The 64,336-nt window shown below is 34.4% G+C and overlaps 1 protein-coding gene across 1 annotated transcript; it reads right to left on the reverse strand.

Annotated features, from left to right (window-relative positions):
* Positions 1-2,210: 2,210 nt before the first annotated feature.
* Positions 2,211-51,483, reverse strand: LOC113118133 (sucrase-isomaltase, intestinal-like). The gene is made up of 48 exons (XM_026287061.1): positions 51,378-51,483; positions 50,176-50,299; positions 47,653-47,738; positions 47,453-47,573; positions 46,739-46,848; positions 46,501-46,655; positions 44,507-44,678; positions 43,624-43,723; positions 43,296-43,408; positions 42,114-42,239; positions 41,179-41,310; positions 40,942-41,058; positions 39,749-39,862; positions 39,037-39,121; positions 38,662-38,779; positions 37,154-37,325; positions 35,937-36,053; positions 35,360-35,514; positions 34,807-34,891; positions 32,739-32,795; positions 31,835-31,959; positions 31,001-31,089; positions 30,340-30,389; positions 30,030-30,197; positions 27,591-27,734; positions 27,272-27,466; positions 26,528-26,682; positions 25,572-25,740; positions 24,021-24,117; positions 21,950-22,062; positions 21,537-21,662; positions 20,288-20,419; positions 19,988-20,107; positions 18,812-18,874; positions 18,238-18,354; positions 16,225-16,315; positions 15,992-16,130; positions 15,753-15,886; positions 15,305-15,339; positions 14,928-15,044; positions 8,992-9,140; positions 7,705-7,789; positions 7,352-7,408; positions 7,062-7,186; positions 6,714-6,802; positions 5,689-5,738; positions 4,986-5,147; positions 2,211-3,256 (listed from the first exon to the last, which is right to left on the reverse strand). The coding sequence occupies exons 2-48, from the start codon at positions 50,297-50,299 to the stop codon at positions 3,176-3,178; spliced, it is 5,436 nt and encodes a 1,811-aa protein (XP_026142846.1). The 5' UTR covers positions 51,378-51,483; the 3' UTR covers positions 2,211-3,175.
* Positions 51,484-64,336: the final 12,853 nt, after the last annotated feature.

The following is a 64,336-nucleotide window of genomic DNA, read 5'->3' on the forward strand; positions in this document are numbered from 1 at the left end:
TAGATCCTCAAAGCAATATATTGTGAGAGGGACGTGTGTTACCATGTCCATATACACTCACCTAATTATCAAATCAACCAGTCACATGGCAGTTGCTTCAATGCATTTAGAGGTGTGGTCCTGGTCAAGACAATCTCCTGAACTCCAAACTGAATGTCAGAATGGGAAAGAAAGGTGATTTAAGCAATTCTGAGCGTGGCATGGTTGTTGGTGCCAGACGGGCCAGTCTCAGTATTTCACAATCTGCTAAGTTACTTGGATTTTCACACACAACCATTTCTAGGGTTTACAGAGAATGGTGTGAAAAGGGAAAAACATCCAGTATGAAACAGCCAAACTGTTTGTTGCTTAAAATGACTGTAATTGCAAACTACAAATCAGTATGCACACATGTGGGAAACGCAGAGAAACGCAAGCATACAAACAGTGTTTACCCCCACAATTCATAGCAAAACAGAAATAAATTTCAAATCAGACCGAATTGTTTCAGTTCGACTCAACACACACACACACACACCTGTCACAGCCGGTGTGAAGTGAAGCATAAGCAGCTGCAATTACAAGGTATCGTCCCTCTCTGCCCCGAGTCGTCTGTGGCGCGCGAGTGAAGGGAAAATTGCGTGGGCGCGCCGCCCTGTCACCGAGTGTCACGTGGTGAAATGACTCGTGAGGAAGCAGCCTGTTTTTGGATCTGTCAGCGATTTAGTGTCGCGTTAAGATTGACAGTACAAGTGTGTGTGTGTGTGTGTGTGTGTGTGTGTGTGTGTTTGAGATCAACTCAAGGCTTCTGCATTTCATTTTTCAATCACAGCAATGCATTTTTAAGGACAAAACCTCCATTGTAGAAAACTATTAGCTTTAATGCTAGTAAATTAGCATAATGGAAAGCTATTAGTACTGATAGTTTTTTTTTTTTCTTTTTTTTTTTTTTTTTTTTTGGCAACATGCACTGTCTAAAAGATGCCTGTCTAAAAGATAATTCAAGTGAATTGTTAAACAGACATGCTAATGAAGTACATAGGTTAAAGTAGACAAACAATAGACAAAGCTTCTATAGCATTTGTTAATTCTAATATATATATATATATATATATATATATATATATATATATATATATATATATTTATATATATATAATACTAATACTACAAAATTGCATCTGTTAATTTAATGCTTGTGGAACCAGTGTTATTTCAGTATAAACTATAATATATATATATATATGTGTGTGTGTGTGTGTGTGTGTGTGTGTGTGTGTGTGTGTGTGTGTGTGTGTATATATATATATATATATATATATATATATATATATGTGTGTGTGTGTGAGTTTATTTTCGGTTTTCATATTTAATTTTAGTAATTTTGTTTTGCGATTGTGTAGGATTATTATTATTATTATTATTGTTATTTTAAGTTTAGTTTTAGTGAGTTTACTTCAGTATGTTTTAAAGTGTAGGTTTTTCATCTGTTTGTATTATTTCAGCTTTTTTTTTCCAAATAACAAAAACTATTTTTAATAGTTTTTCCCTTAGGCTAGTTGACAATAACAACAGTCAAACAATAAAATTTGTATACATTTTAATATCATTGAGATATCATATATATATATATATATATATATATATATATATATATATATATATATATATATATATATATATATATATATATATATATATATATATATATATATATATATATATATATATATAAAATATTGAATGAAATTAAATATTGAATAAAATATTCTTTATTATCCTATCATGTCACATCTGTAACCTGCGTGAAAACAAAGGGTTAGTGTTCTGGATCAGCGTGTGTCAATGTTTTCTTTGCACTTTTGTCCCTAATCCATGTTTTGTCTAATGTATTCCAGCATACAGACATCACAAACACTCACAATCACATGCTGATGCTTTGAAGTCACTTGAGTGTGTGTTTTGTCTTTCATGTCGTCTTTTTGTTGTTTCCCTCTATTTTATTTTTTCCATTAGTATTTTTCTCTCAATCCCAGTCGTTGTTTGGAGGGTTGGTTAAATCAAGACAACATTCGCTGTCTTTTTTTGATTTATTTGAATCAGATTGATTGTTTTAATGCACCTGACTTCTGACTGATGTCTGAATTGCGTTGCGTGCATGCAGGAAAGAAACAAAAGAAAGAAGCAAATATTACCATAAAATCAGCAAGTCAAATCAGTCACGGGCTTCCTGAGGTTTAAATCAGTTTATTGCAGTTTTGAAATCTTTCTTCACATTACAGCTATATTATTCTTTCATATATCGCTTAATGGACAGTGTTGTACTTCAAATGGTAAAATTAACACTACCAACTCAGACACAGCTTATGTTTTTATAACACTGAAGTTTGAAACTTTGTATAAACTCCATGAATAATTGTATGTTTCCTCACTGCCTGACTAGAGAAGGAAAACTGCTCTTTTTCTTGTAAAACCCCCGGAAAGCAGGACCGCTCTTCTCTGCTAATTAAATACAAGCTCTGGATAAACCCCTTTCACATAATAGAAAACCCAAATAATTACAGTCTCAGTCAGAACGGCCGCATCCTGTTTCACACTTGGATAAAAAAGCTCCTCAATTATCATTGTTTTTGGCTAGCGTCTAAATATCGAAGGCACTCCCTTCCTGCCCTCTTCCCTGCGGCGTCCATCTCTCTAGCTTGCAATGATTGCCAATTAGAGCAGAAATCAATTTACAGTCTCCATTGCTTAATTGATATCATTATGTTTACTGTAGAATGAATAATTGATTATTGTATCATTACTTCAAACTGTAGTCATGCGTGAAGCACGCCCGGCAGGTAGCCGCCACTAAGAGGTTTTCTCGTTAAAAAGCTGTGATTGTCGATAATTAAGGGTTATCATTATATTCCCACTTCCCCAAATGCTGGCATTATAGATCCAGCCTTCCAAGTCCAGCCTGAAGTTGCACAACCACTTATAGTTTCTAAAATCAGATCTAAATCAAAAACAACGTCAGACATTTATTTTAGAAGAAATTATTTCCTTTTTTTTTTTAATTCAGATGATATCCATAAAAAGCATCCAGCAGAAATGTTAAATAAATTACTAGTTGACTGAAAATTCATAAATAAAAGGTAAATAATCATTGGATTGCTCTTGTCTCAAGCTGCTCTCTGTAGACTTGTGTCCATGACTAAGTTGTGTTCCAGCTGATTTTGAAAGGGTTGTCGATGGTGTGAGATTGTGATGATGCGTCAATATTCAGCTCCTGAGTCTGAGGGAAAGGAAGAGAGAGTTAATCCAACAGAAAAAAACATATTTTCCAAACAAAATGAAAGCTAAATTTAGCTTTACATTTCTTGCTCAGCAATGGATCCTCTGCAGTGAATGGGTGCCGTCAGAATGAAAGTCCAAACAGTTTATAAAAAAATCACAATAATCTACAAGTAATCCACATCACACCTGTACATCATGTGAAGCCAAAAGCTGCATACTTTTGTAAAAACAAAACCATTGTTAAGGTGTTTTAGCTTAAAACATTTGTTTTCGGCCAAAATATGAGTCCATAATCCATAACTCCTCCTCCAGTGATAAAGTCAATTTCCTGTATTCCTTTCACATCAAAATCTACCAGCACATCCGTTCAGATCTGTTTCGTACTCTTGTTGTTTGTAGACGAAGGTTGATCTGTGCATATTTCTCTGCTGATTCAGATGAGGCTACGTTTTCACTGGAGAAAGCTATATCATAGACATATTTTAACCAGAAACAACAGTTTGTATTGATGGATTACAAACATGCATCTTTTCGCTTTTTCGCTTCTTAAGTGGTGTGGGTTATTTGTAGATTATTGTGATGTTTTTTTTATAAACAGTTTGGACTCTCATTTTGACGGTACCCATTCACTGCAGAGGATCTACTGGTGAGCAAGTGATGGGATGCTACATTTCTCCAAATCTGTTCCCATGAAGAAACAAACTCCTCTACATCTTGGATAGCCTGATGGTGCGTACATTTACAGTACATTTTCATTTTTTGGGTGAACTATTCCTTTAAGAGTGCAAACGCGTGTGTGATTACAGACCAATTCAGTCAATGACCCCATAATAGCATGATGAAGAAAAATAAAAGATGTTCGAGCGGATCGTTGGGAAACGCCACCTCTGATCTGACATACGCCGCTGAGGGCAAACACACACATGGAGACAGATGGAGCTGCCTTGCCTCTTTCAGACTTATTATGCAGTCTGGAAATACTAAGAAAGATAAATGATTTGGTGTGGGCTGCAACACTAGTTATTCAGATTCACATTCACACAGTTTGTTTGTCACCCCCCCTTCGATTCTTCTCATGACTCGTATAAATCTCAGTCTCTGGAGCTCCAGCCTGCAGTCTTATTAATAGAAATGGTGCGGTCGATGCACATACAACTTTGAAAAGACTTTTTTTAAACAGTCCAGGAGAATGTAAACTTCTCTATTTTATCAAGATTAATGTGCATGGGCAAAGTTAGGGAGGACTAGGAAAATATCTTACATATAATATCAACTATTTTACATTAAAATAATTTAATTATTTATAATATTCTTAATTTTTAGGAAAATTATATTTCATAGAAATATTACAATTAAATATTTTTCAATATAAATAACAAGCATTTATACATTTCGTATAGTCATATAAATGTAATATACGACGTACTCGGCAAACACGGCAAATTTATAGCTTCAAGAACAATCAATTTAAAATGACTAAATGAAAAAAAATATATAAATAAAATTTATACAATTACCTGGTATTTTATATTTTTAAACATTGCAAGGTCACATGATTTATTTACTTATATATTTTCAATTGAATAAAACTAATAAAATACATATATATTTATAGCAGCACTTCGTAGTCCACATGAAAGGTACCATTTTTAATAAGTGTATCAGTGGTTTTGACAGCATGAATGGTAAATGAATGGTAAAGTATATGTCTGCATGAACCACCTCACCTCAGAGTTATATTTGAAATCCAAGTTTGCATCAGGTTTCCCATCCACCTCCATGGTAACCTGAGTGACACTGCTTGTTACACCCCAAACCCTCACGACACCCAGGGTCAGTCTGTCAGCCTCGGCCAACCCATTCATAGAAACCTCACTGGTAAGAGTGCGCTATAAACATAATCACACAGCACAGCTGTTACACACACATGCCCATTTACAAATAATTAGTGCTGACATTAAAACATTCTGATACATTGAATGGACATAATGAACATATGACCCATTTCTTAAGATTCTCTCACTTAGATGTTACTAGAACAGAATGAATAATAACAGAAGGTCGTTGTTTCAGTATTTATGTAACATCTGCGGCGAGACAACTCAACCTAGCTGAGTCTGACCTCGTTTTTCAAACAGTTCTCAACTCCATAGGGCCGTGTTTTCCCCACCGCTCAAATAATCTCAGCACATACAGTACGCCATCAAACCCACAGGACGCCCAGAGAGCTCTGACCTGGGCCAAGTGGCCTTGAGCTGCTAAAGCATGAAACAGTTTTGGATCTGGATTTGTTTATAAATAGAGAGTGGCCACAGATGTTTGGCTTCAAGTCTGATGGACAATCTTGGACTCCCTATTGGTTCTAATGACCACAGTCCAAATAAATCCCGAAGAACTGTACACTGCACTTTTCAAAATATATTAACTTACATCAAACACAGAGAAAGATGTCAAGAGGTATTTGCCATTCTGGACAGTATCTGTGAGGAGAAAGAATAAACAAGAAGAGAGGAACCACTATGATAAATGGTTTTAGAAGTATCTACATAAAACTAAATAACAACATACACATGCAAATATATAAATATATGCTTTCAGAACAGGGTTTTACTGACTGCATTGCTGATTAGACTTTAAAATAAAATACTGTTTGTTACTATGATAGTATTAACTATGAGAAAATTAAAATGAAAAAATCCAACACAGGCTCATTGGTTTCTTTGCTAAACTCCAAAAACACGACTATAATATACTTCGAATTCACTGCAGTTTTGAACTAAAATTAAAAACCACTGGCAGTAATTCTCTAAAAACATTTATTCTTTTTCACACAAGTTACAAGAGCAGATTAATGGTAAATCAAGACTTATTTTCATGTGTACAATACTATTTCATGACCCCCAGAATGCTTTTACCATAGTGCATGATGAGTGCAATGCTGTCCCGGGTGTGCTACAGAGCAAGTTTACAACATCAGCAAATCCATATGGAGCTGGTTAAGTGTCAAAATATTTTATTTTAAGTATATATATATAAAAAAAATAGTTTTTTTATCTATTTTATTAACACTTTCATTAAGGTTTAACTTTGGTGTTAGTGTAGGTGTTGTCAAACGCAACAGAGCATGAACCTTTTAGTGGAACTTACTGGACATTTAAATTCTGAACTGCCACAATATGTGCAACCAAGAACCAGTGTTGCAAATTTAGCTTTGTATGTTTTTGATAATGATGAATGCAGCTTTAGCACTACTCCCTGAACATTTCATTTTTAAAGTGTCACAAAATGCTGCAACAAGCAATGTAATCGTTTTGCAGAATTGTTGTATTTCCACATATTTCCAGTGAAGCGGGTTAAATAAATCATTAATGAAATTGGAAACATCAAGCGGAGTCAAAACCATTAAATTCCCCATGATTCCCATTCCTACGGACACACGACCACACAAAACTCACCGATTCCCTCTCCATCATCCCAGAACAGGGATCCCTTTGCTGCACCTCCATCATTAAGTGCAACAATCAGACCCAGAGTATTCTGACGACTACAAGAAAAAAACAAAACACATTATACAAATATACAACATATAAACATACAGCCACTCACATTTACATAACATTAATTATTCAGTGTTCAGGCACTTGCTCATCTTGATAAACAACAGTGTGAACTCTTAATATAGGAGATATTAGAAAATGGGGATATAAAAGAAAACTTGACTGTTTTTGGGGGCAAGAAGCCTATGCAAGTAAAGCAAAACGGCCCATTGAAGAGGTATTAACACAGATGCAGCATCGCTTCACCTGTAGTGCGTGTTGTTCTCTGGTTTCTGCCAGGGAAGAATGTAGCCTGCTCTCACATGCAGGTTAATTTTCTCTAACGGCGTATCCATATCCACAAACTCTCCTCCTGTTCTTATAGCTTTACCCTGGATGATAAATCACATACAAGCAGATAAGAAGCTCCAATATATGGAGGACAATGTACCGCAGGCTGAATTTGTTTCAGAAGCTAGTTTGATTATGACTGGTTGTTAAACTGAATTGAACTCTTACTAATAAAATGCTTACTTGCATGTTGGTAAAATGCTTACCGTGTGGTAATCGTACCAGACGCCATTTGGCAGGTATCCCTTGACCACAGTGACGCCCTTCACAAAACAAAATGAATGAGAAAAAAAGAAATAATAAATAATAACCCAAACAATAATAAGAACTATTTCCTAGTATATCCTATCTGGCTGAATATACATACACACACAAAATAATATGAATACTAAAATACAAACATACTTTTAACTATGTTTAAAAAAAAACTATTTTGATATTAAAATAAGTAATATAATTGAAATGCATTAATTATGTAGTATAATATTAGTATATGCACAACATAATAAATAATAATACATTTACATTATATATGTAATATAGCCAGGGTGTTTCATACCGGGTCCAGAGCAGGTGTGATTAGAAGAGCGGGACCCCAGAGGAACTGTTTGTCAATGCCCCAGGTTTTTTCATCTGTGACAAACCTACAGTACAGAACACAGTGCTGAGAACATCATCCACTCAACACTGTACAGTTCATGAAGGAGAGAACAAAAAATGAGCAGGAGGGAGATATAGAGAAAGAAATGAAAACATGTAGAGGTTGAGATGCTGAACAAAATAGATGATTCCGGAAGATGAAGGTTAGACGGGTCAGAGTAGTGATATCAAGATACAGTAATATAAGTCCAATACAGACACAGAGCATTTGCTCCAAGTTCTGATTAGTCATTCCCATGATGCTTTAAGGGAAATGTAATTGAAACGAGAGGATGGACTTAAAATAGTGTCAGAAAGAAAAGATCGTGTAATGAAGATATATTTGGAAGGAGCAGGACATGAATGAAGGTCTTAAAGAGATATTTCACACAAAAAGGAAACTTCTGTCATCATTTACTCCCAGACCTCGTTACATTCACAGAACTTCCTTAACGTTCTGGCAAAGTTCTCTCATAGTTACAAACAAGTTCTTTAATTAACGTCAATTGAATGTTTGTTTAAAGTTGTGTGGTATTTAATAAATTTCTCTAAATGTTACCAAAAAACATTGTATGACTCAAAGATGAAAAAGGGTTCTCAAGCATCAAAACAATAAAAGTATAACACAGCTTTATTTTTTTTCTTCAGACATCAGAATGCAACCTGTTTAATTTCATTTATTTATTTTTCTGAGCATCCACTAGATTTGACCCATTTGTCAGCAGCAAGTTTTTAATAATTTACAATATCATAGATTTGATATGTTCACTGATTATTTGTATTTTTTATAAATGTATTTTAACATGTCATTTGTATGTACATATTTGTGTTATGCTGAATGCAGTGGAACATTATTTCTTCCATATTTGGACATGTTATCTCCACAAAAGTTATTTGAAACATTAAAGTAGACACTTTACGTGATTTAAGATGATGTCTGCATTTATAATAATCCTTTTTTTCTTAATGTATTTGATGCATTCTAAAAAATGTGACATCTCATATTTGACCCATACACATTTTTCATGTTTTAGTAGAATTTTTGAGAGTTTTTAAATGAACATTTAAAAGTAACATTCGCACAATGTTTGCAAAATGCTAAAATGGAATGTTCCCTTAATGTTCGCATAACCAAGAAGAAACATTTCTAAAATGTTCAAAGTCACATTATTTTCATTGGTGGTTCAACTAAATGATGGACACTTACTCGTGCAGCATGGGTCTGACCACAGTGTTTCCGTGCACGTGGGCTTCATACATCAGTGTGTACAAATACGGCAGGAGGGTGTAGCGAATGTTCAGCACATCACGAGACACCTCAGCAAACTCCGGTCCCCAGGCCACAGGATCCTGTCTCTGTCAAACATCACAAAACTCATCACATCACACTCATTCAACACTGCTGAAGAAAACCTGAGTTCTCATGCAAAGATCACTCCTCCTTCCTTGCTATGTAAATGCTAGGATAGTTTTATTATTTATTGTAATATATATTTTAAAAAGTTTAGTTTTGAGCCTGCTCAATAATTGTATGGAACTATTTTATATACAGTTGCTTTTCAACAATATTTATAATGTAAATTTGAAGTGATTGGATTAAATAAATTAGCATTTATTGAAAAAAAAATATTTAATAATAACAATAATAGCATACTTATCACACACACACGCACACGCACACACACACACACACACACACACATATATTTATAAATTTATGCATTTAGAAGACGCTTTTATCCAAAGCAACTTACAGTGAATCCAGGCTATCAATTTTTACCTATCATGTGTTCCCGGGGAATCGAACCCACAACCTTGCGCTTGATAAAGCAATTCTCAACTGAGCTACAGGATCAATATATATATGTTTTTTCTGGAGTATATATAAGCATTAGAAATGTAATGGGTAGTTATTATCAGTATTTCAACAGGTATTCATACTTTGCATTATCTCAGTAACTGATTTATTTATGATCTAGCTGCAAGCAGATAGATCTGGAACAACACCACGTGTCCTGCATTATGCATTGTGACACTATGGGAATAAATACTTTAGCCCTGAACTATATTTCCTATTTGCACAATCCAAATCTGTACAGCTGTGTCCCGTTGAATCCAGACATAACTGCACACCCCGTTCATCATCTGTGCCCAGGCGCATGTGTGTTTGTGTGTACAGACTGAATATTAATCGTCTGTCAGACAGAGCGAGGCTGTGGCCTGTGTGTGGGTCTGAGTGCTATTAAGAGTCGTGGGTGTGAGTTAATGCGCTCACAGATATAAAGGTGAACTATATCTGATAATTATTTCTCAAGTGCCACACGTTCACAGGTCTGACCACTAATGCATGCGTGCTAACACTTAAACATGAACTAAACACTTTATGAAGTGAGAACTCCTCTCAGTTTCTATATGTTATTCTTAGGCCTAAAAAAGGCTCCTCCAAATATCCCTAAAACAATCTGCAATGAGATATTAAAACCTTATTTTCAGAGAATGATTCTTGAATAAAACTATATTTAGTCTTGTTATTCACCTGGTTATGGTTAAAATAAGTAAATAAAATAATAATAATAATAATAATATAATATATATGTCATTGCCTCAAAATAAAATACTCTCTAAACATAAATTCTCTGAAAATTAGCCTTAATATATTATGCAACTAATCTTGCTCAAAGGATATTTAAATGAGCTTAAAACTGGAAAACACAAAGATGCTCTTTAAGAAAAAGATTTTTTGCATTAAAGGCTTTCAGTGTTAAAAAAAAAAAAAAAATAAAATAAAAGACTATATATAGTAAGTATTTTTGTAGGAAATAACATTAATATTAGCCAAGTTTATTTTTATTTATTTATTTATTTATTATTATTATTAAACAAACATAAACAACAAAATCAGATTTTCTTTTTTTTTTTTTTTTTTTTTTACTGAATTACTTATACACATGTGTGTAAGGGGTAAATGTATATCCAGCCGGTTGTTATCTCAGAATAAACCCGACAGAGTGATCAGGACCACGACATGAAGCGTCAAACTAAATGGAAATTTAAGGGAAATGGTTCAGTCAAACCACTTATTGTATTATATTCAAATCCTTAACTCGGTACTAAGCAAAAGCACTTTTACAGCTTCAAATCTTTTTAAGTGAAAGTGACGTTACCAAGTATGGTGACCCTTACTTGGAATTACTGCTCTGAATCTACCCCATCCAACATGCACACACACGCAGCAGTGAACACACACACTGTGAACACACACACGGAGCAGTGGGCAGACATTTATGCTGCAGCGCCTGGGGAGCAGCTGGGAGTTCAGTGCCTTGCTCAAGCGCACCTCAGTCGTGGTATTGAAGGAGGAGAGAGCGCTGGACACTCACTCCCCCCACCTTCAATCCCTGCCAGTACGAGATTCAAACCCACAACCTTAGGATTATGAGTCCAACTCTCTAACCGTTAGACCACGACTAAGCTTTGCACATCTGCATTTGGAAATGATCTGCCATTCTTCTTCTCACCTCTCAAGCTCTGTCAGGTTGGATGGGGGCAGACACACGTGTTCAGGTTATTCCAGAAATATTTGATTGGGTCAAGCCCAGGCTCTGGCTGAGCCACTCATGGACATTCACAGAGTTGTCTATAATCCTCTCTAGGGACATTGTCCTGTTGTAAGGTGAACTTTCTACCTACAGTCTACCTGAGGTTTTTTAATGATCTGAACTAGGTTTTAATTAAGACTTTCTCAATATTTTGGTGCACTGAGCTTTTCTTCTCTCTGACGAGCCCCTCAGTCCCCACTGCTGAAAAACAGCCCCACAGTACGATGCTGCCACCAGCCAGCAACAATAATAATAATAATAGTAATGGCAGCCTAAGCAAACAGACTGAATACTGTTGGTTTATATTGTTCTTACCCTTCTGACCTCTAGAATATTTAGTATTGTCCCCTCTCTCACTCATATAGTGAAAACCCCTTCTGCTAATGTAATGGGGAAATCTAATGTCTCTGTGTTAACGTGTTTGACTAAACTAGACCTTCCTCCAGTTAGAGCCAACTGCTGCTCGCAGACAAAAATCCAAAATATTCCAAATGTACTGCCTTCTGACTCCATTAGCATATGACTTAGCGTGATGGAGAGACGGACGAACTTGGAAACACTTGCAGGAGTGTTAGAATTATGAGCCACGCTGCAGAAGCCCTTCTCTCTCTGTATCTCTCAGCTGGCAGAACATAAGAACATTTGTACTGGCAAATGACTTTGCCAGATATTAGGAGCAAATAAGGTGGTCTTTCTGAATTTCTTTCACTGTCTGTACATATATCATTTACACCCCCACCAGTTTGTCTTGCACTTGAACTTGAACACACAGTTTTAATGAAATGGGTGGTTGGAGCTGACAATCTCATAATATTCTGCAAAATCTTCTGCTAAAGAAATACTTTTCATAAGTATGTCAATTTCTTGATCTTGTGGAAATGATCTTGGAAAACATAGACACTTTTTAAGAAAATGTAATTAATTTAAACAATTTAATTTTTGTTTTATTGTTTCAACAGAAACCAACTTTAATTGCTTGGACCTTAAGTGCTGTTTTTTAACAATATTAATCATGAAAAATGCTATTCAAATAAATTTCAATATATATATATATATATATATATATATATATATATATATATACACACACACACACACACACACACACACACACACACACACACACACACACACAATTTTTTACATTTAAATTGATAACATTAAACATTTTCCAGATTATTTACTTATTTATTTACTTAAGTTGATTAAATTTAATTTATTTCATTTAATATTTTCTGTTACTATTTCTATGTAAAATGTAAAAAAAAAAAAAAAATATATATATATATATATATATATATATATATATATATATATATATATATATATATATATATATATATATATATATAGTTATTTGCCAACACATAATTTCTTACTTTCATTTAATTTTACTTGATTTACTAAAATAATTACAATTAGCGCTGAAATTAAGTAATACAATTAATAAAAACTACAGCCATGAACCATAATTTGCTACTTCCAGTGCTAGTCAGAGCACATAAGGTAATTATTAATATTAGTTTGTTTTCTGCAATATGAATACTTTGAATGCTTTAAGTGAATTTATTCAACTTTTAGAAGAACACTACCATATAGATGACACAAAACTGATTACATGAAGTCTCTGTTATTCACTATCGGACATGTCTTTGTCTCTATCCCTTAGAAATACAGGCCACCTTGACGCTCTCCATCCGTTTGTCTCTGGATGACCTTCCATTTGCCTGCATAGCCACATTAAAGCTAATGACATCTTGGAGGGGTAATTACAGCAGCAAGGGGACGTGCAGGGATAAACACGTCCGGCGCGGGGTAGAGGCCAGCTGAGGACAGTCTCTTATTGAAACTGTCATTGAGACACGCGGAGGACACATCCACACCGGACCAAGTGAATGACTCGGCAGAACACCAGCAGAAAATGTCGCGCAAACACTGCAATGCACTTTTGTTTTAATAAAGCCCTCTAAATTCCCTGGTCTCTGGCAGTGCATGTCGAATACCAGAATTAATACATCTCATTCTATTTTAGAAGCAATTTTATTAGCATTTTTACTTCTGTGTTTTATTCTAGCCCAAATCCCAAAGGAATATGCACATATAATATTGCACAAATGTTTTTGCTTTTGCTTTTTCGCCAGTTTTATTGAAAAAGACAACTAAATGATAGGGAGCAGATAGCAAACGCTATGTCTTTGACCCCAATTTCTGTCATAATTTGCAGCAAATCCTGAAGGACTGTAATAGAAATTCTCATATGACTGTAACATAACACAAAACAAAAACCTGATCTTTTAGTTTCCAATACCCTTTTCCAAAAGGACTGTCATAATTACCAACAAGAAAAAAATAAATAAATAAATAAAATAAAAGAATAGCGAGGGTTATTTACAGAAATTCTGACGGATTTTACAGTTCCTTCAGTTTCTCTACAAATGTTCCTTTAACAATTCAGACATAATTCCAATACAATAAAATAAGAATCCTGAAAATGAAATAAAAAATTGTAAATTAAATGAATAGTAAATTAAATATGTTAATTAATTGTTTATATTAAGTTTATTTTGTTTGAGATTAATTTAAAAAAAATAATAATAATAATAATACAAAAAAAAAAAAAAAGATCTGTGCACATTCTTTTAGTATTATTAGGCTACATTTCCACCCCAAATACTATTTCTGTTTTCCCGTCCTTTGTTTAATCACTCTTTTAGCAAAGCCGTTTCTAAATGACTGATGCCCAGGAGGGTTCTGAATAACTTTGAGCATTTAATTATACCCCACATATATCTGTTAGCAACGAAGCTGCCACGTCCACTCACTGAAGAATTTTCCCCACACCATATCGATCTCTCTCACTCCCCGGGCTTATTGGATTTTTGTGACAGGTCCCAGCACTTGCAAAGGTCACATTTTAAACAAGTGCCGGAGTGAATACCTGACAGCCCACCTGTCTACAGATGCCAGATATTAGTCAGAGGCCGCGTGGGAGGCCCTTTTCAATTGCCGCTGTGTGTTTTGGAGCTACTGTATGTCTCAGTGATCAGGGATCATTTTTTTACTCTCTCAGGGCGTCATACAGACAAGCGTTCATGTAGGAATTTGTCATCACTGCTCAGTCATTGACATTATCTTGTTTCACCCTGTGTTTTGATGCCCGTCACTCACTGTCACTGATTATCAGGCTTAACACCATACAAGGCTCAATTAAGGTCCATTTCACACTGTTTGCTGCAATGGCCCCACATGTTCCCTGTCACGTCCATCAACTTTCTGAGCATGATTAGGCTTAATAAAACCAAAATTGCTTGCTTATATATATATATATATATATATATATATATATTTTTTTTTTTTTTTGCTCTCACTTAAACACTAATTTCTGTATTTTACAGTAGTAATATTTCTTTAGTTTAATATTTTTACATTTAATAAATAATTATATTATTTTATATGCATATTTTGAATTTTTAATCACGTTTTTTTCTAATTATATTGTATACCCCTACAAACTAGCCCATCATAGTTAGAACTGTGTTCTTACTGGCATATTGATGGTGTTATGATTTCTGGAGAACGGATAGAAAGCTCCAAGCTGCATCCAGCGCAAGCACATCTCATATTCAGCAGTGTTAAAGAAGCCGCAGATATCAGCCCCGGTCTGAAACACAAGCCAAAACGCAGAATGAGAATGGAAAAGAGACATAGAGAGAGAGAGAGAGAAACACATATATAGATCTCTGTAAAAGCAGGGCCACAAGAGCCAACTCCAAAACATTAATAAATAAACTCTATAGGCAGTATAATGGCTGCGTGCTAGTGTAATGTACCCAATTTAACTAAAAACATTGTTTGATAGGAAATAAAGCACAAATTGAAAATCAATAGCAAGTGCTGCAGCAGGGCGAGGAATGCACTTACGTAAGGGATGCCAAATATGCTGAATTCCATCATGCCTGAAAGACAGAAAGAGGGAGGAGTTTGTTTTTACTGGCCTGTTTTAAGAAGTCTCTTTAATAATCTGATGCAAGGTTATGTATCTTGCTGTCCTGAATTTGATGAAGTTCTGTTGTTTTCAGTTTAGCACTTGGTTTTCTGTGTTTTATCCCCTCTTGCATATCTCTGCTTTCTTTTCTTTAACTCTTGCAACATATTTAAAAGAAAATTTCAAAACATTTTTGATGCCTCTTAAGACCAATACATTGAAATTACATTGCAAAACTTTCCCTTTAAGTATACAATACCATGTATGTGTATATATTATATAAACACTATAAATAAATTACTGACCCTAAATATTTGAACGATAGCGCATACTAAATATGAGCACTAGCGATGCTTATCTTCCCACAAATGAATAAACACATACCTATGATGGACTTCAGAAGCTGGTCCCAGGCGGAGTAGTTGTCTCCCAGCCAATGTCCTGCCCAGCGTCCACTAGACGGGTATGTTGAACGGGTAACTATGACACCTCTCTTTCCAGTTGTACTAAGCAAAGCACTGGGAAATACACATACAAAATTAAAAATAAATCAGGATTTAAAAATCATTCCAGAACAACTAAGTAATAAAATAATATTGAATACAGAGGAACAGAAAACTCACTCATAAGTGGGTTTTGTGTGAGCCCAGCCGTACAAGTTGTGGACATCATAATGTTTGACGCGTTTGCCGTCGGCCAGGATCTGCTCGCTGTTCATGCATAAAGTCTTGTGCTTTAGACCTCTCTGCATGGACTCCAGTGCTGGGTAAAGTCACGCACATCCCAATTAATTCTGGATGTAAAATGCTAGATAGAAGTGTAAATGTTGCCCATTGTGCACTCATTAGGAACTTACGGGGCATGTATGGAGGATCTTCTAAATCTTTATTCCCCAGACAATTTTCTCCAACAGTGCCATGCACAAAACTGGCCGGCTCATTCATGTCCTACAGAAAGCAAAACACAATGACAAGGTTATGATTCAAAGAACGCAAAGGAGAAAACTGTGAACATATGCAAATTAATGCATAAATGTTCTTGCACAGCTTACCATGACTTTGTCAAATAGGACATATTCCACAATCATCAACACGATTTCAACAACATTCCTATGAATCTATCATTTTCCTCAGAATTTTGAGGTATTTATCTGTTACTGTAAGAGTTAGATCCGTTGCTTTAAGAGCAACAATGGCATGGAATGGCACAAATGTGCTCAAAAAATATATGTTACCATATTCTTTCATAAAACTGACTGACTTGTTTGCTTACCCCCAGTAAAAAAGTTATACATTTAAATACATTTATTTAATACTAAGTATAGTTTAAACCTATTAACATATTTACTGATGTATCACTCACGACTTACTGATATGAAAATTATAAATAAACTTATTTGGATTACCACTACTGATGAGGACTGTATGATCTGTGAATAATATCAAATATGTCTTTAAATTCAAGATATTTAATTGCAATAATTCCACTTAAGCACAATCAGATATACTTCAGTATATCTTAGTTGTGCATTAATTCCAAAAAAAAAAAAAAAAAAAAAAAAAAAATAGTTCCAAAAGGCAAAAGTTCAAAAAACTTCCAATTTAACAGACTTTAAGTATACCAATTTAGTATACTAAAAGTACAATTGCAGGGTATTTTATTAAGTACTTAAATATTTAAATGTCTTTGTAGTATACTTGGTTAGAAATAAATGTATTTCAAATAGTTATTTTTCATTAGGTACATGAAACTGTATGATTTCTAAGTCTAATCTTTTATAATTGAAAACAAAATATGCAGTGGTATGTTTAATGACAAAAATAGTTTGTAGAAGCCTTCAATACAGTTGGTAAATATATATATATATATATATATATATATATATATATATATATATATATATATATATATATTTGGGGGGCGGTGTAGACATAGTATCAGAAAAATATTTGCACTAATCTCATTTTTCATGTTATCTTCTTCAGATTTGAAATAGAAACTCATGAGACATGTGACTTTCAACCAAAACATTTTCTAGATTGCTCAGGACTGATTTAATGTATTCTTATATTAAAAAGCATTTCGGTAAAAAAGTTTTCAAGTCACTTCAGTGTCTATAACTTTTAATATTTTTGAGGATTATCAAATCTGGTTGATAAAAAGTAAAGCCCAAAGGGTCTTCTTTCCAAAGACACCAGAATTATGTGTGTAACAAACATAAGTAAGGAACTGTTACAATTTTAAGTTAACGTATTTTTCAGAGTATAAGTCACAACCGAGTATAAGTCGCATCAGTCCAAAAATACGTCACGATGAGGGAAAAAACATGTTTAAGCCGCACTGGACTATAAGTCACATTTATTTAGAACCAAGAACCAAGAGAAAACTGGTCCTCTGGCAGCTGTAGACGGTAATGTTTTCTCTTGGTTCATTTCTCTCGGTTCATGTCAAATTAATTTTGATAAATAAGTCGTTCCTGACTATAAGTCGCAGGACCAGCCAAACTATGAAAAAAGATGTGACTTATAGTCCGGAAAATACGATAGTTAGGGCACTTTTACCTGTGAATCCCATAATGGGGGGTGCTGGCTAACATGCTAATATCTGCTAACACTTTATTCTTATGGTCCTCCAACACTTTATTGACTGTTAGTGACTTTGCAAGTAGGCTATATGTCAAGTTACATTACTAACCATTTTTCTAACAGTCTTCTAATGAGAGCTAGTTGATATTTGCAAAATCATAAGAGTTAGTTGGCATATGTATTAGTTACCTATAGTTATCAGAATGTCTAATAGAAATAAAGCATAACTTTACATTTCTTTGCTTTTCACTCCAGCATGAAAATGAACAAGACAAAGCACTCACGATCCAGAGTCCGTCGAACTTTATGATGTTGTTGTAAAAGTCTTTAATCTGCTCTCCCCACCACTCTGCTGTACTGTTCTTGAAGAAATCAGGGAACGCTGCGAAAGCTCTGAATTGCTGAGAGTTGAAAGGAAACAAACATTATTATAATTGCTGCAGGTTGGATGCAGTGGTTTAATGATCACTACATGCATTTTGGATATTACAGTAGTGCAAAATGCAAATGTGTTTAAGTATTAATGTGCTGGTTCACTTCTGATCTGTTCTCATTGGCTGTTGGTGTGTCTTCTACATGCTGATTGGCTGATATAATAGTGGGTGATATAGTATAACACTATTGTGTGCTAATTGACCGGTGGTCGCGGTGTCTTCTTCATGCTGATTGGTTGATCGTATCTATGATGTCACCTTCATCTCTCTTGACTGGGTTTGCAATTATAGCCCATTGTACTGATAATTTCTGGATGAATAGACTTGGATGGGGTGGACAAGAGAAAAGATGTCCAGTTCACTGATTAAAGAGAGATAGAAAGAGTGTGATTTATAGAGATAATGAAGTGAGAGAGGCAGATACCTCTACTTGAGTATCCCAGTCCAAAGAATTGTCCACAGTGATATTGGGATAGTCAGGCCATACCTATAACAGACAGAAGACTTTGACAAGCCTTACACTGTACATTGATGAGTTGATTTATACACATTTTAATTTGCCTCTGTTCGTAGAGCTTTTTATACAGATGCCAATGTTTTTTTTTTTTAGTTTTTTTTTTTAGGTTGGATAGAATGTGTAATCTCTGACCCAGTTTGTTTGCTGGCTTCCATGACTGCAGTATGCTTTATTTTACACCAAATGGCAACCTGGGGTGCCAAAATACTATTGGGTGCATTGGCAGAGGGTAGAGTCACACAGACCAAAAGAAAAGCAGACATTCTGTCACATTTAATATTAGAATACCCGACTGATGTGCTGTTTTTCAAAGAAAAATGTATGTGAACTTGCATGTTTCCTCAATTTCTGCAAACATATTATGTTATTGTATGCTTTAGTGCATTCAGAAACTTGCATTCTGCACCTTTAACCTCATTTAACTTCAACTCTTAATCCTACAAATGTGCAGAATCTAATTTGAAAATAATCTTCATTCACCCTTTTGGAGATGATGTTCAACTTCTCACTAAAGTACATGTTAATTAATTTACCTTCCAGTAGTTATTCCCTTATTAAGACTAAATTAGAAAAAAAGAAAATCATAATGACAATATCCTTGTTGCCAATGACATCATTTTTGGAGGGCAAACAACAGCACAATTAGTTTTGAGAATTTGCAATTGATTTGATGATCAATGCTGTTTTTCTTTTTGGTATCATTTGGTTTGTTTCATTATAAAACATCCATCCTGAAAACATCCCAAAAAAAAAACAAGTAAAATGGTATGACAATATACAACTTCAAAAAATGCTTTAACTGCTAACTGTCAAACCCTCAGTGAGCAATAGCAAACTTACTGTATTCCTATGCTAACAGGCATAGATAATTGTTTAGATAATTGCATTACACTTTTTTTTAATAACAACACAAGAAAATCAAGCTTCAAATGTACTGTTCAATGTTCAAAGTTCAATGTACTGCAGAACACGAAGTGCCTCAAACTAGTGCCACAGAGCAGAGCTAAATATTCTGTCAACAAAACTATGAGGCATTGACTCAGAATCAATAAATGTTCCTCTTCCTCCTTGTGTTTGTCATACCTTCCCCCACACAATGTCATTGCTGAGCTCAGGAGGCCACTTGATGAAAACGTCTTTTTGAATTCCGGTCTCAAATGCAGGGTAGGAGCCTTTTGTCTCATTGCCCGCTATCGCCGGGTCCTGAAACATACAAACAAACAAAGCATGTAGTTCTGGTACAGAATACATTTCTCTCTATGCTTCTGGCTAGAATAAGAAGACAGTACTGATGTCAGACTACATCGATCGTTCTGTTCTCATTACAGTTACCATTTCATGGAAACAACTTTGTTTTTCCCAGTAATTTAGAATAGTTTGTACCAGGATGAAGATGAAACGCATTCCCTCAGCTCTCATCTGGTCCACCAGAGCAGGTAGTCCTTTAAAATTCTCTTGGTCCAGCGTAAAATCCATCTGCCTCTCCATGTAGTCAATGTCTGCATATTGCACATCCTTTAAGGGATCAAGGGTTCATTATTATGATTATTAAACTTAAATGTAAACTTTCGAAGTGACTGAGAAATTACTAAATAATGCCTTTTGGTTAGAAACAAAATGAATGGTATTATGTTATAAGCAGCTGCTATGCATTTGCTAAGGTGTTCTGGGTCCTGGGGATGGGATACTTTCACAATATGTTCATAATTACTGATCAGATTCTAATTAATGTAACTGATAATTTTACACACACACACACACACACACACACACACACACACACACACACACACACACACACACACGTATATGCATACAATATTTTATAGTCCTTCAATTATATAACTCTTAAGCCAAAAAAAAAAAAAAAAAAAAAAACTGAAGAAAAAGTAATATTATATATTTAAAAACACATTGGTATGCACAAACACAAATTAAAAATTTAAAGATTGTGAATAATCTCCTTTAATTATAGAGAGAAAAAAGATAGTTTTTCAATATTAAATATTAAAACTATTTAAAAAAAATTGTAAAAAAAAAATAAATAACATGAGTAATATGAATAACTGATTTTTGTATTAATAATAAAAAAAAAAAAAAAAAAAAAAAAAAACATTGTGAAATAACTGGCTTTAATTTATTAATTATGAAAGTGTCTTCATCATTGGTTTTGTCCATTCATAAGCTGCCAAGTTTAATTTAGTTCCAAGATGATAAAGTTCCTATATATTTCACACCTACACTACATATTCCAGACGAGTACAATACTAAGATTTAGGGGTTTGTTCAATCTGTTAGCACAAACTATGTGCAATTATAAATACCAATGGTGTTTTTCTTAGAAAAAACTTCTAATAAAAGGACCATGAAGACATTTTTTATGAACTTTATGAGTCGGTGACTCACTTCATTTACCATTTTAAGTCTTAATACAGCTAAAGAATGTTGAATTTTTATCATTCAGGTTGCAAGTCCCAGCAAAATAACCGGTTGAGGTATTTAAAGTGAGAAACAATATTCCTGAAGTTCCAATGCAAGTTTTGAAGGTCGTGAGAGTTACGTAACTGTGTGATTGTTGTGTTCAGAAGGAGACTGAAAGACACATGCACAAACTACAAGATGAGATTCTTACATAAGGTATTTGAGCTGCTTTCATGTCTCTGTAAAGATCTGCGATCTCTGTATCATTGGAGTAGCCGTAGCGGCAAAGCTGGAATCCGAGCGACCAGTAGGCTGGAAGAACCGGGCGGCCGATCATCTGTCAGACAAAATGCACAAACCGTGAGAAAAATATTTGACATTTTATGCAAATACATTTTAGGACATAAATATTCAAGAGGCTAAAGAGAATCTAATAGCCCCTTCTGTCTATGTGACAAGCAAGCTTCCTTTAGATAAATATTTATGTATTTCATTTATGCATGTGAGTTTTTGGATGTTATTTTGTGTGTGTGCTAAGATTGAGTACACTTTGGGCAATGAGGCAGAGAGACTCCAGCTGCTAAACCTCATCAAGCCAGGAAACACACACACACACACACACACCTCAGTGTACTGCTGAACAACTTCTTCTGGAGTGGGTCCCATCACCATGTAGAAGTCCAAGATACCTCCGATGGTGTGGTAGGTCAGAGTGGGATTAGGCTGGAAGGTCACATCTAAAAGCAAAACAAGAAGAAGAAGAAGAAGAAAAAAAAAACTATTTGTTTAAACACCTACACTTACAGTCAGCAATAGTGGATTCCCTCTTAAGCTTTTATGACAAACAGCACACAGTTTATAACAATGTTTACAACTTAACACACACACACACACATATATGTATACATATGCATCTCAAATTTGATTTTTTTGAAAAAGCTTTTTGTAACTTATTTCAAAAATGAAAAAAAGTATTTTAGATTCATTACATGTAAACTAAAACATTTCAAAAGTTTATTTTTTTCAGCTCATGAAACTCAAAAAAAAAAAAAAAAATACATAAATCAATAATTAAAAACAAGGATTTGCAAAACAGAAAAGTTCAAGTTCTTTAAAGTATGTTCATTTATGCATTCAATACATAGTTCCCTTAGGACAAACTCATTGGAACGGATCCACTGTTTCTCATCTTTCTCTTGAAAAATATCCTATAGAAAAACCACTTGGAAGTGTCTTTGGCACTGTGGGCAGGTGCTAAAGTCCTGCTGGGAAAATAAATCAGTATCTCCATAGCTTGCCAGCAGATGGAAGCATAAAGTGCTCAAAAATCTCCTGGAAGACAGCTGCATTGACTTCGATAAAACACAATAAACCAACACCAGCAGAAGTCATGGCACCCTAAAATTCAAGCAACTTGGATTCTGTGCCTCCCTAGTTTTCCTCCATACTCCTGACCTTGATTTCCAAATGAAATGCAAAACTACATTTTTTTTCCTGGAGAGAGAACTTTGGACCATGCACTGAGTCCAATTCAGTCTACCACAAATTGGACTTTACCACTTTACCACCTGTAAAGCCTACCGCAAAGACCAGCCATTAAAAATCTCCATGTGGACTTTTCCAATGTGGATTTTATTTTTGTATTTTTTCTGTGACTAAGCGACTAATAAAATTTTGGTCGATTAAGCCTCTTCTGTCTAGTCGACTATTATGGGACAGCTCTAAAAATAAATGTCAACACAATCAATAAAACCTTCAAGTCACTTCAGAGGTCTATAGCACTTCCATTTCTGTGTCATTCTGTATGCGTTGAAGCGTTAAACACATCTGCATTCAAATCGGAGGGCACTACTTTGAACTTCTCTGGGTAAAGTGAACCACATCAAAGCTATTCTCCTGCTGCGGTTCTCAGGATGCTCATTTACTCGACTGCCTGTGCATTTGTGTTTATGTAAGAATTAAAATGTGTGTGAGCGTTTGCGAGACGGCGGTTGAATGCAGAAGACTTTCTGAGAGCACAATTCTGTTAAAATCCCTTTCCAAAAGCACCATTATATGTAAGCAGCTCAAGAGAAACTCCTGCAATAAGCATAAGCGTTCCTCACACTAAAGCTCAATGACAGCCTCTCGCCTCTGATAAATAGCGTCCGCTCTAATCACGACCTTAAGACCTGCTGACAAAACTCACGCCAGCATTGGAGCCAGTAAAAGATGGACTTATTTGTTCCAATGCTAAAGATGCAGCAAGTGGCTGACTGATGACATTTAGTCTCATAAATAGACAATAAAAGCATTGTTCCCGGAGATACTGTGCTGCCCTTTACATAAAAATAAATGTGAAGGGCACATACAATTTTGTTTTTTACAACTTAACTGACTTACAGAAAAGTCTGGAATGTCTTTGTTCTGTTCTACAAAAGTTTTTCTCGATTCTCTCCAATGCATTCTGTGATTGTCATCTAAATTAGGTATTTTGCAACATCATAATGTTTCTGTTGACCAGTTGGAATAGATTTTGCACCAAAAGCATGCATATGCTGCTCTGTCTCTATTTCAAAGTATCCACATATATAAAAAAATAAAAAAATAAATAAAATAAAATAAAATAAAAACTGAAATCAGGGTAAATTGTTTTTTTTTTTTTTTTTTTGGTCCAGGTAAAACACAAATGTTTTGTGTGTTTGGTTTCACTCACCCATAGCATTGCTGTTGAGCAGGAGGACGCCATGAGCATTTTTGGATTTCTCCAGTCCCATATAGAAAGGATGAACTCCATAACTGTTCAGCTTATACTGCAGATGGGGAGAAAGAGATTAGAGTTTGAGTTTGTGATGCGATTTCAGTTGTTCTCAGTGTTAAACAGACAATTAAGTGTTAATGAGAGATTTTTATTTGGCTTAAAGGAAAGAACCCTGCAAATTTTAAGCATCATTACTCCAGTCTTCAGTGTCCCATGATCCTTTATATATGATATATATATATATATATATATATATATATATATATATATATATATATATATAGAGAGAGAGAGAGAGAGAGAGAGAGAGAGAGAGAGAATGTCTATTTTAATAATGTACTGTGAATTTTTTTATTGTTAATGTGTTAATATGTAATATATGTGACCCTGGAGCACAAAACCAGTCTTAAGTCGCCGGGGTATATTTGTAGCAATAACCAAAAAAAAAACATTGTATAAGTCAAAATCATTGATTTTTCTTTTATGCAAAAAATTGGTAGCACTTTATTTTACAGTCCTGTTCCTCATGTACATACTATGTACTTATTATAGTAATTACAATAACTATGTAATAACTAGGTACTAACCCTGAACCTAACCCTACCCCATGTAGTTACCTTGTATTACCAGAACTTTCTTAGATAAATACACTGTAAGTACACTATAAGTACATGTTAGTACACGTAAAATAAAGTGCAACAAAAAAATCTTTATGATATTAAGTAAAGATCACGTTCCATGAAGATATTTTGTAAATTTCTTACCATAAATATGTAAAAACATATTTTTTGGTTAGTAATATTCATTGCTAAGAACTTCATTTGGACAAATTTAAAGGCAGTTTTCTCAGTATTTGATTTTTTTTTTTTTTTTTTGCACCCTCAGATTCCACATTTTCAAATAGTTGTATCTCGACCAAATATTGTCTGATCCTAATAAACCATACATCAGTAGAGTTATTTATTCAAAGTTATTTATTCAACTTTCAGATGATGTATAAATCTTAATAAAAAATAAAAATGTACACTTAAGACTGGTTTTGTGGTCCGAGGTCACATATATTTTAATGTGAATATGTTTTAATGTTTTATGTGACTTTGCACTCATACATGTTTTATGTGTTATTTTTGATGAGAAAACACCTTGCAAACATTGACTTGCAGAATAAACATATTTCATGGTAGTATTTGTTATACATTTAGTTAAATTCATTTGATTTTAAAACATCTCGGAGAAAGGTGGCTTTTATTACATAAATAGATAATAAAAATAAAGTCAAAATGTATTAAAAACTAAAATAAGCTTAATTCATAGTTTCATCAACTATGTTATATATGTATGTATGTATTTAATGTTTGAGGTAAACTGTCATAGCATTACTGCTTTTGATTGCCATATTGAGTGACCAAACCATAAACATGGTCGTCTGTACTGTGATGTGTATAGTGCAGAAAACTTATCATTCAGGAAGGCTTGCAAAACATGACCACTGGTTCTGATACTAACCCCTGGAGGCTGGTCTTTCGCAAACAGGCCGTATTTGTTGAAGTTGAGGCTATGTTTATAGGTAGGGTGCTCTGTTTCACCAAAACCATAGACATATTCTGTGGGAAGGCGTGTGGAGATCTGAAGGAACTGATCGGAGAAAGTGAACCCCGGCACGGCAGAGTCCCATCTAGAGAAGGAGATTCAACAAAACAGAACACTCAAGATGTTTCTGTCTTCTGAGGAACAAGTTGCTTTCATCAAGAAGGCTGACTGTGCTTTTATAGTCCTAAAGCTCACAGAAAACCCTGCAAGTGCACCATCAGCACCGCTATTCAGAGCTATTTCTGCATTCAACTCCTTTACAGCACTGCTTCTTTGTTGCTTCTTCTAATTAATTTGTAGTTGAAATACATTTGGGAACTTTGACATACAGTAGGTGGACAACCAGAATGGGTAATAAATAGTCTTCCTTTTAGATGAATGCATTTAAGATGTATTTCAATATATAGACTGTATATTTATTTATATTTATTATATGTATGGATTTTATTTAATATACAAATGGTATATTCCATTTTTTATTTAATGCAGTTTCTAAATAAATGCATAACATATAAAAAACATTTATTCATTTAACTTAAACAGTAGACCATGTTCATAGCAATGTCAAGGTCATGGGCTCAGTTTCCAAGAAATATATGAAGTTAAAAATAAAATCCTTGCATGCAATACAATGCGGATTTAGATCTGTCACATGCATGAATTTAACTGCTAAATAAATTAGTATAAATGTATTGTATAAGGTGAAATGGTGAAAAGCCTCAATACATGGTGACAGCATATAAAATACCCACTATAACTAATAACTTAACTTACTATGTAGTTACCTTGCAGTTACCTACTGTATTAACTACCACATCATTGCCAAAAGAATCTCTCTGTACTCTGTTACCAGAGTAATTCAGGTTACTCACATCACTTCTTCTGTTCCTTTTCTGATCACTTGGATCCCAAATGGTTTGTCATTGATTTGAACCCTATAGTGTCTGTTGTTTTCCTCTGTTTCTGGTGCGGCTGGCAGGTTAAGGGGAATGGGGACCTCGTAGCGTGCATTTTCTGGGTCAAAGATCTAGATGAAAAGGAACAAAATCAGTCATAGTCATAGTCTAAGTCAATAAATATGTTAATTTTCTTAATTCCCATTCCTAAAAAAATATAAAAAATAAATAAAAACAAAATAATAATAATAATAATAATAATAATAATAATAATAATAATAATAATAATAATAATAATAATAATAATAATAAATTAAATAATAAGCCATGTCACTAGTAATGCCATTGTTATGGGGTCGATTCCCAGTGCTCCCTAAAATAAATGTTCGAAATCTATGGTCCCATGAATAACCTACAATGTCTGTAGAACCTTTCTATTGCACAAAAGGTTCTTTAAATGGAAAAAGGGTAAATGTAATCAATTGTTATTCTAAGACCCATTTACCGAAAGGTTCTTTGGGCCAAATGCCTGAATTTAAATTATATATATATATATATATATATATATATATATATATATATATATATATATATATATATATATATATATATATATATATATATATATATATATATATGTAATTTATTTATTAATTTATTTTCAGAAATGGATAAATTCTCTATTTGTTTTGGTCTTAATCCTAAATTTAAAAAGCATACCTTCCAACGTAGGCTTCTTCCACTCAGGTATGTGATTTCCACCCGTAGCTTGCTGATGTCTCGAGATCGAGAACGCTGACTTGGGAATTCAGTATTGCGGTCTATATCTACAGTGATGCCGCTTAGTGTCTCAACCTTATTGCTGGTGATGTAGCCGTGGTTCTCGGAGTAATAACACCGAGGGATACTTGATGGCTAAGAAAAACAATTATATTACATAAAATGAGTCAAAAGTACACATTTGCCATTCACTTCCCATATATAGACACCAAAACATAGTGTCTATCTGAAAATAACAGGGTTGAATATTCTCACGTACCTCCCAGATGCAGCCGCGGGCTTCACATTTGGCCTGGTCTTCACCCCCTTCAGGATAGCAATCAATTCTTGCAGGGATTTTGGCACCCCAGTTGACTGTGTAGTTCTTCCCAAGTTCCAGCTCCAGATTTTTCAGATGAAGCACCTTAGAAGACCAAAAATACTCAATGAAGTACCTAACAGCAGTATGGCTCTTGTGATTGATGGACATACATGAGTTGTCCAGAACGCCTCCTTGAGTACAAACAAAGTCATGTCAATTGTGAACATAAGAAGTTTTGATCTGCTTTTCTATTTTGCATCCCCTTTAGTATGGAAGGTGAATGGGGCTAAATGTCTTTAAATAGAATGTGTAAAATTTGGCCATGTCAAGACACAGTGATCGTCAATTATAAACACATTTCTTTTGTTTGTGTATTCTGGCATCAGTTTTCGGTAAGTTTCTTTAGAATGTTTAAAGACAAAATGTTCTGTGTTAAGACAATGAATTTGAATGTGTCTCTCAATGCGGGCACATTATCACGATGTTCTAATGTGTAATACTTTTTAAAATAGATTTACCTCTAGATATATTCATATATTAATTCTTTCTTTAGGTCACTGCTGCATTGCTTTACTGATATCTACTGTGCTAGAGTAAATTAATTAATGCTACAATGTAAATTAAAACTTTTCTACCAGAGAAAGAACATCGAACTAAACAAATAAAAAGGGCATGAAGAATCACGACACAAGACTGACATCACACACAACATACGTCTGATGTTTGCAGGCATGCAATCATACCAGTGAACCATTAAGAAATCCTTTATTAATAAACATGCCATCTGATGTTTGTATACATATGTAACGGTGTATCACTGCATTGCATATGCAAATTTAGACTCAAATACAGAAATTTACTTGGCTGGTGTGCATGTTGTCATATTAACATGGACAAACAGCACATGTTTACATGGTCAAATTTCGCGTTAACTTTATAGACTTTTGTCCTAATCTGGCTTCCATATATTAATATCACACAAAAGACAGCAGGTATATTCAAATCAGAATCCTGTCAAGCACAGATGATGCTTTTCGTTAAAGTATTTGGATGACTACAATGTCAAACACTGTTGCATTTGCGTTAGTTGGAGGATGAGCCATAAATTACAGCAGCTGACATTAATGTGTCATGCGTAGTTTAGGACCAAAGTCTGCACGTCCTCGTGTTGTCATTCCAGGACCTTGAGCTCTGAGAGAAAGCAATGCCCTTCATCATAGGCTAATGCCTGTGTGCTTTGAGAGCCCTGACAAATTCAATCTCTGGTCTGTGAGCATCCCTGGACACTCACTTGGAATGACAGGGCCTCTCCTGGTACCCTAGGGAATACTGGTCCGTATTAAACAGAAGTCAGGCTTCATTTTGTGGACGGTTTGTTGGACTGGCTCGCAGTCCTAATTACGTTACTTTAGCTGTGATTTGTATTTGTATTTTTTTCATTTTTCACTTCGTTTAGAGATGTTCTACGAATGTCAAATTACCAAATACATTTCTGAGAATTCTGTAAAGCCCTTTGAATGACTGCTATTTTCAGATGGCTTTTTGCTGAGAAAACCTTGGCTTTAATAAAAATATTAGATTGAGGTTTCTGTCAATTTATCTGCCTGTTGGCTTTCATTATTTTACTTCAGTTGCAATGCATCGTGTTTGGATACTGCTGTATAATTTAGTACAGTAATGCAAAAATGCTATTACATTGTGTACATTTTTTATATATATTATTAAAATGCAAAAACAAAACAAATGTTACTTTCGTTACAAAAGTGCACAACTGAAAGTGTGCAAATTTAAGCATACTTCATGGTGGTTTTTGTTGTATGCAAACCATATTACTATTATATATATATATAATATATTAACTATTAACTACGACATTTCTCTCAATAAATTCTTAATTTGCTGCTTATTAATAGTTAGTAAGGCAGTTGGGTTTAGGTATTGAGTAAGATTAGGGATGTAGAATAAGATCAGGCATTAATATGTTAGTAATTAGCACTAGTACATGGCTAATATTATAGTAAAAAGCAACTAAAAGGTGTTACCTATTCTAAACTGTTACTATATATATATATATATATATATATATATATATATATATATATATATATATATATATATATATATATATATATATATATATATATGTTTATTTTAGCTACATTTAAATAAATTTAGTTCAATAACTTTCAAAACAAATATTTAAATATAGCTAAAATAAATTGTTTGCAACCAATTACCTTAAAAAAGAAAAAAAAAAAAAACTTTTTTACAGTGTAATATCTCTGTAATACTAAAATAACACTAACTACTTTATAATTTATGTCCATTATACCCTGTTCTATTTTAAATATTGACTTTGATGGTGAACAGAAAACTAAATATTAAAACTATGATTACCTGCTTGTCATATTGAATCTGGGAGTCAGACAGAGAGATAACAGTGTTGCCGTCTGAAACGGTCACAACAGCAGGAGCTGCAGTCACTCCCAACACTGTGATGTTCTCAAACTTCAAGTTATTTGGATCCCGGTATCCATTGTGGGCAACTTGCATTGACAAAACATCCTGATCCAGCCAAAAAAATAAATAAAAAAAATAAATAAATACAATAATAAAAAAGATTGTTGTAATTGATGGACATGCAATGTAATGTAATCTAAAAAAAACAACAGCAACCAAACAAAAATGTGACTTTATGATGACGTACATTAGACACGGAAAACTGGTAATGAATGTAATCACCAGATGCAACAGTATCTAAGAAACAAACAGAAGGAAAAGTTATGAGAGACCAATCAACCTAAATCAAACAAGGATTATTTGTTTTTCCAATAAACAGTTGGATTAATCTAATAATTTCTCCTCAAAATGACTATTATAAGAGGCAACAATAAGAATGAACCTGTGACAAATTTGAAAGAGTTTCAAGCCAGTGTTGCTTTTTCACAACATCTCACATTCGTTGCTCAAATTCATGTGTTTTTATGCCTTGCAAACTCAATCATTTAGTTTTTCTTTGCACTGTTAATTTATTGAACATTTTGATGTTGCTAACTCTTGGGTGCATCCAAGCTAAATATTTGTTTCGTGAATTTATACCTATCATAAGGTTAAAATATAACTGTTCTTGCAAATTAAAAAAATTACTTTAAAAAAAATCAATTAACTTTTAATGAAATGTAATTCAACATAAAAGGGAAAACATTTAAAGAATTTTAAGTAAATATCTGAACTTCTGACTCTACCGTTCTTTTTGAAAAAAAACATTCTTGTTATTCAGTCCTGTATAAAGTCGATTTTTTGTTTCTGACTGTGAACTGTAAAAGAAAAAAACATGTTTTAATTAATAGCAAGCCCCTCCAAAATACCTCGAGAGTCTCCGTCATCCCAAAATAGCTCGCCTGATGCAGCCTTGTTGTCATTGAGTGCGACGATCAGTCCCATGGGATGACGCCGGCTGAGGGAACACACAACTTTCATCACACAAACCTACAACTTTTTACCATAAAACTGAAGAGCAGATAGAAATTGGATCCTTTGAAGTTCAGATGGGATTCTTGTTGGTGAATAATATGTCACACACACCGTACGGCACACCTGAATTTTAAATAACTTGTACTTCACCTTGTATTTATGATGTGTTCGAGTATCACCCCTACTTTGAATGCTAGCGCACCCTAAAAGATACTTTAAAAGATACAGTGCATTGCTGAAGGTGTCATATAGTCAGAGGGAAATAAAAGCACTATAAAATGAATTGCTATTGAACACAGAGCAATTCAAACAATTTTCCTAACATCAAATAGAAACTCAGGCCTCATGCAGATGAACAGGAATGAGCTGAATGAAAACACTGAACTACCACTGACAGGAATAATAAATGTCTGAAACACAGACGCAGGTGCGCAAAAAGCACAACACCATAAATATGTATCCGTTCTCAATATGATACACTAAATTTGAAATATTAAATCTTATAGTGATGTGTAGAACCAAGTACTGAATGGCTGTCATATTCATATACAATGATAATTCAAAGAATCCTGCGGTATTTGTCCAAAATACTATAAAACAATAAGATGCATTAGATGTGTTTAATGGCTGTATTTTCATGGATAAGCTTTAGTGACAGAGCAGTAGTTTAATATGAGCATTTTTTAATCATTTAAGGCTATATACAGTAAAAGGTGTTTTTTTTGTACCTGTATGTAGTGGTGACATCTGGTCTCTGTACAGGCAGAATGCCTCCACCTCTCAGATGCAAACCAATTGTATCTTCTGGCAGGAGCATTTGAATTGTTGCTTTGCGATCTGTAATCTTTTCCCCCTATAAAACAAACCAAAAATCACATTATAAACATATTGCATAATACTTTATTGTTTAATAGTTTTTGTACTGATTCAAATGTAAATATATGTAATATAAAATATAAAGTTTTGATATGAATATATTTTGGATTGCTGGATTTAGGAACAGAGTTATAGTTTCTACCAAACTAGAAACTTACAACAAAACACTGGTATAAAATGTGACTAGGACATTCTGAAAGCTTCTTACATTGTTTGACAGAGATCACATAATTTACACTCATATCATCAAGTTGTCGCTATGTTTTAGTAGTACCTGAGCTTAACAAAGATTTACTTTCAGTATGTTTTTCACCTCACACACTATCTCTAGCTCGAGACCCCTCACCACCTCTCTCTGTCTGTGTGACTAGGTCAATGGCGAGATGACGAGACAGACACCGAGTCTCCGTTCTTTCCATACATCATTTCAGATCCAATCAGGTTCTTCGTGTCGCTCCTCTCCTTCATACTCTGTCTCGCTCTGCCAGAGCCCTGCTTCGCCAATCACGGCTTCTGTAATCAACCCGTTCTGAGACGCGCAACACACAGACGCAAGGGATCGATCCTATCAGTGATCTGATCGGTGCTAGTTAATCTGGCTATTACAGCACTAACCAGACTCTAGAGATGCTTAAAGGAAAGCCTCTGCCTCACACTCACAACAGGAACAAGAAGACAATGGTTTCAAGCTGAATTTAAAGACATAATTCACCCACAAATGAACATTCACATTAACATGCCAGAGGATGGTCTTACCGTTTCAAAGTTGTACCAGATGGCATCTGGGATATAGGCCTCCACAAATTCAACTCCCTAAAACAATAATAAACACAGAAAAATCAGCTGTACATAAAGATAGACATTATTTTGATGGTTTGATCATTTGCATTTTTCATGAAACTAATGGGCAGGCTATCTTCAGATGGAATTTTTCTGAGAGGTTTGGTGTTCCTGTCATGGTTTTTCAAGCTTCAGGAAGAGAAAATATGAGTGAGATATCGGAGAGTAAGAAGTTGACAGAAAGCGAAGCAGCAAACGAACCAAAAGAAAAAAGGATTCATTCCTGTGCTTGAGGGAAAACCCATACACTTCAGATGGTGGCACTCAAATATGATATTCATATCAAGCTGAAAGCACTGTGCACCGAAGACCTGACCATGAGTGACTTTAAGAAAACAAAAGTGTGTGTTAAAAAAAAAAAAAAAAAAATGCATAGTTAGACTCTAAAATCTGATTGACTGAGCCAAGTTTGAAGTTGTGAATACAAACATATAAGAAGTATAATCATTGGTTAATAAATATACTACTAGTTTCTGTACATGGGTTTGGTATATTTGTTATAAATTATCAGACAACACACAGGGATGTTTCTTGTGCTTGTTTTAACCTAATCCTAGGGATAACAGGCAAAAATAGAATAAAATAAGCATATACTATACTATTCAAAGGTTTGGGATTAATTGTTTTTATTTATTTATTTTTATTTATTTTTTAAAGATTTTTATTCACATGATACTTCAGAAATCATTCTAAATGCTGATTTGCTGCTCAAAAATTTGCTTATTTTTATTATCAGTTGCTGAAAAGATTTGTGCCACCTACCGTAGTTTTCAGACTATAAGTCGCACCTGGGTATAAGTCGCATCAATCCAAAAATACGTCATAATGAGGAATAAAACATATATGAGTTACACTGGAACAATAAAAATTCTGTAAATAAATGCCTTTACCGTCCTTTTTGATTAACTGAATGCATCTTTTTATGCATGTATTATTATTATTATTATTATTATTATTATTATTAGTATTACACCAACCCCAACATTTTGCACGATAATGTATAGGAAAATACAGATAATTAGTCTTATATTTTTCAGAATTAGTAAAACTGGCCTTAAATATATAAAGCCTGTTCTGTCATTCTCAAAGCCACAGACCTGTCAGTCTTTCTTTGTGCCTGGTCATACAGAGAACAAGATAATTATTATTATTATTTTTTTTTTTTTAGTTGAAAGTAGTCCTGACCTTCACACAGCGGTGGCTTCTCCCTCTTTGAAGCTCAGCAACATACTTGACTCTTTAATTGAGAGCATGCAAAGAGTGAGAACATTTGAGCACTTAAAAAAGATGGCTAAGACGACAAAAAAATCTGAAGGTGGGAATAGATTTCCCTAGTCAAAACCCATGTTGAGAAGATCAAAGTTCAACTGATCTGCAAGTTAGATGTCGGGTGTCATTAAATTAATTCTTGCAAGATGAAAAACAACAGCAGTTTTTCTTCCTTTCAACTTGTTATAGCACCTTACAACTTTTTTCGTTCCACATGGTCCAGTAATTATCATAATCTTTTATGCAGCTGATGCATATGGATTTTGCCGCTGATTAAAGTGTTTACATCACATGCGCTCTCTGAAGATTTGAAAAACCCCAAAGCAGGCATCTTTTGACGTATGTGCATCAAACTTTCTCAAAACGGGCCTTTTGCCATGATCTCATGGGAAGCTCTTTGAACATGAAGAGTCTGTTTCAGTCACATTCTTGATAAAATGCATGAAGCCACATTAGACTCTTCAAACAATTCATCACACATTTTCACATGGCCGCAATCTATATTCAGTTCTAATTTCTTCATAATGAGGTCGACGATCTCATTAGAAAGAGAGAAAAGGAGGCGATGGAAATGAAAAGAGAGAGAAAAAGTCCCATCTTCCTCACATTTGTCCCAGAGCAGGTCATCCACATGGGATTACAGGAAGTCATATAACAGTATGTGTGTGTGTGTGTGTGTGTGTGTGTGTGTGTGTGTGTGTGTGTGTTCCCTCACAGGATCCAGCACAGGTGTGATGAGAAGATGTGCTCCCCACATGAACTGTTTGTGCACTGCCCAGGTTTCACTGTCAGAATAAAACCTGCAGAGCGAGAAACAGTTTTTAAGTTGCTCCTGACATCTGAATTTGAAACATGCCAAAACAAGACAAAAACTATGAATCAAACAAACAAAACAAAACATGCCAAAACAAGACAAAAAAACATTACATCAAATAAACAAACAAAACAAAGGAAACAAACAAACAAAACAAAACACAGAACATGAAAAAACAATACAAAAAAAAGCTATATTTTGGGATTTTTTTTTTTTTTTTTTGTAGTTGTTATTTATAAACCGTTTGAAAAATGAAAACATCATTACACCAGCCTTCAGTGTCACATTATCCTTCAAAAATCTTTCCAATATGCTGATTTGCTTCTTGAAAAAAAAACATTACTTATAATTATTATTATACAATAAAAAATGATAATTATAATTATGTTAAAATAAGTTGTGCTGCTTCTGTAATATTTTCTTTAGGATTCATTGCATGTGTGTACAAACTCACTCATGCATCATGGGACGCACTACGGTCTCTCCGTTAACATGGGCCTTGTAGAACAGAGTGTAGAGGTACGGCAAGAGCGTGTATCTAATGTTCAGGTAATGCCTGGAGGTGTTCACCACGAGAGAGTCTAAGCCGTATGATGCAGGGTCCTGGTCCTGTTAGAAAGAGACATAAAACCAGTCAGGGAGAGAAAGCTGAAGAGCAAAGAGAGAAATGGATTTTACTGTGTGGATACTGATAATATGTTCATCATGGCGGAGAGCCATCGGTCGCAGAGACAGCCGTGGAATGATTACTCTCCAACTAAAAGGTCAAATCTTATTCATCTAATTTCACCAAGAATATAATTTTCCATTCATCCTCATTTGCCCTCTCAAACTCTCGCTCCGGAGGTCTGATTGCTTCTCTCACGCCAATCTCACAATAATGATTAGAGAAATAAATCTTCTACAAATAGCATTTAAAGAGAGAGTACACGTTTGTAATTCAGAGCCTTGCCATTGGGCTAGAGATGTTTGAAGAGGATGACACTTCGTACACCTTGAGATGTTTATGAGTATTTAAGGGCGATACGTACTGCATAACCTTGTGCGTTGTGGTTTCGGCTGAAGGGGTAGAACGCGCCCACTTGCATCCAACGTGTGCAAAGCTCTTCTGTCGAGTCGTCAAAGAACCCACAGATATCGGCACCGATCTGCAGAATAACATCATGAGATTCAGGGATTCAGGAAAAAATCACTCCTTATTATTTCAAACATTTCCCCACAAAAATGCAAGGCACTTAAATGGAGATCAAATGGGCTCTCAGTATTTTATATATAAAGTCAAAACTGTCTCCTCATCTTCTCATAAATCATTTAAAATATATATATTTTAGTTGGTAACTTGTTTCTTAATCATCTATTGCATGCACTAGAACAAAATAAATATTTGATTCAATTGTCATGCATTCAAATGATAATATATATATATATTGTAAATTATTTGGGAAGATATAGCTAAATAATAATAATAATAATAATTATTATTATTATTATTATTATTATTATTATTATTATTATTATTATTATTATTATTATTATTATTATTATACAATAATACAATAATAACAATAATATATTTAGTTATTTTTTAATCATGCACTAGGGAAAAATAGATTCAATTTAATGAAATTTCCTTGAAATTCAACTAATCGCATTATTAAACACACACACACAGTGTGTGTTTGTGTGTGTGTTTAATAATGTGATAAGTTGAATTTCAAGGAAATTTCATTAAGTTGAAATTTGAATATATATATATATATATATATATATATATATATATATATATATATATATATATATATATATATATATATATATATATATATATATATATATATATAGTTTATACAAACATTTTCTATACATTTTTATTCATAATATTTTATACCATTTTACTAATACAAATTATACTTTTTTTTCCTTTTATTATTATAACAGTACATATATGGCGCATATTACTTTAGGTAATATAGTGCAGCAATAAATGTTTACATCATCCATCCCATGATAAATTCATTGGATCTGACTGTTGAGTCAGTCAGTCAATGTTAACTCAATTCAATCTGAACACGGAGTCTGAATGTCCATTCAATTTCTCATTGCATTTCATGGAAACTCAATCAAAACCAAAAGCTTTCTCCAAACACTGTTCATGTCTCTCAGTGGGGCTGTTGTGTTATGAAGACTGATGACGGCCATTGATTATCCATGTTGGAAATGACATTTAGTTTGGAGTCAAACCACTTACATAAGGGATTCCGAAGAGGTTAAACTCAAGCATGCCAGGTATCGCCCACTTAATGTCATTCCAGTTGGCGCCGTTATCTCCCAACCAGTGCCCAGAGTATTTGCCCACCCCAGGGAAGGAGGAGCGGGTGAAGACCATGGAACGGCTCGTCCCAAACGTTGCTTTAGACGCCCTGGAATCAGAAACACAATATTAGATGCATCGGGAGGATTGGCACCACAATATAACAAAGACACGACGCCGTTGAGTGGCCTAGGAATGCACAAAGATGACAAACACACAGGCAGGAGTTAAATGTGGGAGTTAAGCAGAATGAGAGAGGGGGCGTAGAGGAAGGAGAGTGGAGCAAATCAATGATGTAGAAATTACAAGATGAGTAAAAAAAATAAATTCTTGCTGAAAATGAAAAGAGAAGAAAAAAGATCATGCACAATACTTTTAATAACTCTCTTCGCCCCCTTTGAGGAAAACATCCTGCCATATGACAAAACTAGCCATACTTTAGTGAAACACTGAGTCACTAGTGACGCTGTTTGAGTCACCAATGCTGTGACTGACTCAAACCTGTCGTGTGCTGTCCCTCATTCATCAAATACATCAATTCTAAACTGGTTTAGTTTGTCTTTTTAATCATCTACTGCATGCACAAAGAAAAAAAGAAAAAAAAAATGTTTGCATTCAATTGACTTCATTTATTATTATTATTATTTTATAACTTTTTAAAATTCTTTTAGAAATTAAAATAAATTGCTGAATAATAATAATAATCGTGTTATTAGAATAAAAATAATAATTATTATTATTATTGTGATTCAAAATTATTATAAATTATTATAAAAATTACAAATGATCATTTATATACATACTGTACATATAATACTTAACTTTGAATTAAATGTGAAGTAAATACTAAAAAGAAAGGTATGGGTGTTTTAAGAATGCATAATACAAAAAACAAATGAAAACGTTACATAACTCTGATATTCTCTAGTGCATCTTGAAGCTCATATCACAGTGCTTCAAAGTAAAAATATGCACCCTGAAGTAGAAAAGAAAAGAAAAGAAGAAAAAAAAAAAAGAAAAAAAAAAAAAAAATGACCTCAAGGATGTTGTCTGACCAAGATCCTTTTATTGGTTTATTAAAAACAATCCATGCATTATTAACCATTTATTTTTCAACTTAAATAAATCAGGTGCTTGAAAAACGGAGAAAATGAGTTTGTAATCCGGAGGCAACATGGTGCAATAGATTGCTAAAGAGAATTTAATAAAAAGTACTTTAAAATATGTAGATATACACTAACATTCACAACATTCTTCAGCCAACCAGACCACTACGAAATGATTCAAAAAACATAATTCCAAAATCATCATGATTATGATGTCACAGCCATGAGCACATTAACATTTGACTATCCATCTGCAGTTATCATTCTGACTTGAAAGCAGCATCTGTCAATCATAACAGAGATCATTTGCATACAAAACGCGGAAAAACCAACACTTACTTGTCAGTGGCCAGGACCATAGAGTACCCATACAGACTGTGGACATCATAGTGGTTCCCCCATTTGTGTTTAGCATCCATGCATAAAGTCTTACTGTACATCAGATCATCGAGGATACCTGTAGAGTTGAATAGAAATGATGAGGACGGACGTCTTCTCTACAAAAGTGATGCTAAATGACAAGGATCTTAATGGGTTCTACTCTCTTTTGACGCATCTCCTGATCGCATCGCTCGCATCCAGTGTAATGTTAGAAATTAGATTACGTGAATCATATCATATAAAAAATTTGTTCTTCTTGTTTCTTGGGTGCATTTTAACCCAGACCGCTAAAGAGAAAGTATACATCTATCTGTAGATGCATTTGAGACTCACTTGGGGTGAATGGAGGATAGTTGAGTTTGTTATCAGCGCAGCCTTTAATGCCTCCCTTCACAAAATTGGCCACCTCATTCATGTCCTTAGAAATAAAACAGAAATTAGTTCAGTGCATCCTAATTCAGGCGGCTAATTGTCTCAAGATGAAACCAAAACCCCGTAGGAAGCCTTTAAAGTCAACATGAAATGGCATCCACAAGCATTTGCTTTCATAAAATGATGCACTTCTGAATTGGAATCATAGGGCTGGACTTGATTTTATTAAACAGGAAATGATTGGATGGTGTAAAATACGTTTTTTTTTCTTTTGATTGTAATATTTGTAACATACATATTTTGTAAAGCTGCTTTGAAACAATATGTACTGTGAAAGTGCTATACAAGTGAACTTGAATATAATCGAATCGAATAGGAGACTGATGAATTGCTGCTGTTAGCAAGGTCGATTTTGATTTCAGCTCCACTTAAAAGCTTTTCCGTCTTATAATGTATTCTAGATCAGATGTTTATAGAGCTTTGCTGTGTTCGAATATCATGATTAATACATATCGATGCAGTGGCATAAATAGTATTGATTTTGGAAACTAGGAAGCTGGAGATCGGAATCAGAAAATTTTTCACAAACCTTTCGTGACCTTTACACCAAGACGTAAAATGATCAGGTTCAATATTTGCTCATGGGTAATAATGATCTCTGCGGGTTACTTACAATCCAGAGAGCATCATGCTTGACTTGCTTGTGGAACCGGGAAATTTCATCAACCCACCAATCAATGCAAGCCTGGTTAGTGTAATCAGGAAACACGGTTTCCCCTGGCCAGACCTGTGACATGAGATGGGACAACAACGCTTAATTGTCATGAAAATAGTTTAAACAAAAAACATTCACAAATACAAAATGAAATAAATAAATAAGAGATTCACTCACTAACATCAAAATTGGCCATAGATGAGATTTAGACCTGCAAAAAGCCCAGCCTGTCTACAAGCTTCTTGTTATTTATGGCTTTAAGTTTTTAAGTGAGTTCTTTTCTGATCTCACTGGCTCTGAGCTGCATGAAAGCATGATATTAATCTCTAATGCAAAATCAATGCAAAAACTGACCTGAAATAAAACCATAAAAAAGCAATTAACATCTGCCTGTGCCTAATGGGCTAAATAATCACAAGTGATATTATCGACATATGATATGTGCCTTATTGCCCTGAGGGGTGACTGACATATGATCTAACTCAAGGTTACAGATGGTAAATTAATGGTCTCTCTCATGGCAAATCACTCCAGCTGTTCTTCATTCAATCGTTCACTTATGTCTCTTATCTTATTCTGCTTCATTCTAGTTTTTATACAGTACAATGCTAATTCCTACACTAAGTCGGTACAATATAATGTCTCCCAAAACAGCACTGGCCAATTTATAACATTTAATTGGTAAAAAAAAAAAAAAAAAAAAATTGCAAGGAATGTAATGATTCTGGCTCCAATTCTGATTCAACCCCAGTCTTTCAGCTCTTTTTAGTAAGTACACGTAGTACAAATTTTCCATTGCAAAATAACTATTTATACTTATGTCCCTTCTGCTCACAAAGGCTGGATTTATTTGATCAAAACATCAGTGTAAATTGATTGAAATACACAGCGTGAAAAGGTTTTACTGTATGTGATTTATCTCTTCACGCTGTGTGTTTCAACTAGAAAAGACAATGCAATGCCATTCACTACGCAGTGTCTACATCAGTGTACAAATTCAGATGTCCTAAAAAAAATAACTAAAACCAAACGAATGTAAATCATTTAGTTAAGCATTTTTTTTTTTTTTTTTATCCAGTTCTCAATCTTTAACCCTATTAACAATTAACCAATGTAATGCCAAGATCAGGAGTATCTTCTGAGGATCTTACCTCTCCCAGTAAAGGTGTTTCTCCATCTGGTTCAGTGACCCAAGCCTTAGCTGCATTTCCCCTCTCAAGTGCTTCATAGGGTCCGTTTATCCTTTGACCTGTGGATACGGCAGGATCCTACCAAGAAGAAAATGTATAAATGTATGACTCAAAGCTCATCCAAAACTCAGAACTAACTTGGTAACCTATAAAACTCTGGATCTCAGCATAAATGAAGCTGTAATCTCAATGGCTCACCAGTATGACGATGTATTTCTGTCCTTTATCATGCATGTAGTCAGCAAACTGAGGCAGCTCTGCAAATTTCTCCATATCATAGGTGAAGATCTTTTTGTTCTCCATGTAGTCAATATCAGTGTACTGGACGTCCTGGAACACAAAATGATGCTGATTCAGCTTCCAGCCCTAGTACTAATAACATGAAATCATTTTTTTCCGCTCTTTGAGTATCCTGTCTCACTTTAAAGTCTAATTATGGAAAAATAAAGGTTCTTTATTGGCATTGATGGTTCCATGAAGAACTTTTAACATTACGTTGCACAAAAGTGTAAAAGTTTCTTAAAATGTTATTTAGGCTAAGAAAAATAATGATTCTTATAAGAACTAATCAGTTCTTGAAAGGCCTTTGAGGAATAAAAAATGGCTCTTCTATGGCATTGCTACGAAAACCAGCTTTTGGAATCATTATTTTGAAAGGCATAAACAGGTTGTTAATGTTTGTTTCACTGCAGTCTTGTCCTTTAGAATCAGCACCTTCAGCCTTTACGATGGCAAATGCCTCTTTTGCATGCTGACATTGTAGATTCACTCTTGTCTGTTTTGATTTTTCTGGAAGGCTTGACTTCCTTCAACTATCAGCAGATGGTGAGTTTCTCCTGCCAGTAATTTTCTAATGCTAATCAGGCGGAGATGCAATATCCTGACATGCTAATGCCCTCTTTGTTCGAATTACATCAAACATTGAGCTTCAGTCCATCTTTTGGCAATTAGAGCCTCACCATAAGGTGCTAAACGCTTCTAACTGTGTGTATAGGTGAAATGCACACATGTGGAGTCATTATTCATGAATCGCTAGGCTTGGTTCCATGTTCTGGATTGTGGCTTTGAAGTACTGGGTGGAATCAAGTTTTATAGAACAAAACGAGGACCCTGCTTCTGTTCCTGGCACTTACATACGGAAGGCCGGCCTGCCGATTTCTCTCCACGACTTTCTTCACCTCCTCCAGGCTGCCGTAGTCCCAGCGAGAGAGCTGGAAGCCCAGAGACCAGTACGGAGGGATGAAAGGCCTGCCAATCAGCTGGAGACACATAAAGCAGTGTTAAACACGCTGAACATCACAGGACTCCCCTCAGGCTTATCTGAAAGCCTCATTTAGGCCTTTATGATTTTGCTTCAACTTTCGGCAAGAGCTAACGGCAATTAGCATTGATAAAGTTTTGGTCATGGCATGATCCTCATCACCCTGTCAGCAAATTTTTCAATAACTGCTTATTATGGCTACTAACTAGTAAATAAATAAATACATAAATGGAACTCTGTTATTGTGGAATTGTGGTAAACCTTGTTTTCTTAATATTTTGAATAGTTTTTTTTATTATTATGTTTTCTGTTTTTATTTTAATTAAAATGAAAGTTATTTAGTTATTTTTTATGGGATTTGTCTTTTATATTTATATTTATATATATATATTTTTTATATTAACTATATATAATTATGTTTATATATTTGTTATTAATTGAAATGTAAATTTTAGTTTTAGTTATTTCAGATCTAGAAATCATGTCTCGGCAACTAGCTGCCTCTTATTTCATTTCACATTTAAAGTCCTTTATTATGGTTTTAGTTTTAAGCTTAGTTTTTGCTCACAAAAATAACTTGAAATTGACAGCAAATATTGATGTGATTTGAAAATGTTCTTTTAAATGAAATACGATTTTAACAGGACAATAGTCAATTAATGCAGTTTGTTGAGAGTTGTGCAATAAATTATAATTTATTATTTTATGATTAGAATCGGTCATTGCTACAACTTATAATTTAAAATATTTGAGTCATTATTTTACTAAAACATTTGAATGTAAAATGCCACGAGTGACCAGAATCACAATCAAGCATTTCAGACATTTTTTTTATTTATTTTAAATTTTATTTATATATATATTACTACTTTATAAGATTTTTTAAGATTTTTGCTTTAAATCTTTTTGGAAAGTGGATAAATTATCAGAATGGAATTAAAATGACTCTATTAGATTTTCCTCCATGTACAAGTTTCACCGTGTCCTAGCATGTGTACTATCCATCATGCTGCATCTCTATCATAAAAATAAATAAATAAAACACAAATCTCACTTTCGTGAACTCGTCCACCACTCTTTCCGGTGTTTCTCCAACTAGGATGTAGAAATCCAGAACCCCACCGATAGTCCGGAAGGTTACGGCCGGAGCAGGCTGGACTGTCACTTCTGCACACAGCCAAGAACAGACAGATCTAAACAACTTAAATTGCTCTAATTTAAATTGCTCTACCTTTAACAAAAGCAGCCATTCCATACCCACAAACACACTATACGTTATGTGCACAAACATCACAAATCATTTTATTAAAGATTATTATGACTTCAGCCAACGGCAAAGCTCATGATTGTGACCGACAATGCAATAGAGAGGGTCTGTTTACCCATAGCATTGCTGTTCATGAGGAAAACACCAAAGGATTGGCCGCTTGCATCCTCCAGACATGTGAAATAGGGGTAATGGCCGTACAGGTTGTGTGTGCCCTGCGGTAAGAAAAGACATTAGGGTTTGTGATGGTAAATTTCTATCTTTTAATCAGTTTATCCGGAAATTGATCTCACAGATGTTACACTGTATAAAAAAAGTGCTACATGTGATATGTTTATAATAGATAATATGGCAAAGTCAATCTGATTACACTGGATTATAAAAAAAAACTAAAGTAATATATACAAGTCAGATCAGTTAGAAATAGCTATTAAAGGAAAAGTTCACTACAAATAATATTTCTGTCATCAGTTATTCTTTCATTTTTTTCTTCTCTGGAACATACTAACATGCATTTATAGAGAAAATTATAGTAATGAAAAAAAAAAAAAAAAAAAAAAATCTATAATTAGGGCAGTTGAGCTCTAAAACAACAACAACAATAAATAAATAAATAAATAAATAAAATATATATTTCAAGTTGTCTGAAATAATTACATTATTTTAAGTAATTCTTCGCTGTAAATCGAACCTAGACCTCCTCAGAAAAGTAGTAATGTTTTTCTAAATTATTTGTTTGTGAATCAGACTCAATGACTCAATGATTCTTTAGCATCAGTTCTCAGAGAATAAGAATTTTAATGTCAGTGAGATGTCTTTTCAGCATTTGTAATTTGGTTCATGAGTTTTATTAACTATATTTATGATGTTTTTGCATTCTTTTTGAAGCTTCAAATCCTTGGTTCTACAGAGTGGCCAGGATATTCTTCAAAAAACTTGCCTAAAAACTTGTATTTTTACTGTTTTTGAATAGTGAAAATCTAAATGTTATGACTCACCCCATTGGGAAAAGCATCTCTTGTGAAGACAGGCCAGGTCCTCCAGTTGGTGTCATGTCGAAAGGTCTGATGGACATGCTCTCCAAGGCCATAAATATTGTGAGAGGGGAGTTTAGCTGAGAGCTGAAGGTACTGATCAGCAAAAACCAGTGGCCCAATGGTTGTGTCAAACCTGACAGAGCAAGAGCGGAAGAGATGGTGTTAAGAAGTTTTTGCACAGTTCAGTTCGTGGGTGAATGTCATGAAACCTGTCAAGAATATATTCACTGACCAACAGAGACATGAAAACCACATGAACACACCAGAATAAATGATACACACTGATAGATGGGTCATCTAAAGATCATCTGCTGCAACCACGAAAACAATTTCCTGTTCTCAAAACCTAAACTTATTGCTGTGAATCATTCTGTTACGTGTGCATCTTCTTATCTAAAACTCTACTAGGAATTTTAAAAATAACATCACTACAGATAAGATTAATGAGCTTATTACACATCCACTCCTTCTGATCTATCAGTCCACGCTTAAACCTCTTTAGTCATGAATAAAAACATCATTATTAGGCTTTTAAGACTGGCTTTTTATCAGACGAAAGATTACCGATTACTGATTGTTTTGCAACACACATGAAGATATGACTATGGTCACGTAAAAGGAAATGACTTTAAAAAACAGAAGCAAAAAAAATTTTCATAAAAATACCCAATTTCTGTACTTTATATGGCAAATCGCTCTTTTCTTTGGAAATAAGATCTACTTCTCATGCTGTTGACAGCTGTTTTAATAAGGACAACATTTCATGTGGAATCAGTGTCTAATCCGGATCATTATTTTCATCTTTGATGCATGTATAAGCTCTTGCATCTGCAGTGTTTGAGCATTGCAACAGCCATCATACAGTTAGTTCTTCAATGTAAAACAGAGCTGCTTTATAATGAAAATCGGGTGCTACTAGATTGAGCATTTCCTTTGATACTAGCCATAAGGTCAAAGGTTAACAGTTTGTTGATTACTTTTAAACTTTTTTTGTATATTACCATTCTTTAACGTTGACTTTTAATTGCTTTTAAGTTACATTCTAAATGTTTACATTTAAACTTTCAATTTTCAACCATTATTTTGTTCAGTTCTGTTGACATAATATTGTTGATCATTACATTAACTGTTTTTAATTAAGGTGTAGTAACTTTGAAATTGTCTGTTATGAGTCTGTTGTTGAAGGGTTTAATTGTGCTGAATAGTAAGGTAAACACTACACTGACTCTATTACCAATGACTGCACTTATGCCAATGACAAGTAATATCTTACTTATTCTTTAGATTTACATGCTAAATAAGTTACATTTAGGATATGTTAGGCTAGTTACTGTACTGATTTTAAAGAGGTAAAACTATCACAGGGTCACAACGTAATGTATTTTTTTTTTAGCAAATGCCTTTCAAATGTGTTACGAATTAAGTTCTTCCAACTGCATGTAGATTGTTGGTTAAAAATGTATTTCATTATAAAAAGATGCAAACTGTAACTGAGACAAATGCTTATTTTTTTAGAGTGTATATGCATCCAATATGCAGTGTTACCCTGATTTCTTTAATATTTCTTTAAAAGGTCACTGAAATAAATTGCTTTGGTGACAGATGCAACATTCATGAAGCAGGCCTGATAATGATCATAACCTTCCTGACATTTTTCAACAGTACACAAAAAGGAAACAAAGCAATTTCCATCAACGGCACGCAGACAGCAAGATGAAAACCGGCTGCTTTACAAAAAGCTCTCTTGCATTGCTCCAGGCTTCTTTCAGACCTCGCCGGATTCCCTCATTCTATTTATGCCTCTAATTTCTGTCTTTTTGTGTTGTGATTGCTCTTCATTTAGTCAAAGAAACACTCGTGCTGCATTGTTAGCAATGCACTAAGCTCACAACAAAGAGTCGACATATGATCTGTGCGTGAAAACGAAGAGAAAAGACGAGGAGCTCCCCACTCACAAAAGTTTTTCAGGAGATGTTGTTCTCCAAACTTTCAACCCAAAGGGTTTCTGGATCAGCTCCAGTCTATATTTTAGGGGTCCGCTGGGGGTGTCGGAAAGTGACTGCACATGCTCGTGAGGAACCTCGAACCTTGCTTGATTTGCATCAGTGATCTGGTAGACAAAGAGGACATTGCACAGCATTATAGACGTGTTTACATGATGCTTCGGCTATTTGTGTCGGTTCGTAAACAGACCTTAAATCGAAGACGGTTTTCTGTCTGCATTTCAGCGGAGAAGGTCAACTCTTTAATATCAGCTCCAAATAGAGATGGAGCATCCATTCTTGTCAGCTTGGCCTCAATATCTGCAGCAAAGCAAACATTTTCCATGAGGTCTTTGTGAAATGTTTGCTCTACTTGCTACATGGTCAATTGGAAACTTTTCAAAGTACAATAGAAAGCAGATTTGAACATTTTCTGAAAGAAATGGCTCGAGACTCTCATTTAATGGCTATGTGTTTAGTAAGTCTGATTGCTCATAAAAGTAAAAGCAAACTTATCCTCGACAATCCAAATTAATATATCATTATATTCATCACAAAAACATGTACAAGTTGCATAAAGAATTTATTGCAATCCCCAACCCTTATTAAAAGCAGCTAACAAGAAGCCTTGAAAGATTTCTATGAAAACAGTTTATCATTTTTTTTTTTTTCATTACAAAACCATGGCCAGTAGAATTAGTTTCACAAAATTTCACCATATAATAACATCATTAAAAGACACCGTTCCCCTGATATAACCTTGCACAATGGTGATATCTTGTGGCAATACACCACTCCCAACTTCAAAATAATCTTGGAATAACTGGCTCATGGCAAAAGAGCCAATAAAAAGACTTATCTAAAATCCAATGATACGTATCATAATGTTTTATTACGACATCATCATGGTACAGGCTGAACTCACGTGTGCTGTCTGGCTTGCTTTCGCTGATCACGCTGTAGCCGTGGTTTTTGGAGAAGAAGCACCAGGGGACATTTGTCTCACTCAAGGGGCTCCAACAGCAACCCCTTTCCAAACATTTTTGCTGTAAGGACACATACGAAGATTTAGCAAAGCATGCTGGGAGTTTGTATGGAATGTGGGCCATATCCACTGCAGTTTACCTGGGAAGCGCTGCCATCTGGGAAACAGTCCACTCTCTCTCCCTCTGGAATGTTGGGACATTCTGGGACGATGTCTGGATCTGATCCTGAAGCAGAAGTTGAGGAGAAATTGACAAATATAGCAAATTACCATTTTTATACACTTTAGTATATTTTTATTTAAGCAAATTCCAAACCAATACAATAAAGCTTGAGGTCAATGAGAGTTTTAAATAATGTTTAAATGTTTAACTCTTATGGTCACCAAAGCTACATTTGCTTTATCCAAAAAAATAAATAAATAAATAAATAAATAAATAAATAAATATATATATATATATATATATATATATATATATATATATATATATATATATATATATATATATATATATATACACATATATTTTTTTTGTTTTGTTTTTTTTTTGGATTACTTTTCGAATATAAAGGCTTAGGTGAAAATACGAATTATATATATCTATTATCAATATATCAAGTTAATCCATTCTTGCTAAATTAAAGAATTAATTTCTTAATATATATATCAAAATCTATAATGCACTTGTGACCACACATCGGATGAATTCTTTACTAATACTACAAGTTGCTTGGTAACTATATGTGATTTATTTAACAGTAATGTCTTTCAACACAATACTTAACCTAAACTTAACCCATAACTGTTGTACAATCTAGTAATCAAACACTGGCTTATTGCCATACACCATAAACATACAAGGCCAGAATTCTTCAAATGTACATATTACATAATCAGACAGACAGTATTCTGTAATCATTGACCAAAATCGTATATTAAACACAACCACAATTCTCCTAAAAAACATGCTGCTGAACATATGTTTTCCAAAAAATCTTTGTTCATTTTTTAACCTGATCTCCATCGGTACCCTTGCACCCCTAAAACAAGGTCATCTGAGAGCATAGAGACTCGCCTCACCCAAACCAGCTGTCCCAGGCTCAATTTGTCCCCTTTAAATAAAAAGCACTTTACCAACATCAGGGCGGTAAATTGAAATTGAGAGTGACAGCTGTCATAATAAGGCAGTCTGTGCGTGCTTGAGCTCGTGCCCCGTGCGAGCCGTTAACCAGTGCCTCTGCACTCTGTGTTTTATTTTGTCACTGCTGGGTGTCCTTGATAACAATCAGGATGGACATATTCTTTATACTTTAGTGCAACATCAAAGACTCACATGTTTCACTGTCCTTGATGAGGCGGCTGCTGTTTTATTTTATTTTTCATTTTTAGGTAATACACTGTTCCTGAAGAGCTGCAGTCCCACGGTATGTTTGCCCTTGGTCCACACTTTTATGTATATATATATATATATATATATATAAAAGGATGTGTGATATATAATAAGTAAGGTAATATATTTTGTGTCTAATATCTAAGTAAAGCATGAGAAAGATCATTCTTTCTATACAGGATACGATTTTGGATACATTATTAAATGTTTTTTTTTTTTTTTTTTGGTCACAATATCACAGTTAACTGAACATAAGGTGAATATATGCATGTATGCATTTATGTATGAATGTATGAAAAGAACTTTGTTGAACTGATAGTCTATTATAGAACTGTGTTAAACATTAGACAATTCATTCCTACTATACTGGATAAATGATTCAACTCACAATGTTGTTAACATGGATATAAGATAGGTTGTTTTTCTTTTGTCATAAAATCATAATTCTGACAGGGTGGATCTTAAACCATTTTCATTCTTTTAAATGTTGTTGTTGTTTTGTTTTTTTATCTTTTAAAGCAGTTCTACACTGTCAGCAATGATTGTCATATTCAGTATTTTTGTCTTGTTTTCCAGTTCAAATATAAAAACATGATGTTTATATGTTTACTTCAGAAGCAAGTCTTGTTTTGTGAAAAAATTATCAAAAATTAAGTTTAAAACAAGAATAAATATCTGCTAAGGGGTCCGAAAAATTAAAAATCCATAAAGAAAATAAGTACATATATATATATATATATAATTGTATGTAAAATGTGAAAATGTTGCTTTGGTTTAATGCATCCTTGCCAAATAAAAGTCATTATAGAATAATAAAATCTGGACATCCTTTACTAAAACATAAAAATGCACTTCTGACCACAATTCAGCTGAATTATATATAAATACTATGTTTTTAATTAAAAACTCACAAACGCTCAACACATTTAAAAAAAAAAAAAAAGTCAGAAGAGACAAAGAAGTATTTGTAAAAGAAAAAAAATTAGAAAGAAAAACAAACACAACTTTTATACTATTCTTCTTTTTTAGAACCTTTATTATTATTATTATTATTATTATTATTATTATTATTATTATTATTATTATTATTTTAATTTTCAAAGAAAACTTATTTACATAGAAATACTTTTGTAAATTAGCCTATTGGTCCTTCCAAAGGTTTCTAACATCCAGATGTGTTTTTATCCCTGCAGAGTTTATGAATGCATGTTTGTGTCTCTGTATGAGCCTCTGTAGTTGTTGGAAGTCAAATTATTGGGGTCTGGTCACCTACCTTCTTTCATGGTCCCTGGTTCCCCAGTGGCCAGTAAAACAACCATTGCGACAGCAACCACCAACACCAATGAAAACAACACCATCAGGGAAAACTCCAGCCCTGAGAAGTGCCGCTTTCTCATCTGATGAACACTCACACAATCATAAGCATCCTATAATTCATCTCCCTGCACATCTCTGACATACAAAGCACATGTCCTTGAGTCTGTGTATGAAATGCAAATGCTAATGTACAAAAGATTTTTGGTACTTCTCTCAATACTGTATTATTTTGTACGTGTGTGTGTTACCCAATTTGTGTTTCGCATGTTTATATGCTTCTTCTCTATTCATTCAAAAAGAAGAACTTCATGCTGCATTCATCTATTCTGTTTGTTTTCAGACAGATAATACCATAATCTACACTTTATATTGTCTTCCATCTTTACTTTGAACTCAAGTCTTTTTCAACAAAACACTGGCGTATTTTAAAAAAAGAATGTTCGCTTGAACAGACTCACATGACAAGACAGAAAAGCCACATAATTGTTCTTATGGATCAAACAGTCTCAATTTAATTTCACTCCTTCAGAGTTAAATTGATTGTTTTTCATTTTCACAGCAGCTTGTGGGGTGAAACAACCCAATGAAGATAAAATGTTGCAAGCATTGTCATCTTGCTAAACAACTGAACATTTGTATGTGCAGCAAATGGCCTATTAAGAGTCATAAACATGTCACGATAACAAAAATCATTTTTTTACAGCAACAGACATGACTGCGTTTAAGCTGTAAGACTTATACAAGAACATCTTATAAACAAAATAAGTTATAGTAATTATATTAATGAATTGTATATAATAAATTAAACATCTTAGTAAATAAATAATATTATATTAAATGCATATACCATATATTACGACTGAATGACTGTTAATTACTTATATACTGATAAGTGGACAATTTTTTTATAAAAAAAAAATTCTATAATATATATATATATATATATATATATATATATATATATATATATATATATATATATATATATATATATATATATATATATATATATATATAATGTAATAATCGTATATATATATATATATATATATATATATATATATATATATATATATATATATATATATATATATATATATATAATAAAAGATAAAAAATATATATTTTTTTATAAATTTAACATTTTATTTGTACTACCTTCACTGTTGTTATGTCCTTCCTTTTTCAGTCCTGTGCGTGAGTTGAAGTCAGAACACACTGAAGAGGAGTAGAGCTGGACCGTCTGTTTTAAGTAGCTGTGAAATTAAAGTCCTCAGTAGGTGTTTTTGTGATTTACAGCTTTACAACCAGAACTTATGTTACGTGATGGTTTACCAAAGTTCATGGTTATTGAGCAATGCTCCTCAAGACAATCTAAGAATCATTCACAGACTGATCCAAATCCAGAAGCATTTCTTCTCTTTTCACTTTGTAAGAGTCATCTTATCCACCAAAAAAAAAAAGATATTAATGGCCACTTTATCACTGCATTGTTTACAATCTTCCAAGCTGGATTTAGCTGTCAAATAACTGAGCTGTTGCGGGTCTTTAGCTCCACATCTGTGATGAACAAATATAATTTTGCAAGATATTTTCTGTTCCAAAAATATTACATGAACTCTTTCTAAAAGCTTGAAAGAAGCAATTAGACGAGGCTGGTTTCATGAGACGTTCAAATTTAAGCTGGAAATGTGTGATTTCCTTTCAGTGATGTGTTGAACGAGAGCTTAGAGACGTAAGATTATTCGCAGACTAATAAGTACATTTTAATGAAGAAATTACATGTGCCATTTATGAGCCTCTTTAAGACTTTAAGTTGTATTATTTTACGATTTGAGGACTGATCTTTGACCCGAAAGGATGGGCCAATGAGGGACAAAAATGCCTCTCTGAAGGTGTGATGAACTTTCTGCATGTCCACACTGCAAAAAAATAAATAAAAATAAATTAAATAAAAAAGTATAAGTATGTGTTCAACCAGCTTTCTATGTTCCTTGTACAGAACAATCCTGGACAGCAACCAATCTGGCTTCAAAAGTGGCCACTCAACTGAGACTGATCTGCTCTAGGTTACTGAAGCCCTGTGACTAGCAAGAGCAGCTTCAAAATCCTCGGTACTCATCTTACTGGACCTGTCTGCTGCTTTCGACACTTTTAATCACCAGATTCTCCTGTCCACCCTCAGAAAGATGGGCATCTCTGGAACTGCACTCCAATGGGTTAAGTCCTACATCTCTGAAAGATCAGTGTGTCTTGGAGGGGTGATGTTTCAAAGTCACACCACCTTGCTACTGGGGTTCCTCAAGGCTCAGTACATGGACCACTTCTCTTCTCCATCTACATGACATCTTTAGGATCTGTCATTCAGAAGCATGGCTTTTCTTATCACTGCTACGCTGATGACACCCAACTCTACTTCTCATTCCAGCCAGAGGACCCGAAGGTAGCTGCTCGCATTTCAGCCTGTCTGAGTGACATTTTTAGCTGGATGAATAACCATCACCTTCAGCTTAACCTTACGAAGACTGAACTCCTGGTGATTCCGGCTAACCCATTGCTTCATCACAACTTCTCTATACAGCTGGGCTCATCAACCATTACTCCTTCGAGGACAGCCAGAAACCTAAGAGTTTTGATGGATCATCAATTAAGCTTCACAGACCACATTGCTACAATGACCCAGTCCTGCAGGTTTGCCTTATATAACATTAGGAAGCTTAGACCCTTCCTGTCAGAGCAAGCAACCCAACTTCTTTTCCAAGCTCTTATTCTTTCCAGACTAGACTATTGTAATGCTCTCCTGACGGTTGTAAGCTCACGTTACTCCTCTCCTCATCAGGTTACACTGGCTACCAGTAGCCGCTCGCATCAAATTCAAGGTACTGATGCTTGCCTACAAGACGACCACTGGCACGGCACCAACTTACCTAAACTCATTGGTTAAATCTTATGTGCCCTCCAGAAGTTTGCGTTCCTCAAGTGAATGACGCCTTGTGGTGCCATCCCAAAGAAGTTCAAAATCACTCTCACAGACCTTTTCCTGGACTGTGCCCAGCTGGTGGAATGACCTCCCAATCTCAATGAGTCAAAGACTCTAAAATACGCATTTTAGAGGCTAAATATCACGTTATTGGTATTGTCGCTTCGACCCGCGGACATGAAAAACAACCACAGACATGGCAACATTGGTTGGCATTTACTACACAGAGCTGTAATTCACTGATAATATACACAAAATCGATTTTAAAATCGGTGGCGATTCTTTGTCGAATTTGAAAGCGATTTTGTGTTAGCTGTCGGTAGACTATGGCTCTGTGCAGTAGTTCTGCCGCTCCACCTGAACCAGTGTTGCCAAGTCTGCGGTTGTTTTTTCATTTCTGCGGTTCGAAGCAACCCCAATACCAATAACGTCCCTAAAATGTGAATTTTACCAAGACAACCATGCCAAAAAAAACCCCCCGTATATTTTAACCCCGGGAAGCAATATATATATTTATTTATTTTATTTTATTTTTTATCTGGGAACCTCCTGGAATCAAGATTAGTTTTGAGAAGCAACAGGGCAGGATTTGTTGTGAAAACCTGGCAACCCTGATCTGATCACACGTGCTGGAGATAATACTTTACTGATGAGATGTGCATGAAAATCACATTCGATTTTTTGCACAGCCCTACTCATCTTTTTCCCTGCACTTAACCAACTAACACTTTTCCTTTTCTTGTCTTTTCATCTATAACAATAATTAAAAACAAAAAACAAAACAAAAACAACAACCGGGCTATGCATTTTATACTAGACTAACTGAGACTTGTCATGGCACTTGTATACTGTTGTTGTTCTCTTGTTGACCTTACCGCTTCTATTGTTCTCATTTGCAAGTCGCTTTGGATAAAAGTGTCTGCTTAATGATTAAATGTAAATGTTATATGAACCCCATTTATATATATAACCCCATTTTTCTTGTTTTAAGCATAAAGTTAGATTTACTTACGTTAGATTTTGTTTTATTTATTTTTTCAGTCAACGACTTAACTTGTCATTTTGCTTCTCAAGTAAATGTATCTAGATTTGTGAATGTTTAGACATGTTTACTTGAAGATAAGACAAAAATACTGAGAAATAACTTATTAGTTTTGCAGTGTTGATGTATTGTTGATGGACTCTTAGCTATTTTCTGTTCCAAAAATATTACATGAACTCTTTCAAAAAGCTTGAAAGAAGCAATTAGACGAGGCTGGTTTCATGAGACGTTCAAATTTAAGCTGGAAATGTGTGATTTCCTTTCAGTGATGTGTTGAACGAGAGCTTAGAGACATAAGATTATTTGCAGACTAATAAGTACATTTTAATGAAGAAATTACATGTGCCATTTATGAGCCTCTTTAAGACTTTAAGTTGTATTATTTTACGATTTGAGGACTGATCTTTGACCCGAAAGGATGGGCCAATGAGGGACAAAAATGCCTTTCTGAAGGTGTGTTGAACATTCTGCGTGTCCACACTGCAAAAAATAAAAATAAAATAAAATAAAAAAGTATAAGTATGTGTTCAACCAGCTTTTTATGTTCCTTGTACAGAACAACCTCCTGGACAGCAACCAATCTGGCTTCAAAAGTGGCCACTCAACTGAGACTGATCTGCTCTAGGTTACTGAAGCCCTGCGACTAGCAAGAGCAGCCTTAAAATCCTCGGTACTCATCTTACTGGACCCGTCTGCTGCTTTCGACACTTTTAATCACCAGATTCTCCTGTCCACCCTCAGAAAGATAAGCATCTCTGGAACAGCACTCCTGTGGGTAAAATCCTTCCTCTCTGACAGATCCTTCAGTGTGTCTTGGAGGGGTGATGTTTCAAAGTCACACCACCTTGCTACTGGGGTTCCTCAAGGCTCAATACTAGGGCCGCTACTCTTCCCCATCTACATGACATCATTAGGATCTGTCATTCAGAAGCATGGCTTTTCTTATCACTGCTACGCTGATGACACCCAACTCTACTTCTCATTCCAGCCAGAGGACCCGACGGTAGTTGCTCGCATTTCAGCCTGTCTGAGTGACATTTTTAGCTTGGATGAATGACCATCACCTTCAGCTTAACCTTACGAAGACTGAACTCCTGGTGATTCCAGCTAACCCATTGCTTCATCACAACTTCTCTATACAGCTGGGCTCATCAACCATTACTCCTTCGAGGACAGCCAGAAACCTAGGAGTTGTGATGGATCATCAATTAAGCTTCACTGACCACATTGCTACAACGACCCGGTCCTGCAGGTTTGCCTTATACAACGTTAGGAAGATTAGACCCTTCCTGTCGGAGCAAGCAACCCAACTTCTTGTCCAAGCTCTTGTTCTCTCCAGACTGGACTATTGTAATGCTCTCCTGGCTCTTCCTGCATGTACTGTCAAGCCTCTGCAACTGATCCAGAATGCAGCAGCGAGGGTTGTCTTCAATGAGCCAAAAAAAGCTCACGTTACTCCTCTCCTCATCAGGTTACACTGGCTACCAGTAGCCGCTCGCATCAAATTCAAGGTACTGATGCTTGCCTACAAGACGACCTCTGGCACGGCACCAACTTACCTAAACTCACTGGTTAAATCTTATGTGCCCTCCAGAAGTTTGCGTTCCGCAAGTGAATGACGCCTTGTGGTGCCATCCCAAAGAAGTTCAAAATCACTCTCACGGACCTTTTCCTGGACTGTGCCCAGCTGGTGGAATGACCTCCTAATCTCAATCCGTACAGCGAGTCTTTACTCATTTTCAAGAAACATCTAAAAACTCATCTTTTTCGCCTGCACTTAACCAACTAACACTTTTCCTTTTCTTGTCTTTTCATCTATAATAATAATGAAAAAAAAAAAAATATATATATATATATATATATATATATATATATATATAAACAACCGGGCTATGCGTTTTATACTAGACTGAGTCATGTCATGGCACTTGTATACTTTTGCTGTTCTCTTGTTGACCTGACTGCTTCTATTGTTCTCATTTGTAAGTCATTTGTAAGTCGCTTTGGATAAAAGCGTCTGCTAAATGATTGAATGTAAATGTAAAAAAAAAAAAATAATAATAAAAAAAAAATATATATATATATATATATATATATATATATATATATATATATATATATATATATATATATATATATATATATATACCCCATTTTTCTTGTTTTAAGCATAAAGTTAGATTTTGTTTTATTTATTTTTTCAGTAAACAACTTATCTTGTCATTTTGCTTCTCAAGTAAATGTATCTTGATTTGTGAATGTTTAGACATGTTTACTTGAAGATAAGACAAAAATACTGAGAAATAACTTATTAGTTTTGCAGTGTTGATGTATTGTTGATGGACTCTTAGCTGTTTCTTAGAAGTTTCATTGAGAGCATGACCACAGTTCAATTCAGTTGCTATATTCACATCTTGTTTTCTCTGAAAGCTTACCATTTGGGGTTATCAGTTCTACAGAAAAGTGCTTCGTGACGGGACTCAGCCAAACCCAACCCATAGCCTATAGTGTGTTTTAGCACTCGAAACTGAAGCAATCTCTCAAATATAACAGCTTACTACTCTGTGGGGATGATACCACTAGAGTCAGAGCTAGAGACTAGTGAGGCATCATGCTTTCTCCAGCGAGCTAGCGTAGTGATTTCTCCAGATGCGCCTGTACGCCCGCAGTAAAGCTCTGATGGCCATATCAGGTTAAGAGCAATGAGCAGCTATCACGACAGAGAGGAATCAATACCTCACCACTGAATTGCCAGTTCTACTTTCAGGTACCAGAATTGGATTGGAGCTGCAGGTCTGATGTGCGTGAATAGATTTGGAGCCGGCTGTGGGAAAATGGATGCAGAACAAAAGTGAAACGGAGAGCTATGCCGAAATTCACAAATCTAGCCAAACTGCGCCGAGAGCGGAGAGTGCAGTGGAGAATCATGGGAGACCAGGAGACAGCATCCCTGAGAAGAAGAAACATGATCGACATACAACTGATTACATATCATTCTAACAACAAGACACAGTCATTGAATAACAAATGCACATAACAAATCTGCATATACATGATCGATAGATTATTATAGTTATTTAATTACTACTATAGTTATTTAATTAGATATATAAAACTAAATCTGTGTATCAACACACACACACACACACACATACACATAATAGCATCGTCATCATCATCATTAGATTAATTTAAAATCAAATTATTGTAGTTAATGATTTATAATAATATGTGTGCTAATAGAAGCCTGTATTAGATAAGAATGGGACAGTATTCCTATTCCTAAACTTGAGCAACTTGTCTCCTCAGTCCCCAGACGTTTGCAGACTGTTAAAGAAGAGGAGATGCCACACAGTAGTAAACATGGCCTTGTCCCAACTTTTTTGAGATGTATTGATGCCATGAAATTTAAAATCAACTTATTTTACCCTTAAAATGAAACATTTTCTCAGTTTAAACATTTGATATGTCATCTATGTTGTATCCTGAATAAAATATTGACATTTGAAACTTCCACATCATTGCATTCTGGTTTTATTCACAGTTTGTACAGTGTCCCAACCTTTTTGGAATTGGGTTTGTGTGTGTGTGTGTGTGTGTATGATTATTAAACACCTTTCTTTTCGGATATTGCATAATCCTAATCACAGCTTTAGTCATATTGTACAGATTTCCTTTACATTTCTGTTAATGTCCTAAAACATCACTGTACTATTAAAATCTATACAGTCCTACTAGAAATGTTTTGTTCTGGCAGATCCGTTTTATTTATTTATTTATATATTTATTTATTTATTTATTTGTTTGTTTGTTTGTTTGTTTGTCTGTTTATTTATTTGTTTGTTTGTTTTGCATCCAACAGAAGAAGAAGAAAAACATTAGAAACCAAATTGTGAAGATTATTTTCTTTTCAGGTTTTTTCTGACTTGAACTGGACTGACAAGTTCTTATCAGTTCCTTATCTTAATTATACGTGCATGAACACATAAAACTGTCCTTATCAGCTCATGATAGAACAATAATGTGAGTGTGTATAATAGTACAATGTGTAATATAATATAATAAAATCACATGCAAGCTTCCTTCCAAAGTTTGATCTTGGACTCTATCCTTAATGATTCTCCAGTTTTTTACACTGATCACACTCACAGAGCGGCTGTGACGGTCCTTTATGAGGGAAATAAAGTCATACGCTAGATCTGGATTGAAGAGGGTTTAATTATTATCAGGTTGGATGTCTCTCAGATGAAGGCAGCGGTGGACAAAAAGTCATCAGTGCTGGACTCTGCACACGAGCAGATATTTATGGGCAATCACACGAGAACACTGGCAATAATACAACAATACATGACACTGTGAATCTGAGACGTTTGGGGACATTGTAGGTTTTTGTGAAATAGTTCATGTTTTCAGCAAGAACTGAACAGATTGATCATATGAGAAGACATTTATAATGTTGTAAAAACAAACAAACAAACAAAAAATAATATACTTTTGTAATTAATTATAATAATTCTGGAATCCTGAAAAATGTTGATGTAGTTAGTTGTAATTATATTGCACAATATTAGTGATTTTACTATATATATATATATATATATATATATATATATATATATAATATATATATATATATATATATATATATATATATATATATATATATATATATATATATATATATATTACTGAACCAAAAATGTGTTTACAATTGTTCTTTAAAATACAATATAATAGACTTAATCATATAATAATAATAATAATAATAATAATAGGGGTGCTCCGATCACGATCGGCCGATCGTTAATGCGCGTCTCGTCAGTAAAGCCGGTTTTCTAATCAGCGGTTAATTCCATCAGGTGCGTGATTTCACATAGAGCAGCTGTTACTACACAGAGCCATTGTTAACTGAGAAGATGAGCCAAAAAACGCTGAAAATGAAGTGGATTTGCGCATCTTCTATATTAACAACGGCTCTGTGTAGTAACAGCTGCTCTATGTGAAATCACGCACCTGATGGAATTAACCGCTGATTAGAAAACCGGCTTTACTGACGAGACGCGCATAACGATCGGCTGATCGTGATCGGAGCACCTCTAAATAATAATAATAATAATAATAATAATAATAATAATAATAATAATAATAATAATAATAATAATAATAATAATAATAATAATAAGGAATGGACAGATGGAAACCCAATTAAAAAAAATATAAAAAAAATATACCAGCAATGGAAATGTTTTACTAGTAAATAAAAATAAATAAATAAATAAATAAATAAATAAATAAATAAATAAATAAATAAATAAATATATTTGTCAATACAGTTACCCAGCTCACAAAATATGTTCCACGTAAGCATGTTTTGCTAATGTTTCACATTATGTTATGAAAATTTTATTTCTGAATGTTCGTATTTTGTTTTCTTCTAGGGTATGCAGACATTATGAAAACATAAAAAAAAATTATAATAATAATAATCATCCCATTTCAAAATTATGGGGACATTACTTTTCAGAACATTAACATAAAAAAGAGAATGTTATATGAATATTCAACTAAAATTATGAACAATGTGTAATTTGTGTGTGTGTGTGTGTGTGTGTGTGTGTGTGTGTGTGTGTGTGTGTGTGTGTGTGTGTGTGTTTTACTTTAGTAAGGATCAGGCAACATACCGGAAGAATTTTGCCAGAACGTTTACCAAAGATCTGAGAACATTTCCTGTTAGCTGCATCTTACTGGCTTTGTTAACTTCTAAATCTGCTTCTTCCACTACACTTTCAACCATAAACTTTCTGGTCAACTGATAATGTTTTATTTACTTGTCAACACCAAATTTTACTCGTATTTGGTCCTTGGCAAGTGTTAACTCTGGCTCCTGTGTGTGTTCACAGTATGAAAATAGAGTATTGTTGTGTGAGGTGAGAGCTCTTCTCCTGTGTTTATCAGCTCCAGCTGAGAGCAGTAATACACTCTGACAGCTAATTATCTTCTGTACTAGTCTCACAATACAGAGATACAATCACACACACACAGCGCTCTCAGCACTCCAGGAAGGAAGTAATGGAAAACCCTTCTTTCTTTAAATGTTTGTCTCGAGTAATTAATCAATTATTTGGTGTTTGGATTTGCCTCAAACATTTTGTGTCGTTGATGTTCTGAGATGTGAACTATTAGTTATCGCTGCACAACCATAAATCACATTTTTTTTGTACTGAAATGTAGATGGAAATTCAGGTGGCACTTAGTGTTTGACTTAGGATAAGTGCCAGAGAGCAAGTGAGTCTGTTTTCACCTGACAAACTGGCACATGTGCACTGCTTCAAGCTACCAACTGGCCTGTATGATTGCCCAATAATTTTATGGAAAAATAAAAGTAATTGCATAATGCCATATCATAATTTTATTTTACTTGAAATCCATTTATAACAACGAGAAAGGATTATTTGGGGCAAAATGATCAGCATTATAAATGATAATTGATAATTGCATGAAGACATCAATAACTGGGTTCTTCAAGCTTATGCCAAATTTGAGATTTTGTATTAATTTTATTTTCTAAAGTGTATGAATTTTACTTCAGTTACAGTTATAGAATAATACATTTCTCTTATGATTACCCTTAAGATTTTTATTGAGAAATTAAAGAAATTGCATAATACCATAAGGTCCATTTAAATTGATGATTAAGATTTATTTTGGCCAAACTTGCCATTGTAATCACTATTCATTATTTTTTTTTTAATTACCAAGCCCACCCCTATTTTTGCAATTTTTTAAATGTTTATATATGTACTTTATTATTCTTTATTTATTTGTATTTTTTTATTATAACATTTTAATGTAATGTATATTATTGTATCATTGTGAAATATACTGTAACACTGAATGAAAAAAAAAAGTTAATTTTTTTAACATGTAATTACATACATACATAAATGTTGGTTGGCCAGTGTAGTCTGATTCATTTAGCCACTGTAATAACCTCTCCAGAAACTGACCATTCATCTATATGTTTCTGTGTGCCTCTGGTGGACCTAATTAAAAAAAAAAAAAAAAAAAAAAAAAAAAAAATCCTTGTCACTTGCATAGAGTGGCTTCAAGGTTAATCATATCTGCAAGCACAGGTAGATGAGACAGAGCCTAATATGAAATATTTACAGCATTAGACCTTGGCCTGTCTAAACACACCCACACACATGTACCTATTTATTAACATTATGTGCTTATCAGTGTTTTGGACTTGTTTTCCTTGTTTTGACCCGTCATAGTTCCTGGTTTTCCTTATATGGTCATTTTCCTGTTCTTGTTTAGTTTGATTCCCTTATCCTATGCACCTGTGTTTGTAATTATTCTGTGTATATTAGTTCCTGTCTGTTCCTTATTTCTTCGTCCGGTCTACTTTTTGGTTACACGTGTTTGTGCTAGCTCTCATGTTGTATTTTCCCCTTGTGTTTTGTCAATAAAGACTGTTCTTCAGTATCCCATGTCTCCTGCCTACTTCCAGCAAGAGTCATCATGACCATACTTTACATACTGCATACTACCTAATTGCCAGATCACGTCACACTACGTTGTTTATAGAAGACAAATATTATTCATGCCAGAGTATTCTTTTCTGAACCTTGTTTAATGTTTTAATAATAATAATAATAATAATAATAATAATAATAATAATACTACATTAACATCACCATTGGTGATGTGTTTTAAGTCTAATATTTTGGAATGTGGAGATTAAATTATTATGAAATTATGGCATACATGGAATGTACTGTATAATGATTTTATTAACAGCTTCAACTGGATGAAATTCAGGAATATACTAAAGTTCTTTTTTAGTTAATAAACTGCTAATACATAATAAATAATAATAATATATAATAATAATAAAATTATATATATATATATATATATATATATATATATATATATATATATATATATATATACATATACATATTAGGGGTGTAACGATACGCGTATTCGTATTGAACCGTTCGGTACGAGGCTTTCGGTTCGGTACGCGGTACGCACTATGTACCGAACGGTTCATTGGACTAATTAATTATATTTGGAAAAAAGAATTGTGAAATATAATGATATGCATTCAACAAGGTAGCCCAATAACCCAAACGACGTAACAGGCAACGCCCCTGACACCCCCGAAGAAGAAAAAAGCACCAACTTATATGTTTATGTTATGCTGCTCAGTCAGGCGCTTGCTCACTCAGTACGCGCTGAAGGCTCGTTTAAAAAATGGCCAATGCGTTTAAAAGACCAGAAATAGAAAATCCTCCAATAACCAACAGGTCTCGTGTTTGGGTGCACTTTACCAATCGATCGGGGCATCCAAACAAGCACGGAAATCAAAATGGACTAGTACTATACTGTGTCGGAATTTCCTGAGCAGTACGATACAATTAACAGGCCTGCACGTTATTAGATAGAAGAACTGTTATAAATAGAACGTATGCAAGGGCAGTTTTGAAAACTCCACCTACTTTGCTCTTGGTATGGTGCAGCGCAAATCGCGTTGTATCTGAAGGGCAACGCTGAGCCCAGGGTCCAGCACCGCGCATACCGCGTCCTGTGTAAAAGACCCTTTGGCCATTTTCCAACGAGCCTTCAGCGCGTACTGAGTGAGCGAGCGCCTTACTCTGTAGTGGAAAACGCAGGTTTTAAGAACATGCTTAATGTAATTGAGCCCCGTTACAATATTCCTTCACGAGCCTATTTCAGCCAGAGAGTAATTCCTGCTTTGTTCCAAAAAACATAAGCCCTATAGAGAACCAATTGAGTAAAAACACACTCAATATAAAGAGTTATAGAGTTCCATATAAAAGGTTACATCTTTCTATGTGTTCATAACTACTACAACAATATGACATTTTCATTTTTTTTTATTTTTTATAAGGAGCTGTTTTTGTTTATACAATATGCTGCTAAGAAAACACCATAGAATATGGGTAAAGAATAGCTCCATCATTGTTCAATGTAAAAAAAAAAAAAAAAAACATACTTTGTTAGTTTTAATAAATAAAATTTTTTAAAAATCAAGGAAATTTATCTGCCAATTTTTCTTTTTGCTGTATCTAAAACGTACCGAACCGTACCGAACCGAACCGTGACACCAGTGAATCGTATCGAACCGAACCGTGAATTTTGTGAACCGTTACACCCCTAATACATATATATATATATATATTTTTTTTTTTTTTTTTTGCACTCAGTGAGCATTTCTGGCTAGATGTTATCACTGGATCGGTAGCAGTATCATACCAGTCTCAAAGCTTCTGAATATACCGAACCAATATCTTCATATCTCCACTCACACCGGGACACACAAGCAGTCGTGCCACACATATGAGCAGATAATGATGCATCACTCATGTCTGCTAATGAATTGTGGTGTAGTGTCTGTTGTTTGTCCCTGAGATGTGACTCACACACACTGCATTGAAGGCACTTCGTTCTTATGTCCCCAGAGTTTATGGTGACCCACTTCAGCGCGACCAATATGACATTGAATAGGACCAGGGGTATTACGCACCAAGGACAGGAAGAGAGAAGAACATGAAGAGGTCAGAGAAACTGAAGGATGCATTCAAAAGATAAAATTACAGACTATATAATAAACATGAATTAAAGGGCAGGTCAAAGTATTTGAAGCATAACTTATTTTAGACTGAATGAATACGAGTAACCAAATATGACGTCAAAGTCCTTAAAGGAAGAGTTCTCCCAAAAATGAAAGTTTGCTGAATCTTTACTCACCCTCAGGCCATCAAATATGTAGATGAGCTTGTTTCTTCATCAGATTTGGAGAAATGTAGCACTAAAACACTTTCTCACCAATGGTCCCTCTGCAGTGAATGGGTGCCATCAGAATGAGAGTCCAAACAGCTGATAAAAACATTCACACCACTCCAGTCCATCAATTAAAATCCTGGTAAGCCTAAAGCTACTTGTTTGTAAGAAATAAATCAATCTTTAAGATGTTTTAACTTCAAACCATTGCTTCAGGCAAAAATGTGCAGCCTTTCTGGAGTGGCAAAGACATATTGTCTGAATCAGTAGAGAAATATG

The sequence above is a fragment of the Carassius auratus genome, chromosome 18, assembly GCF_003368295.1.
Source record: "Carassius auratus strain Wakin chromosome 18, ASM336829v1, whole genome shotgun sequence".
Taxonomy (NCBI): domain Eukaryota; kingdom Metazoa; phylum Chordata; class Actinopteri; order Cypriniformes; family Cyprinidae; genus Carassius; species Carassius auratus.

What these genes read in the sequence shown, in the direction of transcription:
- LOC113118133 (XM_026287061.1), bottom strand. Translation starts at nt 50,299, where the DNA reads ATGAGAAAGCGGCACTTCTCAGGGCTGGAGTTTTCCCTGATGGTGTTG. An exon ending in AAAGGAACAGAAGAAGTGAT is followed by an intron (nt 25,741 to 26,527) that starts GTGAGTAACCTG and finishes CTCCTTCTCTAG; the next exon opens with ATGGGACTCTGCCGTGCCGG. An exon ending in GCTCAACAGCAATGCTATGG is followed by an intron (nt 22,063 to 24,020) that starts GTGAGTGAAACC and finishes TTTTGCTTTTAG; the next exon opens with ATGTGACCTTCCAGCCTAAT.